Genomic DNA, 72,089 nt, shown 5'->3' with positions numbered 1-72,089 from the left:
GTTTCCTTTTGGGGTGATGAAAATGTTCTGGAAGTAGATAGTGGTGATGTTTGGACAACATTGTGAATGTACTAAAGGTTACTTACCTACACACTTTTAAATGGTTAAAATGTTATGTGTTATATGTATTTTACCACAATAAAATATTTCTAAAAAATAAAGGGATGGAGAAATATATACCATGCTAATGGTAATTAAAAGAAAGCTGGGGTAGCTATATTAATTTTATTCAAAGTGGACTTCAGAACGAGGAGAAGACATAACAATCCTCAATGTGTATGCACCTAAAAACGCAGCATCAAAATATCTGAGGCAAAAAATGGTAGAACTGCAAGGAGGAGTAGACAACTACACTATTATAGTTGAACATTACAACACTCCTCTATCAATAATTGATAGATCCAGCCAGCAGAAAATCGGCAAGGATATAGTTGAAATAAAAGGCACCATCAATCAACTGAATCTAATTTACATGTAAAGAATACTTCATCCAACAACAGCAGAATACATATTCTTTTCAAGCTCACATGGAACATTCACCGAGATAGACTACATACTGGGCCATGGACACACCTTAACATATATGAAAGAATAGAAATCATACCAAGTATGCTTTCTGACTACAGTGGAATTAAACTAGAAACCAATAACAGAGATAGCTGGAAAATCCCAAAATATTTGAAGATTAAACTACACACTTCTAAATAACACATGGGTCAGAGAAGAAGTCGCCAGAGAAATGTCAAATCAACAACCTAAGCTTCCACCTTAAGAAACTAGAAAAAAGAAGAGCACACAAAACTCAAAGCAAGCAGAAGTAAGGAAATAATAAATATTAATGAGGAAATACATAAAATGGGGATTAGAAAAACATCATAGAAAATCAACAAAACCAAAAATTAGTTTGTTGAAATGATCAACAAAATTGACAAATCCTTAGGTAGAAAAAAAGAGAGGGGCTGGCCCGTGGCCCAGTGGTTAAGTCCACGCACTCCGCTGTGGTGGCCCAGGGTTTTGCCAGTTCGGATCCTGGGTGCAGACATGGCACCGCTCATCAGGCCATGCTGAGGTGGTGTCTCACATAGCACAACCAGAAAGACCTACAACTAGAGTATACAACTATGTACTGGGGGTTTGGGGGAGAAAAAGAAGGCAAAAAAAAGAAGATTGTCGACTGATGTTAGCTCAGGTGGCAATCTTAAAATGAAAAAAGAAAAAAAGAGAAAACTCAAATTATTGAATAAGGAATGAAAGAGGGGACTTTACGACTGACCTTAAAGAAATAGGGTTATGAAGGAATACTATGAACAATTGTATGCCGACAAATTAGATAACTGAGTCGAAATTGACAAATTCTTAGAAAGACACAAACTTCTGAAAGTTTTTCAAGAAGAAATGGAAATGTGAATGGACCTATACAAAGTAAAGAGAGTGAATTAGTAATATAAAAACAAAAAGCTTCTCACAAAGAAAAGCCCAGGACCAGATGGCTTCTCTGGTGAATTCCACCAAACATTTACAGAATTAACACCTCACAAACTCTTCCAAAAATAGAAGAGTAAGTTATACTTCCAAACTTATTTTATGGGGCTAGTGTTACCCTAATACCAAAACCAGACAAAGACATCACAAGAAAAGAAAACTACAGACCAATATCCTTTATAAGTACAGACACGCAAAAAAAAAAAACACACACAAAAAAAACCTGAAACAAAATACTAGCAAACCAAATCAAGCAATATGTAAAAAGTATTACATGTCGGACCAAGTGGAATTTATCCCAGAAATGCAAGGTTGTGTTTTAAGATACAAAACTCAATCAGTATAATACACCATATAAACAGAATAAAGGCCCCAAACCATATAATTATCTCAATAGATGTAGAAAAAAATTGACAAAAGCTAACACCATTTTGTGTTAAAACCATTCAACACACTAGGGATAGAAAATATCTTTTCTCAACCTGGTAGAGGGTGTCTATGAGAAACCCCCACCTAACACCATGTTAACGGTGGAAGACTAAAAATTCTCTTCCTAAGCAGGAACAAGACAAGGACGTTCACTCTTGCCACTTCCATTCCACATCGTACTGCTTGTTTTAGCCAGCGCAATTAGACAAGAAAAAGAAAGAAATGGCATATTGATTGGAAAGGAAGAAGTACGCTTTAAACAGGTAAATTTTATAGTAGTATGTAAATTATACCTCAATAAAGCTACTTAAAAAGTTTTTGCTGCTGCAATGATAACACTTGGACTTTTGAGTCAAAGTTGTTTCAGTCAAAGGTAGGTACAGCCCAGGAAGCACAAGTTATCACGTGGGTTGACTGTAGACTATTTATTCACTAGACAGCAGCGAACAAGTATTACATGTCTAAATGCAGCCTCCAAATCTTTTCAAATGGAGAAAGGGAGTGAAAATCTGCCAGCATAGAACTTCTGAGCCTGAGGGCTCCTCTCTGTGTTCAATGGCTTTGGTCCAGATTTTATTGTGTCAAATCCGGAGCATGGCCATTTCATCCTGGCAGAAGTCTTGGTGTCAAGTCGCTCTCCATACCCACACTATTGCTAGTTTAACTTTTTTATTGTGGTAAAATATACATAACATAAAATTTACCATTTTTAACCATTTTTAAGTGTGCAGTTCAGAGGCATTAAGTACATTAACATTGTTATACAATCATCACCACCATCCATATCCAGAACATTTTCATCTCCCCAAACTGAAACTTCATACCCTTTAACCAATAAATTCTCATTTCCCCCTCCCCCAGCCTCTGGAAACCACAGTTCTACTTTCTGTCTCTATGACTTTGACTACTCTAGGTCCCTCATGTAGGTGGAATCATACAGCATTTATCCTTTTGTGTCTGGCTTATTCCATTTAACATAATGTCCTCAAGTTTCATCGATGTTGTGGGATGTGTCAGAATTTCATTATTTTTTAAGGCTGAATAATATTCCATTGTGTGTATATACCACATTTTGTTTATCCATTCATCCATCGATGGATATTTGGGTTGTTTCCACATTTTGGCTATTGTTAATGATGCTGTCATGAACAATGGTGTACAAATATCTGTTTGAGCCTCTGCTTTCAATTCTTTTGTATATATTCCCAGAAGTGGGATTGCTGGACCACATGGTAATTCTATGTTTAATTTTTTTTAAGAAGTTGCCATACTGTTTTCCACAGCAGCTGCATCACTTTACATTCCCACCTGCAATGCACAAGGGTTCTGATTTCTCCACATGCTTGGCCAACACTTGTTATTTTCTGTTTTTTGGATAATAGCCATCCTAGTGAGTGTGAAGTGGTATCTCATTGTGGTTTTGATTTGTATTTACCTGATGATTAGCAATATTGAACATCTTTTCGTGTGCTTATTGACAATCTGTATATCCTCTTTGGAGAAATGTCTCTTCAAGTTCCTTGTCCATTTTTTAATTGGGTTGTTTGTTTTGTTGTTGTTGTTGTTGGGTTGTAGGAGTTTTTGTATATTCTGGGTATTATTCCCTTATCAGATATATGATTTGCAAATGTTTTCACCATTCTGTGGGTTGCCTTTTTACTCTGTTAATAGTATCCTTTGATGCACAGAGGTTTTTTAAATTTTGCTGTAGTCTCATTGATCTGTTTTTTCTTTTGTTGCCTGTGCTTTTGATGTCATATTCAAAAATCGTTGCCAAATACAATGTCATGAAGCTTTCCCCCTATGTTTTCTTCCAAGAATTTTGTAGTTTTAGCTCTTACGTTTAGGTATTTGATCCATTGTGAGTTCATTTTTGGTTGTAGTATAAGGTATGAGTCCCACTTCATTCTTTTACATGTGGATATCCAGTTTTCCTAACACTGTTGAAAATACTTTCCTTTCCCCATTGACTTGTCTTGGCACCCTTGTCAACGATCAATTGACATAAATGTGAAAGTTTATTTCTGGTCTCTCTATTCTAGTCCATTGGTCTATACTTCAGCTGGTTAAGTTTTTAAAGTGCAACACTTATCCCGGCTTGGCCTCTCTCTTAATCCTTCAGTTGTATCCAATGTCTGAAAACCCAAATCCAACTAAGTCTGGCATTTAAGCACTGTCAGGTCTGGTCAAAGCCATCTTTCTACCCTCTCTCTCCATTCCTTTCATGCCAACTCACTCTTTCCTACACATATGCCCTTCACTCATTTTCCACCTCTGTCCTTTATTCAAACTATTTCCTTTGTCTGTAATATCCTTCTCTCCTCTCACTGCCATTCCCATATCTGCATGATAAACCCTAGCCATTCTTCAATGCCCTGCTCAAATGCCACCTCTTCTGTGATGCTTTCTCCAATTTTCTGTTGGAAGCTCTCTCTTGTTCTTCCAAAGTCCCCCTAAAACATTTGTTATCCTCCTGCATACGTAGCATTGTTAAACTTAGACAGGTTCCAGCCCCTCTGCTTTACTGGAAGCCTCTCTGTGCCAACAGAATTGTCTTATGCCCAACAGCTCATTGTCTGTTTTATACTTGTCATAGTCCCTGGCACAGTAGTGTAGTAGAGGTGAATGCTCACTCAATAAATATTAATTCATTACCCTGAGCTACTCATCAAGAAAATTTAGCAAAATCCCCCTTCTCCCACTGCAGCTGTGAGTGTCAATTCTACTAGGACTCTGGCGAGATTCAAGATAGCACACAGGGGACTTTCAACAGCTCTGCAGAAAATCCTCATTTCCAAAGGAACATTCCAAGAAAGGACATGGGTATGGGGATCTTTGCTTGTTTTTTGAGTTAACATTTGTTCAGGCCTTGAGACATGCATTCCTACCCTCGCTCATTTGGTTTTCTCACCCTGGAGAGAAATCTCGAGGACAGTCAGTGACCCAGTCAGTGTGACCTAGTTCCTGTTGGCTTGAGCTGGAACTGCAGCCAGGAGTTCACGATACCAAAAGCTACCATGCCTACCTGTCATTCTTGCAAATGAACTTCCTGAGTGGGATTTTTGGTTTTGCTTTGTTTTTGCCAAGCGTAACACCCTGCACCAGTTACCAATCCCAGGGGAGGATTCTAAACACTTCTACCCATTGCATCTTGGTATCGGAGTTGCCGAGGAAAATACAACATAGTCAAGTGCTGGATGGAATAGTGATTTACTTGCATAGAGAAGAGACAAAGCAAGATCAATTTCAACAGTGGGTGTTGGTGCCCCATGGCCAGCAGGTCTCTCCCTGTAGCTGACACAGGGCAAGTCACCTATGTGCACTCCTCTTGTGCTCTAGTGGAAGGACCCATCCTCTCCTCTCATTGGACAGATATAGCAATGCAGTTGGCCAGGTGCTATATGACACGTACTCTTAAACGGCACAAAGGAGAATACATTCAGCTTGCGACAGGGAAAGATATTCACACAAGCACAGGCTGTGTGGGCTCTTTATCTCTTGGTAAGGAAGTGTTGCAGTCCCAAGGCCCATTCTTATATGTGCAAGTGGGGGTTGAAAGACTGCACGATGACACTGCAACAGTTTTGTTTTTGACAGGGGACAGGGAAGGCAAAAGAAAGGTTTACTATGAAGAAAAAAAAGGACTGGAAAACGTCAGTGAAAATCACAGGCAGATGAAGAGGCTGGTGAAGGACATCAACACTGAGTTCAAAAGGATCTCAGTTACACTGAAATAATGACAGTAACAGCTAACACTTATATGGTGCTTACTCTGTATCAGGGACTGTTCTAATTACTTTACGGATATTAACTCCATCTAGTCTCTACAACAGCCCTAAGAAGTAAGTACACTCATTATTCCTGTAATAATATAGATGAAAAAAACAAGGCACAGAGAGTTTGGGTAACTTGCCTAAGACCACACAGCTAGTAAGTGGCAGAGCCAGGCTTCAAACTCAGGCAGTTTGGCTCTAAAGCACATGCTTTTAATCACTGTGCCATGGTGACTCTCAGGAAGACAAGGAACTCTCTGCAGTTTGACCAAGACAGGACCAGGTCACCAAGATGGAAGAATGCCCTTTGGGTCTGAGAAATATAGAGACCATGATGCCAAGACGAAGATGAATACAACCATTAGCTATATACCAGTGAGGCCAATAGTTGGACTAGACATTGTCAGTGTCACGAATAAGCATTGTTAATATGTTCATATTTCCTTATAAATGTTTTATTTACTGATTATATAAATGTAATAGAGAGAAAACAGAGTGTAGGTCAGATAGGTCTTTTTTTAAAACCCAGTCAAAAGTATTTCCTACTTTTTATGTATTGGTTTTGAGAAAATTAATTCAGAGTGAAGCATTTAACTAGCCTTCCCTTTTCAAGAGTCTGGTTGTCATGTAAATCTAGAGATAGGTACACTGTGTTGATCTAAGAGCTTTAGAACTGGGCAAGAGACACGCAGTTGCTTTGAGGTAAAACAGGAAGGATGTCGGGAAATCCTGGAAGGAAAACGTAAGACTTGAGTGCTGCAACCCAGGCAACTGGATTAATTATAAATAAAGAAAAGTCTAGACCAATATCCCTCATGAACAAGGGATGCAAAAATCCCCAACACAATATTAAATTGAATCCAGCAATAAGTAAGGAAATAATGCACCGTGACTATGTGGGTTTATTCCAGGAATGCAAAGAATGTTTGATATTTGAAAATCTATCAACGTAATATACTATATTAACAATCAAAAGAAAAAAATGACCTGATAGGATCAAATATTCAACACCCATTCATGATAAAAATCCTTAGCAAACTAGGAATTAATCCTTTTGACCAGGGCTTGACTTGTGCTAGATGAAGCAGACATTCAACAATGATATGATACAGGCTGTTGAGAAAAGAACAAAACAAAACCTGCCTTAGGAAAACTTTTCTCTTCAAGATCCTTTTGATAGGCTTTTCTTCTTGTCTGCCTACCTGGGCTCACAACAGAGCCTCAGTCCTCCAGTGAAGGATATGAAGTCACACCATTTTCACTAATAGGAGGTTACTGTAAGGGAAAGATCTCATCAATCACTGAAAATCTAAAGAACCAGTCACTTGTTCTTCAGTCTTTAATTCTCCTTGCCTTTCCTTTCCATCATTCCCTTGGCCTTCACTCAGGCTCTGGTTTCATTGTTTCCAACCATCATCCACTTTCTCCATCTCAGAAGTATCATATGGCCTTCATGAGTAATGTAATAAACTGTAGCATATGCAGTAGTGTGCCTCTCAGATGTCTCCCCCTTCAGGACTAAGTTACTCATTCTCTCAGCTGCTTGGAGAGTTGGCAGCCAACAACTTTCAGCTGAGTCCTTTCTCCAGGCATTGCCTGTGGCTGGAGAAAGTCACCTAACTCAAAGTCATGCCTCATCCATAGGGGCAGCCCACATCCAATGACTGGTAGATGTGGGCTTCAAGGCAAGACACCTTTGCCTCAATGAGGGATAACACTGAAGGGCTTCTCCAACTCCATGAAGACTTAGTACAATTCACCAGTGAACATAGGGTTTCAAATCTTGACAACTCTATTAATCAGAAAATTTATCCCTTCATGTCTGTGCTGGATATTCTCCTTTGTTTCTGCAGATCCACTTACCACTCTTCTCTACCTTGCTCTGTGTGTCTTAGGAGGCTGGCCTCTGCATCCACTAGGCTCCCTTGCCTTCTGGCTTCTAGTAGGATTCAGCCAATGACGGAACCATTTAGAGAGGCTACAATGAAAGGCAAGAGAGCAGCTGAGAAAATGGGAATCCAAAGGCAAGTGTTAACAGAGTAGGAACATGCGAGATAGTCAAGGAGTCTGTCTGAGAGAAACTTTTTTAGGGATGATGAGTTCTGCTACTTTCCTCTTATTTTCAGTTAAAAAGCTCTCTGAGCAGTTATGACCCTGAATTATACCCTGTCATCTCTCTCTTCTAAGGCCGCGATGAGAAGACTTCTGCAATGGAAGACTCCGAGGCACTGGTTTGACCCAAGGATTTTCAAGGGCTGGGATGGGGGGGCCAGTGAACTGCTTTGAGCTGACACTGGCTCCAAGTCCACCCTAGTCAGGTTCGCTTCTGGAGTAAAGTACTAGGGGCTTCTAAACAGGGATAAGGTGGTAAGGTCATCAAATGTTGTTAGTAGGAACAGTCTCTAGTAACAAAAAGAATGTAATTCTTACCCTTACGTCTGCCTAAATGTACACATTGTGTAAGCATAGAGTAGTATGTGATTGTTAAATTTTTGGAATAGATCAGTGATCCCTGGATCTTCTTCAAATACTGGCCCTGTTTGTAGATCACCAAATACCAAATAAATTAGGAAATAATGCTAATTGTTACTAAAATGGAGGAAACTCTTCTGTAAGACTAGGCCCTGACTGTAGTATTTAAAACCAGATTAATTTTTTAAAAATTAATTTTGTTGAGGTCACACTGGTTTATAACTTTGTGTAAATTTCAGGTGTACATCATTATATTTCAGCTTCTGTATAGACTGCATCACGTTCCACCAAAAGTCTAATTTCCATCCTTTGCCGTACACATGTGCCCCTTTACCCCTTATGACCTCCCATCTGGGAAATCTGTTCTTTGTAATATGTGCTTGTTTATCTTCCACATATGAGTGAAATCATGTGGTGTTTGTCTTTCTCTGTCTGACTTATTTCACTTAGCATAATACCCTCAAGGTCCATCCATGTTGTCACAAATGGCATGGTTTCATCTTTTTTTATGGAAGAGAAGTATGCCATTGTATATATATACCACATCTTCTTTATCCATTCATCCGTTGATGCACACTTGGGTTGCTTCCAAGTCTTGGCTATTGTGAATAATGCTGCAATGAACATAGGCGTGCATATATCTTTTCAAATTAGTAAAACTAGATTAATTTTAAGGGTTACATATTTAAGATATTTTATTTCTCAAACACACAAATTTAAGACAAGGTATAAAATCTCCCATTTGTTTATTCCTCCCTTCAACAAATACTTATTGATCATCTATTATGTTCCCAGCAGTATTCTAGGCACTGAGGGACAAAATACACAAAGATCCCTATCCTCACAGGAGCTTATATTCTACAACAGTGGTGGGGAATAACATTGTACCCAAGCTTGAAAAAGTTGACCTTGCCAGAGGGTTTAAAGTATTTTTTTGGTAATTTTTAATTTAAGTTTAATTCACCTAAAATTCACCATTACAAGTGCTCAATTTAGTGGTTTTTAGCATATTCACAACGTTGTGCAACCATCATCACTTTCTAATTCCCAGAACATTTCCATCACCCCCAAAAGAAACTCCATACCCATTTGTTACAGGTTGAATTGTGTCTGTCCCCGAAATTCATATGTTGAAGCCCCAACCACCAGCACTTCAGAATGCAGGCCTATTTGGAAACAGATGGAGATGGATGCAGATGGAATTAGTTAAGATGAGGTCATACTGGAGGAGGGTGGGTCCGTACTCCAAGATGACTGGTGTCATAAACATGGGAAATTTGGACACAGAAACAGACACACACAGGGAGAACACCATGTGAAGATTAGATTTATGCTGCCACAAGCCAAGGAACTACCAGAAGCTAGGAGAGAGGCCTGGACCAGATCCTTCCCTCGTGCCTTCAGAGAGAGTGTGGGCTCTGCCAACACCTTGATCTCAGATGTCAAGTCTCCAGAACTGTAAGACAATAAATTTCTGTCATTGAAGTCGCCCAGTTGTGGTACTTTGTTACAGCAGCCCTAGCAATCTAATAAACCATTAACAGTCACTCTCCATTCCTCCCTCCCCTCAGCCACTGGCAACCACTAATCTACTTTATATCTCTAGGGATTTGTCTATTCCGGATATTTCATATAAATGGAATCATAGAATATGTGGCTTTTTGTGTCTGGCGTCTTCCACTTATAATGTTTTCAAGGTTCATCCATGTTATACATTGTGTTGGTACATCATTTCCTTTTTATAGTTAAGTAATATTTCATTGTATGGATATACCACGTTTTATCTATTCATCGGTTGATTGACATTCAGTTTGTTTCCACTTTTTGGTTATCAAAACTTATTCAGCATTAGAAAATTCATACTGGATAGAAACTTTATTAAAGTAAGGAACAAGGAAAGACCTTAGCCAATATTCACACCTTACTCAACATTAGAGAATTCACATTGGAGAGAAATCCTGCAAATGTGTTCAATTAGCCGACCCTCATATCTTATTCAACATCATAGTGTTCATACTGAAGTGAAACTCTATAAATGATATGAATGAGGAAAGGCCTTGGGACATGACTTCATCCTTGCCGATATGAGATAATTATTGCTGGAAAGACTCCTACAAATGTATTAAATTTAGGAAATCCTTTAGACATGGCTGCACTATTGCCAAGCATGAAAGAATTCGTACCGGAGAAGCCTCTATGAATGTAGTGAATGTGGATAGGGAGGAATGTGTTCATTTCTTACTCAACATCAGAGAATCCATAGAAAACAGAAATAATATGAATCTAGTTTATATTCTTTTTACCATAGCTCATACTTTATTCGTCATCAGATAATTTATTATAGACAATAAAACAAAATTTAAATAAATATAATTCATAGGTTATCCCTGGCTTAACATCTGAAATTCACACTGGAGACAGACATTAAGAATTCTGTTTTGTGCTTTAACATTATTAACCAACAGGAAAGTCACACAGAGATAACTGAAGCAGGCAGAAATGTAAAAATACATTTTACTATAGGCAATAATTTTATTACACTAACCAGTGTTACAGCAAGTTACCTTTTGAAAAGATATCTGGCAAAAAACAACTGTTAAATTCAGTTGAGACAGTGACTTCAACATAGGAGGTGACAGTAGAGCAAAAATGACTGAAGACACTGGCACAAGAGGAAAGGACCTTCACTTCTGATTATAGCAGCTCCACTCGCTCTGGATCCTTTCCTGCCTGTGGAATCTGCAGGGGCAGCTGCAGAGAGAGCAATGCAGTCCAGCCAGATGAACGCTTGCAACTGGCCTTCCCTTCTTTACAGGAACTCATGCAGTTTAGAGTGGAACTTCATCAAGGCAATGCCTGATGGGCCTGCCACCACAGTCATGGCAGGGAAGACCTCCAGGGAGAGGCAGGGACCAGGGACCCTCGGCAGAATACTACACCACAGCGAGAAAGCAAGCTCACTCAGCTCCTGCCCACTGCAAGTACTCAGGACCTCTGCTCCTTGGAGGGGGAAAAAGCACAGCGATGCCCTCGGGGTGCTGCTGCTAGGTCAGCAACTTCCTGACAAACACCAAGCAAGAGTATTACTGAGGGCAGTGTCAAATTGGGTTCCGAAGGTTCCCCCACTGAGATGGTTGAAACAATCTGACTGAGAATCTGTAGCGACCGTGTGTTGGGGTCCCCAAGACCACCCTCTGCTTGATGATTCCCTAGAAAGACTTGGGACTCAGAAAAGCTATTACACTTTCAGAGTCGTGTGGGTCCTTCGGAGCTGTTATCTACAGGGTCATGATTTGTTAGAGAAAAAGTGTACAGAGACAAATCAGCAGAGGGAAGAGGTGCATGGGTGAAGTCCAGTGGAAACCACTCGTGAGAAACCAGCTGTCCTCTCCCAAAGGAGTCACACAGACAAGGCTTAATTCTCCCAGAAACGATGTGCGATGACACTGGCAAAGTGTTGCCACCTGGGGAAGCTCACCCAAGCCTTGGAGGCCAGGTTTTTTATTGGAGGTCATGCCGGCATTCAGCGTCCATGTGACTGACTTCAGCAAACTAATATAGCTTGGCCCAGGTCCTCAGGCTTACAAAAATGCAAGTTCACCATAAGTCACACTGTTAGCATAAACTATCGGGTCAAACTGGAACAATGATACCTGGAATACAAAAACACTCGTATTAGGCAAAATATGCCAGGGGCATAGTGGCAGTCTCCCAAGAGCCAGACAAAGACTAGTCCTCCTGACAAAGACATTTCTTTGGAAGGTAAGGACTTGAGTAACCCAGGCCTGCTGACTTAATACTTTATAATGAATTTTAACTTAATTAGAAGCCTAATTGCCACCTAAAAAATGTTTTCAGTAGGATATGGGTGGTGATTCTGGGCAAGGCAGGTGTCAGGCACAGGCACAATTGTGCAAGGAGATGGCAAAGGGGAAGCCCATAGTACGGGAAGGTGCAGCATGTTTCCTAGTGTGTGGAAGAGGACAATGGAAACTGCCACCACTTAACAGGTGTCTGCTGTGGGGAAGTCCTGGGCTTGGGGCTCTAGAGATGTTCTCTTGAATAATCACGGCAGCCGTTTGGACAGGTGGTCCTCAGCTATGACACAGAAGAGGGGACTGAGGCCCAAGGGGCCAGTAAGTGGTGAATCCAAAACTTCTCTTCTATTGATCAGTAGATCTCAACAACTTGGGCAGAGCATGGGCTGCAGGAACACCTCAGCGTGCTTCTTGGTTCCCAGGTACCAAAGTCACTACCAGGAAATGCTGGCATTGCATGAGCAATAACAGTGCTTCCTCCAGCAGGCCCCATCTGAAGCATCAGTCCCTTCTCTTTCCGTGTAAGCACTTGTCCCTGTAGAAGCGCGATGTGGGAAGAGTCTGACCAGGGCAAAGACCAGGTCTTTCTGCAGCTGGGGGTTTCTCCACTGTCCTCAGGACACTGTCATACTGACTCTGTTAACTTTTCCTGCCTCGTGATAGTGATGCCTGAAAAGAAGGTTATCACGTCACCTCTCCTCTAGAAATAATACATAAGTATCTCTAAACCTGGCCATCATTTACAAATGCACCAAGAATTCACAGACGGGGACAATTCCCTGCTCACACGCCTGACAGCAAGCAGACTCTTCTCCTGGGACTTCCACACAGGCTTGGACAGAGCCACTACCTAGGAGAACGCTGGTTCTAGATTCGGGCTATGATTCATCCGAACCACCCGGGAATGTTAGTTAACTCCTAGAGAGGAAAGGGAGAGAGGGAGAAAGCAGCACGAGCAGATGGAAGATTAAATAAATGCACGGCGGATTCCATGAGTTTGTGTCACACGCTTCTCTCAGCAGTGCCTGGCGTGTGCTGGCTCTAGCAGAGAAGGAACGGGGTGTATCTGAGCTGAGACCCCTCCAGGCCCCACCCAAGCAGCTCGGCTTGGTCACCTGACAGGTACAAGACACACAGCGCACAAACTTGGCCTCTTTCCCCCAGACTCTGACAGGAAACAGAAATGTCCTCAAAGGCACTACAGGCCTTTATAGCAGGCCATGTTGCCACTGGCTGGCATCATCAGAGAGAACGGCTCTCTGCTACTTGACGCTCTGTTTGCAAAAGAGCAAAAACCAGATTCTCCCAGGACCCCAGGGTCCCAGAAACTGGAGATCTTCGATTCATTTCAGGAGAACAGGCGTCAAGAGGGTTTCTTTCTCATATGTGCAGGGCGCTGACCCTCCAGCTCACCTCCCAGGACAATTCCCCGAGGGAGCCTGACCCCTGCCCTTTGACCCCTGCGCCTGAGACCAGAACCCTGGTGGGATGGGGAGGCCCCGCCCCAAAATGGCCGCGCCCAAGTGCGGCTGTTGCCGGCAGCACGGCCACCGGCGTTTTCTCACTCTGGGGATCTAAAAGAAGCGGAAAGTGTGGCCTGGGGGACGGAGGGGCGCGAAGCCCCAAGGCTGCGCAGCGACGACAGGGCCGGCCGCGCAGGACGACCGGGGAGAGGGCGCTCCAGCCTCGGAGGCGGCGGGGAGCAGGACCCTGCGACCGGCCGCGAGGAGCCCACTCGCCTTTCGGCGCCCTCAGACTTTCGTGCGACTCGTCCCGGAAAACGGTCGCACGTTCCTGGCGTTCTCATCTCGCCTCAAAGGGAAGCACGTCAGAATCATCGTGCCGGCCAGGCGCCATGTTCGCCATTGGCAGCGGCGGCCTCGACTCCCATCCCCGCCCCCACCTAACGGCTGCTGCGCCTGCGCCGCGCCCCGACCTCGGGCCCCCCGGGTGCCGGGGAGCGGAAGTGCTCTGCTGACCCCGAGGGCGGCGCGAGTTCACGCTGCCTGTTGTTATCCGCCCAGGGACGTCGGACTGCTGGTGTCGCTGTGAGGGAGGCGGGGTTGGCGATACGCGCGATGCGGGGGTCGGAGGGGCCAGGGGTAACGGGCTCGCGCCCCCGAGGGTGGAGTGGCAGGACCGTGGAGGTCAGCGAGTGATTCATTGATTCATTCATTGATTCATGCAGCGAGTGCTTACTGAGTGCCTAGTAAATACGAGGCCCCGTTGGGTTGCACACTAATGTCCACAGTAGCCCTGTGAGGGAGGTGCTACGCGTCTCTTCATTTTAGAGAGAGAAAGCAAGAGGGGAAAGGCTCGGAACCTGTCCAAAGGCGCACAGCTAGGAAAGCGGGGCATCCTTTTTCATTGTGCTTTTTTTCCTCCTGGCACTGATCCCTTTCGAACGCACCCTGTGATTTCTTTATCATGTTTGTTACTGACTGTCTCCCCAGCTAGAATCTTGCTCCGCAAGATCGGGGAGCTCCTACACTTTGTTCACTGAGGTCTCTGCAACACGTAGAGCAGTGGAACAGGCACACAGTAGGCGCTCACCTCTTTATCGAGTGAATAAAGGCCCAGAGGAGGCAGGCAGTTGGTTCCAGAGCCCGGGCTCTGAGGAAGTCAGACAGTGCCTAGCTCCTCGTCTGGCGATAGTTGAGCTCTCGATAAATGTTAACTCCTAAAACGAGGACGAGGCACTGCGCCTCCTCGTGTCCAGGAAAACATTTGGGTTTTCCTCAACTTCCCTGCATCATCGGGGTTGCTGATTGCATCTCTTATGTGGTCATTGTCTTTCCAGGGTCGGGCTGCGTAGCTGAGACCAGTGCGCGCCTTCACTCTCCAGCTTATGTGCCCTGGGCTCCGATTGTCAGTCTCCGGAAGAGCAGTTGTGAGGCCTCAGGAGGAGGTGAGTTCCCCGGCCCGAGGGAGACCTCTGGTGCTGAAGTGAGGGTCCCAGCTGAGAGGCCCTTGGCTCTGAATGCTTTGGTCCTGGCTCCTGAGGAGCAAGAGAGCTCCTCTGAGGGGAGTTGGAGGAGAAGCCTCAGCCCAGAGCCCAGACGCAGAGGCTCAGGGCAGAGGCAGGAGGCTCACAGGAACGAGGTGGTAGAAGAGCTGGCCGTGCAGTGGCCTCTGTCCCTCCGGCCAGCAGACAGAGAGCAAGGCGGCCATGCTGGCTCAACTTCCAGCACCATCAAGGGTGGTGTGATGGTGAGCGGTCGGACCCCTGTTGCAGGAGACAGAGCTGAAGGGCGCAGCTGGATGGAGGGACGCTGCCCTGAGGGCAGGTGCCCTGCTGTAGTGCCTGCAAGGGGGGGGGGGCGGGATGAGGCGGGGAAGGATCGCTGCCAGCCTCACAGGACTTCTGTCCTGACACTGCTGTGCCCACACCATCCTGCTGCCCTCTTTTGCCCTTGCCCGTTTCTGCATTTGAGTCAGTCCTGTACTAGGAACATCTCACCCTCCTCTAGCGGAAATGTTGACTCTCCCTCCATCTTGACTAAAGTGCAGAAAAGGTTCTGTAAGTTTACTTTCTGTTTTTCTTTTGGTTTGTGCAATTTCAGAGTAGTCTGCAGGCATGTGATCATCCAGGTCTGCCGCCTCATTTTGATGCCAGTGTAACTGGGCCTGAGAATGTGACTTGTAAAGCTACGAGGCGCTGAATGCCTTTGTCCTGATGCTGCTGCAGGGGTTGCTCCAGTGGCCGCGGTTACTCTGCCCAAAAGCTCTTTAGTGACGCTTTCCTTTCAAACTTCCAAGCAGGGAGGAGCAGGACAGTCAAATGGAAATCATGGGAAAGGAGGAAGTGCGGGGGTGGGAACAGGGTGGTGGTGGGCCTGCAAGGGGCAGAGGGGGCAGGGGGCAAGGTCAGTGGTTTCCAGCTCCCTGTGGAACTGACCAGTGCTGGCTCTTCACCTCCTCCTCCGCCCTCTCCTCCCCCCAGGGCTCTCAGCCCTGTTTTCTCTCTCTCCTGCAAACCACAGCAAGGTGTCCCTGTCCTCCACACTTTGTCCAGGGTCCTACACCTCTAGGGCTCAGCGTGAGCATAGGTGATTTGTAATCATTTTTAATATTCATTTTACTAGTAATTAGTATTCACTGTCACAAATGAGAAAATGCAGGTACCCAGCAGAGGACAGGTGAAATCACCACTCAGAGGTAAGCAGTGTCTGCAGTGAAACAGATGCTCTTCTAGACTCTCTTCCTCAGTTCGGACACACTGCTGAACAAGTGGCATCGTGCTGCACTTGCTTTTTTGGAACCTGCTTTTAAACATGTTGAGAAATGCAAACAAGATTCCATAGCATTTTTAAAGCCCACGAGGTGTCCCGTTGTGTGTGTCTTATTTTTTAACTGAGTCCCCTCTGCTGGAGGTTGAGTTGCTTCCAAGTTTCTGGATGCTGCAAACAAGTTAATATCCTTGCGGCTTTGTGCTCATTTGTGATGATTGCTTACTTAGGGTGCATTTCCAGGAATAGAATTCTTGAGAGAAAGGAGGTGTCAGGTTGTTAATGGCTTCTGGGTAGATGTCTTTAAACACAAGCCATACATCCGTCCAGGAAGAGAAAAAAGATTCTGTGTGCAAAAGCCACATGATCTTAGCCATGTCCCACGGGGACAGGCTAGAGCTACGAGGCCGTGTTTGCAGGTCATTCTGACGGTTCAAGGAAGATTCTTACTGGGCTGGCGATGATGGTCTCAGGGCTGTGTGCACTGATCTCGACCCTCTAATCCTGCCTTTGTAGATCTCCATCCTTTGTCCGGGGCGGAACAGGATGGCCAACGCCCAGGTGAGTTCCTGATTACCCCTTCTTTGTCTCCAGTGAACTGGAGGCAGCTTTTGGGAATCTGTATTGTAACCTTGAAAAATCTGTGTCTTCTTTTCCATCTCAGAGAAGATTGTTTAAATACATACACTTAGCGTCCTTCCAGTTCACTTTCTTCTTTTTATTAGGTTTAAAATAAAGTAAATCCATGCTTAATGTTTTAATATGCATATAAAAATAGTAGCCCAAACATCCCCATTTCTTCTCCCGCACTCCCAAGTTCTTCCTCAGGGATGCCCACTGTTAACAGTTTGGTGACAGCGTTGTGAGCATGTACATCCGTTTAATAAGCCGAAAACAGACGCACATGTGAAGCTGTGTGCATTTTTGCACGAATGCCGTCATACTCCCCTACCCATCTTGCTGCTCCCGCACGTTTATCTTCTGGATGTTGTTCCTCGTCAGTATACAAAGATGATCAGTTCCTGTTGTGTGGTCTGGCTGTATCATTTAACCATTTCTCTATCCTTGGATATTTTTGATTTGAATGTTTTTAGTATTATAAACAGTGCCTCACGAGCAACTTTCTGTGTGTCTGTTTGCTCAGTACTACAAGTATTATGGAGGTTATACATGGAAATCGGATTTTTAACTAACAGGTGCTCAAACCTTAAATGTGTCCTTCCACATCCTTCAAAATTACTCCTCTTCCTGATTTTTAAAGACCAGATAATTTCTATGTTCCAATTTTCCAGGCTGTTGAGAGATGAGAAAGCACCCAATTAATTTTATAAAGCCACTTAACTTTAAATTTGATGGAGATACTACAAAAAGGAAAATTATAAACCAGTTTCACTTAAGAATATGGATGCCAAAATTGAAAAAATATCCTGAACAGAACATTAATGAATTGAACCAAGCATTTGTAAAGTAATGCATGCACAAGGTAAAACTTTCAAATGAGAGCTCTGCTCCACAGAGGGTGGAGAACAATTCTGTCCCCAGTCCGCCGTCTCCTCCTTTACTGGTGCATGCGTTCTTCCAGAGATCACGTGTGCGTGTCGTTCTGCCTAGACAGAGGAATCACTTTTCTTTTTCTCCCTCTCTTTTTTTATTTTTTACAAATTGGAGAACATTCTAGTCCTTAATGATGCTTCCAGTGCACTTGTACAGAGTCTGTCCCAGGGATTCTGAAGTGTGGCACTATTGCCATTTTGGGCCAAATTATTCTTTGTTGTCTGGGACTGTCCTGTGCATTGCAGCATGTATGGCAGCGTCCCCTGGCCTCTATTGACTGGATGCTGGTCGTACTCCCTCCTCCGGTTTTGGCAACCAGTGTGTCTCCCCACATTGCCAAATGTCTCCTGGGGGACAAAATGACCCAAGGTTTAAACCAGCGGTCTACCCCGTTTACAAAAATGGCCACTCGATGTTCTACTGGATGGAAATACCATTTGTTATTTACCTTTCTCCTAGTGAGGTACATTCGGGCTATTTCTAGTCTTTGGCTGCTGTAAGCAACGTAGCAGTGAATATCCGTGTACACTCCAGTTGTCTGCATGTGAGTACATCTTTCTAGAAGGGAGCTTTCTGGGTCCGTGACTACAAGAATCTTGAACTATGATTCAAGATCGTCAAATTGCCCCCCAGATAGTGTGTTCTGTGCACTCCTAGCCACCATAGGATGCCTTTTCCCATGAACAGGCAATCACAGTGATTCTCGCAAACATGGTGAGGAGAGAAAAGAGTGGTGCATTTTAATTTGCATTTTTGACTTGAGCGTCTTTTCATATTTTAAACACCATTTGTGCCTTTTCCTTTCAGATGTTTATTCGAGTCATTTGCTCGTTTTTTCTCTTGGGTGTGGAATTACTTTGATTGCTGATTGCCAGCTCTTTATGCTAACATAATAAGTAAATCAGACCTCTGTCATATATGTTGTAAATATTTTTTCATGATTTGTCATTTGTTTTGGCTTGGATTATATATCTTGGGGAATAGACACTTAAATTTTTTAAACGTGGTCTAATTTCACAATCTTTAGTGGCTTCTAGATTTCATGTATTGCTTAAAACGTCTTCTGCAAGTCAAGATTATAAAAATGTCATTTTAATTATGTGGAAAAACAGTGGTTAATGAATGATGGTGGCACAGTTGTCTCTCCGTCTAGATGGAAACAAAGCTCGACTCTTCTGCATATAAAAGTAAAATTCCAGACTGATTAAAGAACTAAATTTTTATTCGAGAGATTAGAGGAAAGTTTCAGAGGCTATTTATATAACCTTGCTCAGTGCAAGAAATATTTTTAATGAAGATGCCAAACCCAGAAACCATGAAGAGCAAGGTTGTCAGATTAGATTGCATTAGGATGTTAAAATCTGTACGGTCAAAAGACGTTTGAGAAAATACATGTGGTACGTATGACACACAGAGGATTTATAGACAGACAATGCAACCGATGGTACAAAAAAGACCTAAACTGTGCTAGAAAAGCAGTCAGCCGATAGGACAGGCAATGTTTAAGAGAAAAGGGGGATGCCGTATGAAAAGATGGGTACCCTCCCTAGTTTTCAAGACCAGAAAACAGGGCTCGTGTTTGGTCCTCCTTTTCTGTGGCTTTCTGACAAATGAAACCAGTCTCAGCCCTTCTACTGTTTGCCTTCCAGGTGTGTGTGTGTTGTGTGTGTGTATACAAAAAACCCAAAACTTTGCATGGATTGCTTTTCATGAAAATGTACCCCTAATATACATATTCCGAAATTTGGCTTTTTTTCCTTTAACAAAAGTATACCAGACATCCTTTCATGTCGGCCAGTTTTTATAATGGCTGTTCTAGAGTACAGCGAGTATAGCCGGAATGCTGCATGTAACCACTCTGTCATCCTCCCAGGCCAGAGGCAGTTTGTTTATAATCAGGGGTCATTTTTATCATAAGCAGTGTTGCCTGGTAATGTAGCTGTCATTCCACCATTACTGGATTCCCAGGAGCACAGGACATTCAGGGCCATCTCTCCCCTTCCTTTTTGCTGATACAAATCCTGCTGCCTTGAACATCTTTATGGGCTTATAAATGGTTCAGTAGCATAGAGTCCTGTAAATGCAACTACTGGTGAAAATAGGAGGAAAAAACTTAGTAGGACCTGCCAAATTACCTGTCAGCCAGCCTTCGATGAGAATACTCATGTTCCAGTACCCTCGTGAACAGTGGCTCTCTGTCTTGTGAATATTTACCAGTCTTACAGGTACAAGTCAACATCTTACTGTTTAATTAGCATGTATTTGAACTTTAGTGAGGTTTATCATCTCTTTCTATGTTTAGTAGCCACTTACATTTCTGTTGCTGTGGATTTTTGTCCATTCTATTGAGTTGTGTTTGCTACTGACTTATTGGAAGCCTAGGGGGAAATCCAGAGAGGGCAGTGCCGTGTGATAGGGTATTTGCAGTGTGCATTTTGATGTGCGTTAACCAGTTGCTCCCCCACCCCCTGGAGGCAGTAAAGTTTATAACTTCTTTGGTGTTTTTCGCCACGCTTGACTGCACTGGGTCTTATCAACCTTCTTAATGTTTAAGAACCTGAAGGGTATAAATAAGTCCTGGCGATCTAATGCACAGCATAGTGATTACAGTCAACAGTGCTGTATTATAAACCTCAAAGTCCTAAGAGACGAGATCTTAATTGTCCTCACCACGAAAGAATAAATGATAATAATGTGACGTGGTGGAGGTGTTAGCTAACGCCACAGGGCCATCATCCTGCAGTATATAAATGTATCAAGTCGACATGCTGTACACCTTAAACTCATCCGATGTTGTAAGTCAGATGCATCTCCAGGAAAAGAAGAATCTGAAGGTTGATAAATGGTATCCTATTTGAAATTTACTTCACATTCCCTCAGGTACATGTATTAGCTTGTGGTCTTTTTCTTAATGATGTGTTAGAATTTTAGTGCATGAAGGAAATTAGATCATTGTTATGTATTTTACAAGTATTTTTACCACCTTGATATTAATGTTTGAGAATTTTTAAACTTTGTTTTTGCTACTTTAGAAATTCCTAATGTCTTGGTAGTCACGTTTATCAGTTTGGCTGTATGTCTTCTGAATTTGGGGATGGCTCAGAAAGACTTTCGCCACTCTAAAATTGTAGAAACGTTTAACTCATCTATTAGTTTTATGGTTATCTTGCACACATTTAAATCTCTAACTCATCTGTAATTTATTTTGGACTTTGGAGTGAGATAGCGAATCCAGTTTTATGGTGTGTCTTTTCCCCACAGAAATTCCTAGCCGGATTTTCCTAATGGCCTTTTCGGCCATGATTTGAGATCCTTTGATTATGAACTGAATTCTGACCCTGTATGTGTAGGATCTGTTAGTGGTTTTTAACTTTTGCCATCATTGAAGTATAAGACTGAGTTAGTGTTGATAAAACCCTTCTGCTCCTTAGGGAAATATGACCTTGAGTTAACCTGGTTTTAGCCTTGTGTCACTGGAAACCTGATAATGTGGAATGAGGCTGTGTTACCAGGCGTTCTTACTTATGGTAAAAATGACTCCAGAGTGGCAAACTGCTTCTGAACTGGCAGCACTGTGAATAACTGTGCATAGCTAGTGGGAAGCCACAGACTTGGGTTCCTGAGTTCTGTGTAACTTTTATAACTGGGCATGTCCTTTGCCAGGCCCCTGGAAGAGGTGCCCAGGGGCCTGTGACAAGAGATGCTGGTCTATGGAGCAGCTTTGGGCTTCTCAGCCAGATGTTTCCTGCACTCAGCTTGTGGTCTTGTTGTTGTGCACCTCAGTTATCACAGGGCAGCGTGGCGGGGCCTAGTCTGGGCTCATAGCTACTGGATTGGACTAAGACTCCTGCTGGTGACACATGCCTGTCATGCCCCTTCTCCATGCTGTTTCCTGCCTCCTGCATCGTATCCTTCTGCAAAGCTGAGTGAACTGGTGCCACCTATGGCCTTTTGGGCCCTTGTGGGTGCAAAATGTCTCATTGAATTTAAGACCACTGAGTGTGGGTAGGACAGGATGGGACCCGGAGCATAAATAAATGGATTATGGCTCTCTTATAGGAATCCAGGCACTTAGAGGAGTAAACTCTTGTTTGGCTATGACAAGCCAAACACAGATCCTTTTTTACCTCAATCTGCTGACCAGGCCAGACACAGACCTGTTCTTTGTCTCATGACTGATTAGCTAAGATTGGCACTGTGGGTCGTGATTGAGGAGCTGTGTTTAGAATATTCTAGTCGTATATCCTCTGCAAAGCCTTCTCTGTCACTGCCCTTGGGAGCCAGCCCTCCTCACTGCCTCCCTCCCTCCCTTTCATATGTGAGTTTCCAAGTGTTGTCTTTCTCCTTCTACTGGACTGATGCTCCTTCAGTTCAGGAGGTGTGTTTGTTTTTATTAATGTTTATATCCTCTGGACTTGCCAGCTTGGTCTCTGTTCAATAAGTGTGTGTGGAATGAATGATTTCCAGGGAAAGATATTTCTAACACCCAATCTGTTTTCCTATAAAGTTTAAAATAATTTTAGCTACATAAACACCCTGTATACTATACCGTGTCAAATTGTGGACGGTGAGCAGCTCAAGAACAATTCTAGAGAGAAAGGCAATGCAGTGTAGTATTGAAGAATGTGGGTGTGGAAACCAGACCAAGTGGATTTTAATCCCCAATTCCTAGCTGTGTGACCCTGGGCGAGTGACTTTACACTCTGGGTGCCTCACTGTCCTCATCTGTCAGGCTTCTCCTGGGTGGTGGGGAGGGTCAAAATCCTTACTACACGTGAAGGACTTAGGATGGGCACAGAGGAGGCACTTGACGAACTTGAAATGGTCTGCCTGTCCGCTAGCCGATCACTGAGCTAAAGAGCAATGTGCTGTTGCAGGAATGCTTGACCTTCAAGGACGTGTTTGTGGACTTCACCCTGGAGGAGTGGCAGCAACTGGACGGTGCTCAGAAGAACCTCTACAGGGATGTCATGCTGGAGAACTACAGCCACCTGGTCTCTGTGGGTGAGGGACTGCTCCACGGTGTGACTAGAATGCTCCCACTCGTGTCTCCCTCTCTCATGGCTGCAGGCTCAGGGGCCTCTGAAGCCCTAAATGAGCTTGGGCCTAGGGCTCACTGTCAGGGATTCATAATCCCGTTGGCACCCCGCACAGGTTGTTTGTGCTCTCATCTTCTCTGTGAATGTTCTGCTCTGAGGGGCAAACAGCTGTGCTTGTGGGGCAGTCACCGAGGCTGGACCACCTTCAGCCTGCAAGGGTGGGCCTCAGTTCTCGAATGCCTCTGGCATCAATCACGAAGTCCTGTGTCATTTTCCCATCCACAGGGTACCTAATGGCCAAACCAGATGTGATCTTCAGGTTGGGACAAGGAGAAGAGGCTGGGATGGCAGGCAGAGAAACCCCAATGCAGAGCTGTCCAGGTGAGCACATGCCGGGCCATTCAGGCCAGGGCAAGGGGGACCTAGTAGGTCAGTGAGAGCGTGGCCTCGGGGGCGCCCCCAGGAGCTCTTCTCAGAGCCCCCAGACTTGGGGACACATCTTGGGTCTGATGGAATGAGCTGCTGTAATAGCCACACGATGCCTCCACCTGCCACCCTTCTCCAGCCCCCTTGTTCTTGCTTGGGGTGCAGACAGAGGGCAGCCACTGCTCTTCTTTAGATCCTGTCTCTACGTTCCAGCATCCTGGGTGGCTACTGAGAAGTGCTGAGCCTTTTCCCCTTCCTCCTCTCCCTGCCTTCTGGAAGCTTTTGGGGTTTCCCCCCTTACTTGCGCATTTGCGTTTTCATCAGGAGAGATGTGGGTGGAGGTGAGATGGTTCCTGTTTATTTGGCGTACTGGGGGCCCTTTAAGGCTGAAATGTGGAGTCTTTTCTTCAGTCTCAGGGAACTTCTCCTACCTGGTTTATTGGAGTGGGTATGGACAAAAAGGCTTTGCTAGTGGCTTTCACGTGTACCAGGCCAGGTACCCACCATGTCCCTGCCTGCCCTCACGTTGTGGCTGAACAGTGTCACCCTTCACACAGGTCTGTTTGTTCTTCTTATTTCCTCAGACTCTTCCAGTCTGACTTGATACCGCCTGTTGTCAGATTCCTCCTCTTATCAATACTTCCCTCCCACTCAACTATATTGTCTTTTGTATTATCTTTATTTATTGAAAAAAGAAAGAAACTTGAGAGGACGTTGCTCCCACAGTGGCATGCTTCCGTGAGCACTGTCTCAGTCCGGGGCAGAGCTGCTTTTTCCCTTAACTCTGGGCCCCCGACAGGGATCCAGAAACTCTTCAGATGTTGGTCTTCCTCTTTTTCTCTCCCATTCACCATGGCCACTCCACAGGCCCGTCCTGAAGAACGCTGTGACTGGGTCAGGCTGGCCCGTGGACCAGCAGCCTGGGCATCTCCCAGGCTCTATTAGAAATGCAGACTCTTGGTGTCCACCTCAGATTTTCTGAATCTGAATCTGCTTTTCATCAGCCGTTTAGAGCTTAATTTCAGAGCTCTAGCTGTACTCAGACACTGGCCCAGCTCATCCCAGGTGACTCCCGCATGGCTTCCTCAGAGCCCACTCCTTCTTGGCAGATGCACTCTCTCTCTGTCTCTGACTCTCAGAGCCTCCCTGTGCTGGCGTGCGCACAGCCTCTGTTGCTTCTCCCAGGGACGTTGTGGGCTACAGTTTCCTCTTTACTGCATGCTAAATCCCACATCTGCCACCTTGTGGAGATTCATCAGGATTTCTGGTCTGCTCATGGCACACTTTTTCCTACTTCCAGTGTTTCCAGGAATCGTAATGACTATGAGTCTCATTCTCATTTCAGTGGTATCCTGGAAGGGGGAAAAACAAACTCAGAGGCACAGTCCACCGTCTTGAGTCACAGTTCCCTTTCATTAAAAACTGCCTTGTGTTAAAAGTAGTGCAGGCACATGTTGGGTCTCAGAGTGCATAGCTGTACAGGATACAGATAGTCTTAGTGCATCCCCAGTCACCTCCCAGGGCTGCCTCTTCTCAAGCTTTCTGTTTTTCATTCTTCTGATGACCGCCTCCATGGGTCCAGGGAATACCTTCATGCCTGCAATCTGGCGTTTTCACTTTTATCTTTCCTCTAGGAAAAATACAGATTCAGCTCAATCACACTTTGCTCTTCTGCTCCCCAGCTCTTCACAATGTTTGTTAAATTCTTACTTTTAGCTTCCTTATTGGTTACATGTGTAGCATTAAATAATGTAGCTGAACTTCCGTTTTTGCATTCTATTTGGTAACTTTCTTTAATTAAACCCATCTAAGTGCCTGTGGCTTATTTCTCTGCCTGGAACACAAACCCCTAGAGACAAGAGTCTGCATCTTATTCTTACTTATGCAGGTGTGGGGCTGGTGGACGACATCCGATAATTACTGATTTGATTGGGTTGGACGAGGGCACAGGGAGGAGGTTTGTTAGTTATCCAGAGTCCAGTGGTTAAGAGCTTGGTCTTTGGAGCTCATGGCCTGGATTTAGATTCTGGCTTCTTCACTCACTAGTGTCACTCTGCACACATGACTTAGCCTCTCTCTCCTGTTTGTAGAATGGGACTGATGCTAGAACGTCCAGGATTATCAGAATTTAATGAGTTGACAAGTGTAAAGCAACTAAAAGGGTGCTTGGCATACAGGGAGCTCTTAAGAAATGGTGTCACTATTTTATTGTAGTTATTAGTGATATGGAATATTGTTTAATGCACGGTTGTTAACCAGAGGTGTATCACTTAGTGACCTGTGGAAGGAACGTCAGGATACTCACGAGTAGACCCCACACTCTAGTAACTGTTTCAGAAAGCCTGAGATGGACTGGTTATGTGCATTTTGAGTAATACTCCAGATAGTTCTGATGCCCATGTCTAGTTCAGATCCACTGCTTTAAATATCCCCTAAGAGGGGTTCAAAGGCCCGGGGAGACATGACAAGGCTGTCACCCAGGAGCGCAGGATCTGGTGTGATGGGGACAGGAGCACATGGACTCGCTACTGACAATTGATTCTCTTCCCCCTCCTCCATACTTCAAGCTACTTCCAGAACTGTATGTTCCTCTGGCCCCTGGTGAAATCTCTGACAGTTCCTATAAATTCTCTGGTGGTTCTGAGATAATAAAAATCTTCTAGGAACTGTTAGTCTCAAAAGTAGTCTCATTGTCGGGGCCGGCTCTGTGGCCGAGTGGTTAAGTTCAGGCACTCTGCTGCGGCGGCCCAGGGTTCAGATCCTGGGCGCAGACATGGCACCGCTCGTCAGGCCACGTTGAGGCGTCGTCCCACATCCCACAACTAGAAGGACCTGCAACTAAGATATACAACTATGTACAGGGGGGGTTTGGGGAGATAAAGCAGAAAAAAAAAAAAAGATTGGCAACAGTTGTTAGCCCAGGTGCCAATCTTTAAAAAGAAAAAAAAAAGTAGTCTCATTGTAGTAATAAAAATTGTCCAAGCCCATGTAGTAGTTCAAACTTTGAAGTTGATTGAGCTTTTCACAGAAAGAACTTTTACCTCTGTTAATTTTCTCTATCATTTGTTTTCTGTTTTGTTGATTTCTCCTTTTACTTTTATTTCCTTTTTACTTTTTCTACTTACTTTAGGTTTACTTTGTGGTTCTCTATCCAGCTTCTTTTTTCTCCAATGTTTTATTATGAAAATTTTCACATGAAACAAGTGAAAGAATTGTAGTTTGAGCACCCATATAATACCACCACCTAGGTTTAGCTATATTTGCCTTACCTCATATCTATCTGCCTAGCAATTCCCCTCTCCTTCCATCAGTACACTTTATTTTTTATGTGTCTTGCATTTCAAAGTAAGTTGCAGAGATCAGTACTTCACCCCTACGGGCATATCATTAGCTCGAATACCTCCACAGGCATATTATTAACTCGAATTCAGTATTTGTTAGTGTTTTGTCTATCCTTAATGCTTAATAGGTAGTTTGATAAAAAGAAATGCATAAATAGCACAATATGATATTGGGTTGTATGTGGTAACATAATTCACCTATGTTTTTTCCTTGTATTGTCATTATATATTTATTTTAAAGTGAGATTTATTGAGGTATAATTTATATACCATGGAGTTTATTTTTCTTAAGTACAGTTCTGTACTTTTTATAAATATATAGTTATGTAACCACCACCACAATCAGGATACTGGGCATTGGCATTCCCTAAAACGTCCCCTTCTGCCCCTTTACAATTCAACTTCTCCCGCACTTCCCAATCTGATCTTGTTCTAGTTTTCTTCTTTCTAGAATGGTGTATAAATGAATCTTAGAGTATGTAGCCTACGTGTCTTGCTTCTTTCACTTACCTTAATGCTTTTAGGGTCATTCATGTTGTGACATGTATCAGCAGTTTGTTCCTTTTTGTAGCAGAATAATGTTCCATTTTGTTTATCCATGGACCAATTTATGCACATGTGAATTATTTCCAATATTGGGTTGTTATGAAAGAAGGTGGTATGAACATTCATATTCAGGTCTTTGTATGGATATATATTTTCATATTTCTTGGGTAAATATCTGGAGTGGGACTGCTTGGTCACATGTATGTTTAACTTCACAAGACACCGCCAAACTGTATTTTTAACACGACTGTACCATTTTGGTTGCCCACCAGCCACAGAGGAGAGTTCCAGGTGTTTTGCGTCCTTCCCAGCACTTGGTATTATTAGTATTGGTGGTCTTTTTAGTAGCTGTAAGAGTATCTCACTGTGATTTTAATTTGCATTTCTCCAGTAACTAATGTTGAGGATCTTTTCATGTGCTTATTTGCCAGCTGTACATCTTTGGTGAACTGTTTGTTGTAATATTTTGCCATTTTTGTTGTCATTAAATTGTGAGAGTTCTTTATATATTCTGGATGCAAGTCCCTTATCAGCTATGTGTTTTCCAAGTATTTACCCCCAAGCTGTGGCTTGTTTTTATCTTAACAGTGTGTTTCAAAAAACAGACATTTTTAATTTTGATAAAGTCCAGTTTATCAAGTTTTTCTTTTATGGTTCATGCTTTTTGTGCCCCATATAACAATTCTCAATCTAACCCAGGGTAACAAAGATTTTCTCATATGTTTTCTTTCAGAAGATTTCTAATTTTAGCTCTTACATTTAGGCCTATGGCCCATAATGAGATAAGTATTTTTACCTGGTGTGAAGTAAAGGTCAGCATCCTTTTTTTTGACATATGCATATTCAATTGTTCCAGCAGCATTTTTGAAAAGACTGTCTTTTCTCCGTTGATTGACCTTGGCACCCTTGTTGAAAACAGTTGACTGCATATGCATTGGTCTATAGGCCAATACCGCACTGTCGTAATTACTGTAGCCTATATTAAGTGTTCAAATCAGGTAGTGTGAATCTTCCAACTTTGTTCTTCCTTTTCATAATTTTTTGACTATTCTAGATCCTTGGTATTTTCATATAAATTTTAGAATCAGCTTGTCAATTCCTACACAATAGCCTACAGGGATTTTGTTTGGGATTGCATGGAAGCTGTGGATTGTTGAAGTCCTAACAATATTGAGTCTTCCAATTCATGAACATGTTGTATCTCTCATTTTTATTTAGGTCTTTTAAAATTTATCTCAGTACTATTTTATAATTTTGAATGCACAGGTCTTACACAGGAAGTGCAATTGCAATTTAAGTATTCTATTTTAAACATATTTATTTAATTTTTGTCAATATCTCCTTGTTTTACTTATTTATTTATTTATTTTTAAAGATTGGCACCTGAGCTAACATCTATTGCCAATCTTCTTTTTTTTTTCCTTCTTCTCCCCACAGCCCCCCAGTACATAGTTGTATATTCTAGTTGTGGGTCCTTCTAGTTGTGGCATGTGGGACGCCGCCTCATCATGGCCTGATGAGCGGTGCCATGTCTGCGCCCAGGATCCGAACCAGTGAAACCCTGGGCCGCTGATGCGGGGCGGGCGAACTTAACCACTCGGCCAAAGGGGCCTTCCCCTTATTTATTTTTTAATTTAGTGGTTGCTCTAGGGATTAAGATATACATACTTAACCTTTTACATTCTACTTAGAGTTATATTTTAACACTTAAGTAACATGTAAAAAAAAAGAATGTTGACCTTTACTTCACACCAGGTAAAAATACTTATCTCATTATGGGCCATAGGCCTAAATGTAAGAGCTAAAATTAGAAATCTTCTGAAAGAAAACATATGAGAAAATCTTTGTTACCCTGTTGCTCTTTATTCATTCCTAAAGTTCCATGCTTCCCTCTGATATCATTTCCTTTCACCGTGGAGAAGATCCTGTATCATTTGTCTTAGAACAGGTTTGCTAGTGACAAAATCTCTTTGTTTTCATTCTGAGAATTTTTTAAGATTTGTCTTCATTCTTGAAGGGTATTTGCTTGATATAGAATTCTGGGTTGACATTTCTTCTTTAGTATTTTTAAGATGTTCCATTGTTTTCTGGCCTCCATTGTTTCTGATGAGAACTTCACAGTCATTTAAATCATTGTGCAACGTGCCTTTTTTCCCCCCGCTGGTGGTGTTCAAGGTGTTTTCTTTAACTTTGTTTTCCAGTCATTTGATTGTAATGTTTCTGGGTATTTCTTTGAGTTTATATTGTTTCTGGTGTAGTGAGCTTCTTGAATCTGTAAATTTATGTCTTTCTCCAAATTTGAGAAGTTTTGGGGCATTATTTCTTCAAGCCTTTTTTTCTGCACTAGTCTCTTTTTCTTCTCCTTTGAGGACTTCATGACATGAATGTTGGACCTTTTGATATTGTCCTACAGGTCCCTGATTGTATTTTTCTTTCTTTTTTCCCCCTAATCTTTTTTCTCTATTCTTCAGGTTGGCAGCTTGGATCGTTTCTGTCAGTCTAACTCCAGGTTCATTACTCTTGCCTCTGTCAACTCTATTCTACTGTTAAGTCCATTTCATGAGTTGGCTTTTTAAAAAAATTTTATATATTGTGTTTTTCACTTCTAAAATTTCAAATTTTCTTTGCAGTTTCTATAGCTGTGTTGAGGACTTCTCTTTATCCATTTGTTTCAAGTGTGTTTGCCTTTACCTCATAGAGTTTTAGTTATAATAGCTACTTATATGTCTTTGATATTTCCAGCATCTGGGTGATCTCAGGAATGACATCTGTTGATTTCTTTTCCCTTGGGAATTGGTCACATTTTGCTGGTGGTTTGTTATGTTGAATGATTTTGGATTCTACCCTAGATAGTGGTGGTTGTGTTGTTTTGTTTTTTAAATGTTTATCAGGTAATAAACCTGGTTAGATTCAGACCACTAGTTCTGTCTCACCTTCTGGGGGTGTTGGTTCCAGTCAGTTCAGTTTGCACAGCCTTTGTTGTGCTCCTTTGGCTCTGCTTTTGTGTGCACCACTCAGGGGTTAGTTTGAGACTTGAGTGGTGGTTTAAGTCTTTGTGCAGTTTTCAAAGCCGTTGCTGTCCTGCTTTGGGTCTTTCTCATGCATTTGTCACTCAGGTGTTAGTCTCAGACTTGAGCTATGGTCTAAATCTTAGTTTAATTTAGTTCTTAAAGCTTTGGCATAAAGCTTTGCTTTCCTTTGCATGCACAGCCCTTGGATGAGCTCAGGACTTGTGGAGGTTCTAGGCCTTTGGGACAAAGTCTTACAAAAAAAGAGGGGGGACAAAAAGGAAACTCACTGGTGGATGAAGTGCTTCCCCACTCTTTGACTCACCTTCAGAGTCTGCCTGCTTTTGTTTACTTGTCAGAGTCCTCAACTGGTTGCTTTATACATTTTGTTGAGAGTTTTGAGTTGTAATAATCAGTAGGAGAGAGAGGCTGTAGTACACGTACTCCATTGTGGCCAGCAATGAAAACCTTGATTTCATTTGTTCTTTTTCTTTTTTCATTTGTTCTTGTTTTTATCTTTATTATTTCTGTCCTTCTGCTAGTTTGAATTTTTTTTTAAGATTTTAAAAAATTTTTTCTTTTTCTCCCCAAAGCCCCCCAGTACATAGTTGTACACTTTTAGTTGTGGGTCCCTCCAGCTGTGGCACGTGGGACACCGCCCCAGCATGGCCTGACGAGCAGCGCCACATCCACGCCCAGGATCCAAACTGGCAAAACCCTGGGCCGCCGAAGCAGAGCACATGAACCTAACCACTCGACCACAGGGCCGGCCCCTGCTAGTTTGAATTTAATTTGCTCTTTTCCTAGTTTCATAAGGTGGAAACGTAGATCATTGATTTGATAGCTTCCTTTTCTAATATAAGCATTGGAAATTCTATGGCTATCTCTAAGTACTGATTTAGCTGTTTTAACCCCTTTATTATGGTGTAATTGACATACAAGAAATTGTGCATATTTGTAGTGCATAATTTGATAAGTTTTGACATGCACGCACCCATGAATCCATCACCACCATCAAGATAATGAAGTCACAGATGAGTTGGGAAGTATTCCCTCCCCTCTTTCAGTTCTTTGGAAGAATTTGTGTAGAATTGGTATTATTCCTTCCTTAAATGTTTGATAGAATTCCCCGGTAAGGTCTTCTGGGCCTGGAATTTTGTTTATCGGAAGGCGTTAAACTACAATTTCAATTTCTTTAATATATATTGGGTTACTCAGATTATCTGTTTCTTGAGTGAGCTTTAGTAATTTGTGTCTTTCAAGGGGTTCGTTGGTTTTACCTAAGTTGTCAAATTTATTGGCATAACGTTGTTCATAATATTCCCTTATTATGCTTTGAATTTCTAAGGGTCAGTGGTAGTCTCATTTGAATTAAAAAAAAGTCTAATCACATGTGGTAGTGAAAACTATGAACTTCATTCAAAAGGAAATCTCGCCCCCAGCTAATGTCTGCTTCAGTGCTTCAGGCTGGAACTTTTTAGTAGCAAGGGAAGCCTGCTCAGCTTTTTTCCCTTTACCCTCCTAGCTAGCTCTTCTCCCTCCCGCCAGTCCCCCACTCAACAACTAGGACATCTCTAGCTCCTTGGTGAAGCAAGCGTGGAGGGAAGGAGATACAAAGGACAAAAGTAGTTTGACCTAACTGATAAAGATGTCATCTGATATTGGTGCCCTCTGCATGTGGCAGATCCCAAAGACTGATTCTTCCTGTCCTTGGCACTTCTTCGGTTAGTTAGAGATGCCCCAGCTAGGGCCCCTGACTACAGTTTCTTCAATAGAGGCACTGCCTCTTTTCCAACAAGTTATTTAACATATCTCCTCTCCAACCCCACCCTCCAGCCCCATATTACAGCTCCAATCTCTTTTTTGCTGAGGTCACCTTAATACTAGCAGAAAGCCCTCTTTCCAAGTAACCGAGCCCTGTGCATGTCCAGAGGGTCCGCATCTGGCTTGTGGAGGAGTGTGTGTGTGTGTGTATGTGTGTGGTTGGACCTGCACCTTGATCTCTTCACCCTCTATGCAACCCCCTCTGCTGCCACAGACTGCCTCAGTCCACCTGTTACCTGTAGACTTTTTCTAGGTGCAAATCAGGTGCCAAGTCCTCTGTATCCCCCAAACTCTAGTGGAATATCAAGCAACCTGTCTCCTTGAATCCTTCTTACTAGATTATGGGTAAGGTGAACATACTCCTCTCTCCCCTGTTGTTGGAGACAGAAAATGCCACAGCTTTCCAACAGCTCTCTCTGAAGAAATTTTCTTCCTCAGCTTCTTTAACCTTAAAGCTCTTATACTTTTAAGGTATATGTTACTGCCAAGGGACATTAAGTGGTTTTGATCTACTCTTTTTAAGTACTGCAAAGGTCTCTGGACTGGGGAAGCACTTGGTAGTATTTTATAACAGGCTTTGAAACAAAAAGAGTGGGGGTTTTTAAATTTATTTTCCTTCTTATGATGAGAACTTTGAAGATTTACTCTCTTGGCAACTTTCAAATATGCAATACAGTATTATTAACTGTCGACACCGTGCTGTACATGGATTTTAATAGCATGGTAAACCAATTCCCTAAGAGCATGGCTTGCAGCTGAGGGGCAGATACAGCTTCCTGAAATGTCTGAAACTTCAGCTTTTGAACGCGAAGCATTGATGTTAAAATGCAAAGCTCTGTAACCTTATGTGGCCAAACTACTGGTACAGACAGTGCAGGATTTAGACCAGCATTGCCCAATAGAACTTTCTGCCATGATGGCAGTGTTCTCTCTCTCTCTGTAGAATTGTGGTATGGGCCCACCCTTTATATTTTGGTAATCTGGTAAGTGTGAATTGGTATGTTACATAATTTTTATTTCCCCAGTTACTGGTAAAGGTATTTATCATTTCATACAGTATTGACTGGATTTCCTCTTCTGTGGCTTGCCTGTTCATATCTTTTATTCATGTTTTTGTTGGGATGTTTGTCTTTTTTTATTGATTTATATGGATTCTTTATATGTATTCTAGATTTCAGTTTTACGTGTAGCCAGTATCTTTTCTTAGTCTTAGTTATTGATGGTGGAATAGAAGTTTTAATTATAATGTAATCAGATTTATCAACTTTTTAGTTTGTGCTTTTTGTGTAATTTTAAGTCATTCTTTTTCTGGCTGAGCTCATAAAGATGTTGTCATATAATTTTCTCCGAAAAATTTAAAATTTTGTTTTTACTTTCTTAAAATCTGCGTGGGATTTATTTTTTTATAACTCATGAGGAAGGGAACTATTAGTTCCCCTTTTTCCCCACGTGGGCATCCACTTGTACCGTGCCACGTAGTGAACCCTTTCCACAGCTGTGTGTGACACCCCTTCAGCCAAAGGTCAAGTTCCATTACGTGTGGGCCTATTCCTAGGCTCTCTATTTTGTTCCATTGGTCTATTTGTCCCTTTGCCATTATCATGTTTTTATGCTTTTATTCTAATGAGTTAAAATATGTAAAGCACTTAAAACAGTGCCTGACACTTAGTGAATGCTATATAAATGTCAACTGTTAGGCCTTTCTTATTGTTAATAGCTGGGACGATGAAACCCCCTATCTCTTTTGGCTCTTTGGTCTTCTAGATAGAAATTTTAGCATTAGTTTGTCAAGTTCCGTGGAAAGCCCTGTTTAGGATTCAGTTACGGCTGCACTGTGTTTGGAGATGAGTTGGGAGTAGAGTAGGGATTGGCGTCTTTACACTATTGAACTTTCCTATCTAATGAACTCTTGTTCAGCTCTTCTTCTCTGCCATTTAGTAATGTTTTGAACTTATCTTCAGGAAGAGCTTCCACACTTTTGTTAAATTTATTGATGGATACCTCTTAGTTATTATCACAATTGTGATTAGGATCTCTTATTACATTTTCTAATTGGTTAATACTCATGTATGAGAACGCCAGTGATATTTATATATTCAACTTGAGTACAGAAACCTTTCTAAACACTTTTATTAATACTAATAGTTTTTAGAGTCTCTTGGGTCTTCTATGTAAACAATTATCTTTATAAAAACAATTTTGTCTTTTCTTTTCCAATTATACATTTTATTTCTTTTTCTTCTCTCATTGTGTTAGTCAGGACCCGTAGTACACTGTGTAATAGATGCCGTGGTAGTGAATTCCTTGTTTGTTTCTGGTTTTAATGGAAATAATGATGAGGACAATGGTAGTAATATAATGATAGGCAGTATTTCAGTGCTTGCAATGTGCCACGAATGCACACTTCTGTATGCTTTGTACATATTACAGAGTTGAATCCTCCGAACGACCCTGTAAGGTAGGCTAGTTCTTATCCTCATTTTATAGATGAGAAAACAGGCACAGAGAGATGATGTAACTTCTAAAACATTCACTGTGGAGTATATTTGCTGTGGTGTTTTGAAAGATACCTTTCATCAAAAGCTTCTTTTATATTCCTAGTTTGCTAAGACTGCTTACAAAATCATGAATGAGTGTTGTATTTTTGTGAATGCTTTTTTCCTGTATCTATTGAGAAGATAATTTTTTCTCCTTTAATCTGTTCATGTGGTAGGTTATATTAATAGATTTTCTGATATTGAACTGCTCTAAACTCAGTTGAGGCATTTTTTTAATTAATTGACTTTAGTTTACTCATATTTAAGAATTTTGCATTAATGTTCAGAAGTGCGACAGAGCTTAGATTTTCTTTTCTTGTACTGTCCCCTTATTCTGGAATCCAGGGTTATACTAGCTGCAAAATACAGACTGAGTACTTTTCCTTCTTTTCCTGGTTTCTGAAACTGTATTGGCTGAAGTATACCTGTTCTTGAGAGTTTGATAGCGATCATCTACACAAACATCTGGATAGGATGCCCTTTTTAGGTAAGACTTTTGATTACAGAGTGAATTTTGTAATTTTAAAAATAATTACTGATTAATTCACATTTTCTGTATCTTCTGTCTAGTCATTTTTCTAGACAATTATGTTTCATCTGAGATTTCAGATTTATTGACCTAAGGCAGTATTCTCTTTTAATTAAAAAAATAGGTTTCATTTTTATCAAAATAAATCATGGTCAAGGTTTACAAAATAAAATAAATGTGGTAAAACTATGAAGAAAGTCAAGGGCATGATAAACATAAAATTCAGGATTGTGATTATCTGAGAAGAAAGAATGAAATGGGCACATGAAGAACTTCAACGGTAACAATAATTTGTTTTTTAGTGAGTGGTGGATATGCAGATATTTCTTGGTATCAGTATTCTTTGTAATTTACATATATCTTATAAAAATTCTTTAGAATTTTCTGTTGTGGAAGATTAAGATTTAGCTCACTTCATTGCTTCTGCTGCTCACTCATACACACACACACACACACACACACAAGGAAGACGTCTTGTTCCCTCGTGTTCCCAATATTGGTACTGTTGTTTACAACATAATGACTATATAACCACTATGCACAGCTGAGCCATGTAGTAATTTATGATTAATTTACCTTTCCTGCATAACCTTTTGTTTCCTTTGGTTGAAAATTGTCTTCTTTCTTTCATTTGCTGCTTCTTCTCTGTACTTATCACCAGTTCAGCTTACACACTCCATGACCAGTTGTCTGGAGTGACTCTGAGTGCTTCCAGAGCTATCAAGTGTTCCGTCAACGTCATACCCCTAAGTTTGTCTGGAGCCATCTGACCCGCTCCCTTCTGGGTGGATTATTCTCATTCCTGCGTGTGCAGTCGCCATTCTGACATCTCTCTTCGCCATCATTCTGGAGATTCCCTCCACTTTCTGCATTGTTGGGTTCCCCATTTGCTTTCTGCCATGCCTTCTTCCACATTTCATTGGAGCACATTCTTCCAGTATTTAAGAAAGAATGTAGGTCCATGGGAGGCAAGTTTTTTGAGATTTTTCAGTATCTAAGAGTGTTATATCCTCCTCCTAGATGGAGAGTTGCGCTTGGGGTAGAGTTCTAAGATGGACTTTTGAAGGCATTGCTCCATCATCTTCTAATTTTCAGTGTTCCTTTTGAGAACTCTGAATCTATTCTGAATATTGATACTTGGTATCAACTTTTTTCTGTCCGTAGCTTATAGGATTTTTTCCCTTTATCTCATACTCTCTGACGTTTCTCTCTATGCCTTCATAAGGGATCATTTTCACCAGTAGTGCTGGCACTTGGTAGGAGATAAATCCCCGCAGGGATAGTTGCTCCTTTCTCATGCAAAGCCAAGACGCTGCAAGGCTAGGCAGCTGCAATTCAAGCCCAAGTGGCAAGCAAGGCTTTTAAAAATCGCCTTTCACTTTGTGTGTGGGAGATTCCAAATTAACCCACTAAAAGTAGGCACATCAGGCCAGAAACTCATCAGCCTCTAATGGTCAGGTGTTAGACTCCCAGAAGAAAAATGGGTTCAGTGCCCCTGGCAAGTAAGAGTCTTATCAACAGAGGGCACTTTCCAAAGCCGAGTTCCCAGACTTCAGCCAGGAGCCAGGCCTGCTGTTAGCACTGTCCTACCCCTCACCTTTACCGGGGCTCTTTATTTCTTCCCGTGGATTGGAGTTACCATCTAGCATCCCTTTTTTCTTGGAGCTGAGCTCCAAGTCAGGTCAAATCGTGACAGCCCTCTGGGGATGGGGCTTTTGGTGGAGCCCCCTCGGGTTGCTGTGAGGCTGCCAGTTTTCACTGCTCCCAGACCATGGAGTTGGGGAGCCAGGGGTTTGGGGTAGGGGGGTTGAGTAGCCCCCAATACCACAGACTTGGTTGTTCTTACTGAGGTTCACTGGTTCTTGAATAAATGCTTCTTAATTTGTTATATGCTTTTGGTTAATTTCCAAAGTCCTGAAATGATGGATTTTGATAATTTTGCCAGTATTTTCATTGCTTTTATGGGGGAGAGGATTTACCAGGATCTTCCCTCCATCGTTCCAGAAGTCCTGCCTTAAAGCATTTCTCTTAAAACTGCAGCAAGTACAGAAAATAATCATTATAACAAATAGCCTTGTACTTACCTCCCAGAATTAGCAAATGTTAACATTTTGCCATTTGTAGTGGTTTTTTTTTAAATAAAAGAAATGGAGGTTTACAAATAAAATTGAAGCTCCTCTTCCCCCTCCTGAGTCCTCCTCCCCTCATTACCTCCCCAGGCAAACAATATCAAGAATTTGGTGAGTATCCTTCTAATCCATGTTTTTATACTTTTACTACACATATTTGTATCTGTAATCAATATAGCATTCATTAAGTAAATTTACCAGATTAGTGCTCTTAAACTAAAGGAGTCTTTCTACAACTTGCCTTTTTGTATTCAGTGTTGCCCTTTGAACTTTACCTATGCTGATAGGTTAGATTTAGTTTATTCATTTTAACTCCTGTATAGCATTCCAACATCTGAGTATCACAGTCCGTTAATCCATAGCCTATTGGTGGGCATTTGGTTGTTTCTCAAATTTGTTGCCATTCTTGGGCATGTTCCTGGTTCCCATTTGCAGAATTTCTCTATGGTATAACTGCATGGAATACGTAGCAGGGTGTGTACATTTTCAACATTGCTAGATGTATAACCTTTTCTCTCATAAATGAAATCAATTTGCCTTGTATGTTTAGGAGTTTTGTATCTGTGTAACTGAAATCGCTTTATAATATTCTCATATTCTGTCCTTATTTGCTTTTGGCATCGTTTATTCTGTTTTGTATAATATAAGCATTGTTTTACTAATTTTCTTTTGATTATTAAGTGCCAGATATGTCTCTTTCCATAATTTTATTTTCAATATTTCTTTTTTCTCTAATTGTCTCTTGAAAACATAGAGCTGATTTTTTAAATGCAATTTAATATGGCTGGCCATTAATTAATAGGATAAATATATATTTATTGTGCTGTGACTATATTAGTATTTCTTCTTTTGTTGTATTTTCTATATATTGTTTTTTCTTTACTTCTTTTTTCCTGCCTTTGCTACATTTCTTTACTCTCACCCCCACCTTTTTCTCCTTTGGTTATTTTCCACCTGAAAAATTCAAGTACCAAGCATTATGCTTAACCAGGCTTTGTGTGTAGCAAATTCTCTGTCTTTTCTTGTCCAAAAACGTCTTTGTTTTGTTATCGTTCTTTATCACAACTTAGCTGGGGGTAGAGTTCTAAGATGACAGCTTCTCCCAAGACTTTGAAAATATTCTTTAATCTTTGGCTTCTTTTTTTTGCTGATGAAGTCTGATGTTAATCTAATTGTTTCTTTATAGGTGATTTTTAAAAATTTCTCCACAGTAGGTTTTAATACTTACTTTCTGACTTTAAAGTCTTGTGGTTGCTGCACTGAACTGTGTCTTAAGTGCAGATTTGCTTTTCTTTACCACACTCAGGACTCTTGGCATACAATGGTAGGATGCATGAATTTCTTCCATTCTAGAAAACTACCAGTCACTGTCAAATATTGCCTAGATTTGGGGTCCCCAAGACCACCACCACATTCAGAGATTCTCAAGAAGGACTCACGGGACTTGGCATATAGTTGTAGTTATAGCTACAATTTATTACAGTGATGTAGTAAGGATATACAGCTGGATCATAAGGGAAAAAGACACTAGCAGAGTCTGGAGGAATCCACATACAGGATTTCGTATTCTCTTTCCCTCTCAACTAGGGTCACACAGGGCACACTTCTCCTAGCAGTGAAAATCCAGCAATACATGTATGATGTTTATGCCCAGGGAAGCCCATTAGAGACTCAGTGCCCTCAGTTTTTATTGGAGGCTGGCCATATACACAAACTCTGCCTGGCACATACCAAAATTCCAGGCTCCCAGAAGGAAAGGAAATGTTCCATATAAATCACATTGTTTGTACAAGCAACCTTATCACTTAGGGAATGGTGAGGACATTTCTGAACTCCAAATTCCCAGATGTCAGCCAAGGGCCAGACTTGCAAGCTGGCCTTTCTAAGGATAGCAGTTTCGGGGTTGCTCTTTTAACCTTTTCTTGGCATATTGCTCCTCTCCCTTTTTCTCTGTTCTTTCCATTTGGATTTCCTATTAAACCTGTGTTGGAACTTATCATTTCTCTATTTCTCTTACCCTATTTCCATTTTGTTAGCTCTTTATGCTTGCCACCTTCTGGGTGATTTCCCAAGATCTGTCATCTAATTCATTAAATCTGTCTTTATCTGTGACTAGTCTACTGTTCAGCCTCTCTATTTAGAGTTTTTAAAAAAAATAATGGGTATATATTCTTTTATATTTATATTTGTTTCTTTTTTCAGATTTTCCTGGTTTTTTTTTCTCCCACAGTCTAGTGCTTACCCTATTTCTTTGAGTATTGGAAATATATTTATTTTAGTGTCCAGATTGTTCTATTAGCTACAGTTCTAGGAATGGGAGTATCTTTAAATGTATCTGCTAATTGTCTCTCATGATGGTTCATTTTCTTGTGAGGTTTTTATTTTTTTCCTGTGAACTCTTTAGTGAGAGCTGGTTTTCCATAGAAATTCTATGAGCCCTAAGCTATAAAAACATAAGAATATGTCTTCTGGAAAGTTTGCCACTGCTAGGAACCTACTAATAACAGGACCAATTTTTATGTTAATTTTTCTGCACGTGGGCTCTGTATGATACTTATATCATGTGGCTTGAGTTTCAGAACTAGGCTTTTGATCTCTTCTGTATAATATCTTTCTTTCCAATTTCCTTGACCAGTGGGAAGTCTTTCTAAAGCTCTTCTTTAACAAGCATGGAAGCCGCTTGTAATTCCAACTTTAAGTGGAAATTACATTCCAGTTTTCTGAACATTTGTGCCCTGTGGTCTGGATTCCGCTGCAAATCATTGAGCTTCAGTTTCTGTTCACCCCATCACTTTAAATTCCCACTTCACTTTTGACACCTAATAAATTTCTTTTCTTGGTTTTGAACTTGACTGTATTAAATTATTTTTGTTAAATATGGGCCACCATGTCTTTGTATTTGCACTCAGAGGAGGGGGAGGCATGGAGATAATCCATCCACATAAGCTCAAGTCCTATTGATAGGAGTTCACAGTAGGGCATTTGTGAATTAATTTTATCCCATAACATTATAGGAGAAATATTTACAAGGTTGATGATTCATTGCCTTTTTTCCCCTAGAATTCTGGCAAGTTGATGACCAGATACATAACCACAAGGAAAGCCAAGACAAGCCTCTGTGGCAAACTGCATTCATACACAAGGAAACAGTGAAGGATGAACATGGCCAAGAATTCAGAACATGCAGAAAAATCATTTATCCGAGCCCAGACTTTGTTTCTATAAGACAAAGACTCCCTAAATATTATTCATGGGGAAGGAGTTCAAAACATAATTTAAACTTTCTTAGTCAAAACAGAAGCTACGTAAGAAAGAAAGATGATGAATGTAAGGCCTATTGGAAATTATGCTTCCATTCTAATCTTGATAAAGCTCAGCCTGGAGAGACCTTCTTTGAGCCTAATCAACGTGGAAAAGCCCTCCACCATAAGCAAAGCCTTAATAAAAGTCGGAGAATTCAAACTGGGGAGAAACTCTATGAATGTTCTGAATGTGGAAAAGTGTTTATCCAGAAAGCTAACCTCGTTGTACATCAGAGAACTCACACAGGAGAGAAACCTTATGAATGCTGTGAATGTGCAAAAGCCTTCAGTCAGAAGTCAACCCTCATTGCACACCAGAGAACTCATACAGGGGAGAAGCCCTATGAATGCAGTGAATGCGGGAAAACCTTTATCCAGAAGTCAACTCTGATTAAACATCAGCGAACTCACACAGGAGAGAAACCATTTGTATGTGGTGAATGTGCAAAAGCCTTTAAGAGTTCATATCACCTTGTTAGACATGAAAAAACACATATCAGACAAGCATTTTATGAGGGTATCAAATGTGGTAAGTCCAGCTTTATGCATCAGAAGACTTCTACAGGTGAGAAACCTGAATGCAGTAAACATGAGAAAGCCTTTGATGAGAAGCCCACTACCATTAAGCAGCAGAGAATTCATATAAAAGAGAAACCTTATGAGTGCAGTAAATGTGGAAAAAGCTTCAGGGGAAAGTCACACCTCTCTGTTCATCAGAGAATTCACACAGGCGAGAAACCTTATGAATGCAGCATATGTGGGAAGACTTTCAGTGGAAAATCACACCTCTCTGTCCATCATAGAACTCATACAGGAGAGAAACCTTACGAATGCAGAAGATGTGGGAAAGCCTTTGGTGAGAAGTCAACCCTTATTGTACATCAGAGAACTCATACAGGAGAGAAACCCTATAAATGCAATGAATGTGGAAAAGCCTTCAGTGAGAAGTCACCACTGATTAAACATCAGAGAATTCATACAGGAGAGAGACCTTATGAATGCAGTGACTGCGGGAAAGCCTTCAGTAGGAAGTCAACTCTCATTAAACATCAGAGAATTCATACAGGAGAAAAACCGTACAAATGTAGTGAATGTGGGAAAGCCTTCAGTGTGAAATCAACTCTCATTGTACATCACAGAACTCATACAGGAGAAAAGCCTTATGAATGCAGGGATTGTGGGAAGGCCTTCAGTGGGAAGTCAACTCTCATTAAACATCAGAGAAGTCATACGGGAAATAAAACCTATGAATATACTTGAGAATGGGATAATTTCACTACTTGTTCTATCTCATTATATCAGTTCATCCTGGGGAGTAACCTTATAAATATAAAGAATGTCAGAAATTCCATATATTATTTAATGTTCATTTAACTTAATAAAAGGCACAAAAGTATAATTCCAGAAGCCTGTAATAAATGTGCTCAATTTTTCATCCAGAATTCTTAGCTATGAGTGGAGAATTGTACATCAAAGAATTCAAAAGTGGCAAAACTGTGAGTGTATTGAAGTGAGAAAACTTTTAGAAAGCATTTAAATGTCATTGCCTATCAGAGTATTTATGCTGAGGAAAAACTAAGAATGAGTTTAGGAAACCAAGTTAGAAATAATGAGAGAAACATGTTCCAATTCTATACCAAACATTGTGTGGGAAAGGTGCAGAGGTTGCAAACAAGCACTCACTTATAAAGTTAAGATATGTTCACTGTGGAGTAGAGTATGACGCTTTTGAAAGAACAGTATGAAGCATAAAGTATTAATCCTAGCTGGGCCAAACTCGCAGGTTATTTCTTAAACAGAGAACAATTGCTTAGAGTGAGAGAGGATGAGTCATCAGGATCCCTGAAACAAACGAGCTCAAACAGGAGATCTTACACATGAATCATCATCATCTTCAGTGCAAAAATGCAAACCCCTTACAGAAAAGGCACACCTTGCTTTGGAACAGTGCTTACAATTTAATATTCTTTGTCTTTTAAGCAAGAGTAATCATTTTATGGTGAGGCAATAACATATTTTTAATTTTCAGAGTATCTCCCATAACAGCAATATTATTTAAATTGCAAAAAATAGAAGGACATTGAATATCCAATAATAGGCAATTGATTAAAAATTAATATCAATAAGTTGGAATAATATGGACCATTTAAAAATTTTCTTTATTATGTGTGAGAATTTGGGGAAATGTTCATGGTAATCTGTTATGTGAAAAAACAGATTACAAAACAATGTACCACATGATTTAAATTATAAAAAAAATACATAGAAGAAGGATATGCACCATTATATCAGTGATTCTGGGTGGTAGAAATATAGCAATTTTGTGATGAATAAAATTATATGCACATATACATGTATACATATGTATTTGTACTATATATCTATTTTAGGTGTGTGTGTGTGTGTGTGTAGGTAGACATAGAACAAAAAGCTAGGAAGGAAATACACCAAATTATTAAGCAAATTATCATTTGTGTATTGGGATTATTGGTGATTTTTAAAACTTTTTGAATGTAGTCTTCAGAATCTACCAATAAAATAAATTGTTTAAAGTAATCTTGTGCATACTTGATTGTCTTCCCATCCTTTCGTCCATTCAGCTTTGTCTTTATGACATCATTCTTTTGTTAAAATGACCCCATTTTCACATATGTATACATATTGCCTATTGGTTTTCCATGTGATTGTCTATGATTTTGAGTATATATTTTGCATCTTGAGAATGGATATCCTGTGACTTTAATATCTGTATGTGATTTTTTGGATGAAAATAAAAGCATCTCCATAGGTTTTTACTCTATAACCATCAAATCGTGTGACATAAGTTATCAGCTAACAAATTTTAAGTTGAGAAGAGACATGGTAAGTGGTCAAAAGTACCAGAAGTAATGAGACAAAACTGACTTCTGACACCAAATAGAAAGCTCTTTTCACTGTGATATTTGTGAGTGTTACTGAATGCTCATCTTCCCTCTTTTCTCCTTGTCCTATTGTCAGCAGTTGTATCAGGCACACCCTAGGTGACCCCAATGATTTGTTCCCTATGTAATCCTCTCCCCTTGAGTGTGGGCAGAACCGAGACTTGCTTCTAGCCAATAGGTTATGGCAAAGGTGATGGGATGTCACTCCCATGATTACGTTAGTATTATATAAGACTCCATCTTAGCAGACTGGAGAGAAATTTTCCTTGCTGGCCTGATGAAGTAAGCAGCCATTTGAGGACAGCTCACGTGCCGAAAAACTGCAGCTGGCTTCTAGGACCTGAGGGAACTCTGAGCTAAGACAGTAGGACTTGAGTGGCAAGATCTTGGAGACAAAAGTGAAGAGAAATAAGCCCAATAGACTGAGCTTTTTCCCACAAAGAGCTCACTGATTGGTAAACGGCGCGAGGCAGATTCAGAGATGCACAGCAGCCAAGTGCCTGAGGTCCTAAGGAGAGCTTTCAGCAGTTATGTGCCAAGGGGATCAAACTTGGAGTTCAGATCCCACCAGTGATGATGGGCCCTGGTAAATACCACAGACTTTCAGTTCGACCCTCTGAAGGACTTTTACCTAGGAATTAGTGGGAAGTAAATATAGACCAGATCTTTAAAAGATGGATACCTCACCTTGAATTAGCTCACTAGCTAACTGAATTAAGGTAATCTGCCCTACTATAATTGCCTGTCAGAAACTAAAGCTCATCTAGAGCTTCTACAATTTCTCATGCACAGTGGTAATCAAAAATTGCTAGGCACACCCAGAGTCAAAACTAAGAAAAAAGTGGACAGTAGCAGCAGACCCACAGGTAATTCAGACATATGAGTCACAAGTCATGGTCTTTAAAATAACTGATTAATACGAACAAGAAAACATAAAATGAAGTTCATAAGAAAATACAAATTGTTTCTGATGATTATTTACTTTTTTGCTTAGTTTTTTATTTTCCTGGAGTTCCTAATTGCCCTTTTTTTCCTTGTTTGTTTTTCCAGTGTCACAAACATACCGTCTAATCTATTCAATTCTCCTTCTCTCTGGTATTAGAATTAAGGATAGTTATTAATTTTGATGAGGCAGACTTAGAAAGGGCAAAGGGAAGACCCTCAATTAGGGTCAATAGCAAGCTAGAAACTTTTCTCTAAAGAATAGGTTTTCTCCAAAATCCTAACAGACTGTACTGTGACTCACCAGGCTCCATACATCACAGACATTTCAAGCACCATATGAAGAAACTGTGCACGGTAGACCAGACCTATTTCAAAATGTATTCTCGCTCTGGGCCGCACTGAAAATTGGCAGTTTTGTGGGTTATTTAGTAAACGGACTGAAGCAGCATGACAAAATGAGGTTTATGGTGCCTAACAGTCCAGTTACTCACCAGGAGTGGCTTCTCAAAAGCAGGATAATTCTCTGTTGCAGACTCTATGGCCTTCCTCCAAAATCCCAGGGTCCTGATTCTCACACTGCATCTTTTCCCAGCGCTGACACCTTCAACACCATAGGGTCAGCAAGATCATATGGTCCAAGCAACAAAGCTGCTTGCACTATAGTCTGGGCTTGCTACAAAATCTTTCCTACCCTAGGCCCCACTCAAAGCTGGCAGCCTTCTGTGTCACTCAATATATAGGCCAGAGAAGTATTTCTAGGTGTGGAATATGTTACCTCCAGATCCCAAAGAGACCCACAAGGTGCTGTATTTCTCTTTTGTGAAGTAAAACTTTGTATGGCTTAAACTCATTCTCCAGGATCTGGCTGATTTCTGCAAAGGCCAGAACGATGAATTAAACATAAATATCATAAGGACCACCACCCATTATCCCCTATATCCTTTAAGTCTTTAATGGTGGCACTAATCTCCATCATCCCCTAGGGCACAATATTATTTTCAATTTACCATCTTGGTTGGTGGGGGAGAGAGGAAGCAGACATTTCCATTTGGTTTTCCCCACTATGAAAGCTCTTAAAAACAGTCCAAGGGCCCAATGCATAGGTTAGTCCAACTGCTAAGTTTATGAATTCCAATTATACACTTGGAGACTGGGGAAATGACCACTGGGCAGGTCTGCAGGTGCAATGGGCCACTGTGAGTCAGATTTAAGCTAGGACTCCATTTGTTCCCTGGACCCAATAAGTCCCTACTCCCAACAGGAGGGCCAAGATGATGCTTTGAGTGCCTGGGTATTAATGTCGACTCAGAAAGTTATGTCCAATAGTCCTAAAAATATCTGGGTACTCCCCTTTCCCCAGTGTACAGTCACCCAAATAAATGGCCATAGGTTCCTTTGGGAAGGGACTAGGTAAGCATTATAATATATGCCTGCTACGATGTTGTAGGGTCCTTCCTCTGAGGGACATGGGAACCTCTCCAGACTGTTGGCTCCAAAACTGAAATCTGGCTCAGGTCTGGGATCTGAGCAAGGGTCGGTCACTTTTTAATGAAGCAATTTCCCTCGGACTCCTGCTCTTTGAATCTTGCCTTTTTCTGATTATAGTATTAAACAGCAGCCCTCCTGGCTGCCCATCAGTTTTACTCTGCTAAAGACCTTTCCCAGAGAGGGGGAAAAATGCAAACACCACAGACTGTGAGAGGCATTTGGGACGCAGTAGAAAGGTAAAGCACATATAACTGGAGCTATATAACCACAGTGAATTTTGAGAACTGGTGACAAGAAGTAGGAAGAAAAGAGGAAAAGAGAAAATGAGCATTCAATAGCAATCCCAAGGATCAGACTGAAAAGTGCTTTGCATTTGGTTTCTGAAGGTTTAGGTTTGAGGAGAGTTTATTACCTGTGGGACGTGACTCACCTGCTGCTATGCTTCTCATCTGTAAAATCTGGAAGCTTATAACTTCGGTTACAGGATTTGGTGAGGATGAAATGTAAAAGCGTGCATGAAGTTTTAATTTTCGTCAGAAAATCACTATACAAGTTAAAATCACAAGACATCTCTTCTCAAAGATGTACAATAGTTTCTTTCAACAGTGGTATCAGATAGACGACCACATGGAAAACACAGAGAATCTGTGTAGATTTGTCAAACTGGGATGATCTGTGCAGAATAGAAAGTAGCAGAATAGTGCCAATACTGAAAATAAGGCTGAATAGAAAAATGAGTGGGGAGAAAGAAAAACCAGTCAAGTATGCGAAAGGTATTTTAAATAATCCTTATTGGTTGTACCTGGAAATTTGAGACTATAACCAGAGAAATTAAAAAATGAATAATCCCAAAGTCCAAATATAACCACTATTAATAGTAAGGTGTATTCTCTTCCTAGCTTTTTTTCTGTGTCTCTCTATACATGAAGATAAACATATATTCATAAAATAGACATAAACATAATCATCATATGTTTTTACTAATCAAAAATTTGCTTATATTCCCACAACCCAGAGATACTGAAATCATAATGGTGCATATCCTTGTTATACATATCATTTTACAACACAGATCATAAAGTACAGTTTATATCTTCCACACTTTCCAAATCCTTAAACAAAATAATGGATACATAATTAATGGCAGCATATTATAGCAATTTAACTATTGATAGATCTACAATCATCTATCATTGGATATTCAAGATGCTTCTAATTTTTATTTCAATTAATACTGTTCTTACAGGATATTTCCTGGAAATCCTTAACCTCCTATTGTCCCACCATAATATAATTACTTCTTATGAACAGAATATAATAAATTGTGACCACTGTTCTAAGAAATATCCCAGAAGGATACAATCTTTCTCCATAAGACATTTGCACATTTATAATGATAGAACACATGTGTCAGGTCCCCTGCTTGGGTTCCTTTTGTGTGAGGATCCTGCGGGCACATCCTCTCTCAGACTAATCTATTTAGGGTCTATCTATTTACAGATTAATCTGGGAGTTTTGCCTAGCAAGGGTTAATATGTTTTTTCCTCTCTCCTCCTGATTATTCAATGTATTTATACTTCAAAACTTTATTCTGGAGTGAATATGTATATAATTTAAAATTGAGTGCTTGATTGTAACCTCTATGATCTTTTCTATAAAATGTATGACGACATCTAGAACTTCATTTTCCTCACAATATAATTTCTAGGAAATTGGGGTTCTCCAACTCATTAAATTGATAGTGTCTCCTGAACATAAGAGCTCTAATATAAAATGACATTTAACTTCTTTCCAAAGGCTTTCCAACTTTCACTATATTCATGGTTTTGACCCTTCATAAATTCTTTGATGTACAATGTATTAAAACTCCTGGGTGAAGAATTTATCACATTTATTGTACGCTTTATCATAACTTTGAGTTTTCTTAAATCTAATAAAGGCTGAGTGCTTTCTGATGTTCATTAGATTTACACGGTTACTCAATGAGTTCTTTGCTGCATAGTATAACGATATATAATTTATGGATAAAGTTATCCCACTTGAAAGTTTATTGTTAGCTTTGATCTCCTGAATGACTTCTCTGATGTTTAACGAGAGCTGTCTTCCCACTGAAGGCTTTGCCACATTCTCTGCATTCATAGGGTTTCTCTCCTGTACGAGTTTGCTGATGTTTGATCAGAGTTGACTCCTGGATAAAGGTTTTCCCGCATTCACTGCATTCATAGGGCTTCTCCCCTGTATGAGTTCTCTGGTGTGCAATGAGGGTTGACTTCTGACTGAAGGCTTTTGCACATTCACAGCATTCATAAGGTTTCTCTCCTGTGTGAGTTCTCTGATGTACAACGAGGTTAGCTTTCTGGATAAACACTTTTCCACATTCAGAACATTCATAGAGTTTCTCCCCAGTTTGAATTCTCCGACTTTTATTAAGGCTTTGCTTATGGTGGAGGGCTTTTCCACGTTGATTAGGCTCAAAGAAGGTCTCTCCAGGCTGAGCTTTATCAAGATTAGAATGGAAGCATAATTTCCAATAGGCCTTACATTCATCATCTTTCTTTCTTACGTAGCTTCTGTTTTGACTAAGAAAGTTTAAATTATGTTTTGAACTCCTTCCCCATGAATAATATTTAGGGAGTCTTTGTCTTATAGAAACAAAGTCTGGGCTCGGATAAATGATTTTTCTGCATGTTCTAAATTCTTGGCCATGTTCATCCTTCACTGTTTCCTTGTGTATGAATGCAGTTTGCCACAGAGGCTTGTCTTGGCTTTCCTTGTGGTTATGTATCTGGTCATCAACTTGCCAGAATTCTAGGGGAAAAAAGGCAATGAATCATCAACCTTGTAAATATTTCTCCTATGATGTTATGGGACAAAATTAATTCACAAATGCCCTGCTGTGAACCCCTATCAATAGGACTTGAGCTGATGTGGATGGACTATCTCCAGGCCCCCTAACCCGAGTGCAAATACAAAGACACGGTGCCCCGTATTTAACAAAAATAACTTAATACAGTCAAGCTGAAGAAACTTATTATGTGACAAAGGAAATTCATTATGTGACAAAATGAAAAGGAGGTTTAAAGTGAGGAGTGAATAGAAATTGAAGCTGTGTGGCTTTGCTGTTAGGGGATTAAGGCTCTGATGCATGAGTGTGGAGTGGATTCCAGGCCACTGAGCAGAAATGGGCAGAGAACTAGAACTGAGCTACCTGCTTAAAGCTGGAAGTCACAAAGGACATTCCTGCTTTTACAATAGGAACTAGAAAGATGTCACCCACTGGGTAATGAAAACAGTAAGAAGAATCAGGAGTTACTTACAAGAAATCAGAACTCTAGTCATGTACCACATGTAGGAAGATAACTGGAAAATCCCAAATCATGTGCATTCCAAATGGACATCTGAAGTATAATACAAATCCTAGTAGTTGAGAAATTCACCTAACAATTGGTCCTGCATCAGTGGAACCACTGGGCCCCAGCAGTGGGGCTATCCAAACAGTTGAGTGATGTTTTCACAGCTCAGAGTACACAGAATTTCCGTGGAAAAGAACTCTCACTGAAAAGGAGTTCACAGTAAAAAATTACAAACCTCAAAAGGAAATGAGTTGGAAATTTATGTCCACAGAAAAACCTGCATGTGGATGTTTACAGCAACTTTCTTCATAATGTACCACAACTGGAAGCAGCCTAGATGCCCTTCAATAGGTGAATGGATAAAGTACATTTGTACAAGGAATTATTCAGCAATAAAAGGAAATGAGCTCTTAAGCTACAAAAAGACACAGAGGAACCCTAAATGCATACTGCTAATTGAAAGAAGCTAGTCTGAAAAGGGTACATACTGTATGATTCCAACTATATGACATTCTGGGAAAGGTAAAACTACACGGACAGTGAAAAGACAGCGGTTGCCAGGAGGGAGGGGGGCAGGATGAATAAGTGAAGCACAGGATTTTTAGGGCAATGAAACTATTCTGTATGATATGGTAATGGGGGATTTTTATGCATTTGTCAAAACCCATAGAACTGTACAATACAAAGAGTGAACCTTAACGTAAACTACTGACTTTAGTTAATAATAATGTATTAATTATAATAAATGTACCTACACTAATGCAAGATGTTAATAATAGGGGAAACTGTGAGGGGTGGAGAGGAGTATAAAGAAACTCTCTGTACCAGATTGTCTATTATTCTGTAAATCTAAAACTATACTAAAAAACAGTCTATTAGGCCCAGTGGTGCAGTGGTTAAGTTTGCGTGCTCTGCTTTGGTGGCCTGGGCGCGGACCTATGTACTACTAATCACGCCATGCTGTGGCAGGTGTCCCACATATAAAATAGAGGAAGATGGGCATGGATGTTAGCTCAGGGCCAATCTTCCTCAGGAAAAGAAAAAGAAGAGGATTGGCAGCAGATGTTAGCTCAGAGCTAATCTTCCTCAAAAATAAATAAAGAAATAATGAAATCTATTAATAAAAAAAAAGTAAAGAGATGGTGAAATACCATGAAAACACAAACCAAAAGAAAGCTGGAGTAACTACATTAGTTTTGGACAAGGACTTCAGAACAAGAAAGATTTTCCAGGACAAACTGGGACATTACAAAATGATAAAGCAGTCAATTCTTCAAGAAGATGTAAGAGTCCAAAAAGCATATGTCCCTAATAACAGCACTTCAAAATACATGAAACAAAAATGGATAAGTCTGAAAGAGAAATAGACAAATGCACACTTATAGTCAGAGACCTCAACACTCTTCTCAATAACTGATAGAACAAGTACACAGAAAAACAGTAAAGATATAGAAAGCCCGAACACACTATCAACCAACTTCATCTAAGTGACATTCATAGAACACTGCATCCAACAACAGCAGAATACAGATTCTTCTTTTGGAGAGGGGAGAGCAGGTAGATTGGCCCTGAGCTAACATCCATTGCCAATCTTCCTTTTTGCTTGAGGCAGATTGTCTGCTGAGCTAACATCTCTGCCAATCTTCCTCTATTTTATGTGGGATGCCACCACAGCGTGGCTTGATGAGCAGTATTAGCCCAAACTACCCCACCCACGCCCCATCACCATGTGATAGCTGAGGGGTGCGGGAACAAGACCACACTGCTGAGTGCAGGGAACATCTGGCTGAGAAGCCCAAAGCTGCTCCATAGACCAGCATCTCTTGTCACAGGCCCCTGGGCACCTCTTCCAGGGGCCTGGCAAAGGACATGCCCAGTTATAAAAGTTACACAGAACTCAGGAACCCAAGTCTGTGGCTTCCCACTAGCTATGCACAGTTATTCACAGTGCTGCCAGTTCAGAAGCAGTTTGCCACTCTGGAGTCATTTTTACCATAAGTAAGAACGCCTGGTAACACAGCCTCATTCCACATTATCAGGTTTCCAGTGACACAAGGCTAAAACCAGGTTAACTCAAGGTCTTATTTCCCTAAGGAGCAGAAGGGTTTTATTAACACTAACTCAGTCTTATACTTCAATGATGGCAAAAGTTAAAAACCACTAACAGATCCTACACATACAGGGTCAGAATTCAGTTCATAATCAAAGGATCTCAAATCATGGCCGAAAAGGCCATTAGGAAAATCCGGCTAGGAATTTCTGTGGGGAAAAGACACACCATAAAACTGGATTCGCTATCTCACTCCAAAGTCCAAAATAAATTACAGATGAGTTAGAGATTTAAATGTGTGCAAGATAACCATAAAACTAATAGATGAGTTAAACGTTTCTACAATTTTAGAGTGGCGAAAGTCTTTCTGAGCCATCCCCAAATTCAGAAGACATACAGCCAAACTGATAAACGTGACTACCTAGACATTAGGAATTTCTAAAGTAGCAAAAACAAAGTTTAAAAATTCTCAAACATTAATATCAAGGTGGTAAAAATACTTGTAAGATACATAACAATGATCTAATTTCCTTCATGCACTAAAATTCTAACACATCATTAAGAAAAAGACCACAAGCTAATACATGTACCTGAGGGAATGTGAAGTAAATTTCAAATAGGATACCATTTATCAACCTTCAGATTCTTCTTTTCCTGGAGATGCGTCTGACTTACAACATCGGATGAGTTTAAGGTGTACAGCATGTCGACTTGATACATTTATATACTGCAGGATGATGGCCCTGTGGCGTTAGCTAACACCTCCACCACGTCACATTATTATCATTTATTCTTTCGTGGTGAGGACAATTAAGATCTCGTCTCTTAGGACTTTGAGGTTTATAATACAGCACTGTTGACTGTAATCACTATGCTGTGCATTAGATCGCCAGGACTTATTTATACCCTTCAGGTTCTTAAACATTAAGAAGGTTGATAAGACCCAGTGCAGTCAAGCGTGGCGAAAAACACCAAAGAAGTTATAAACTTTACTGCCTCCAGGGGGTGGGGGAGCAACTGGTTAAAGCACATCAAAATGCACACTGCAAATACCCTATCACACGGCACTGCCCTCTCTGGATTTCCCCCTAGGCTTCCAATAAGTCAGTAGGAAAACACAACTCAATAGAATGGACAAAAATCCACAGCAACAGAAATGTAAGTGGCTACTAAACATAGAAAGAGATGATAAACCTCACTAAAGTTCAAATACATGCTAATTAAACAGTAAGATGTTGACTTGTACCTGTAAGACTGGTAAATATTCACAAGACAGAGAGCCACTGTTCACGAGGGTACTGGAACATGAGTATTCTCATCGAAGGCTGGCTGACAGGTAATTTGGCAGGTCCTACTAAGTTTTTTCCTCCTATTTTCACCAGTAGTTGCATTTACAGGACTCTATGCTACTGAACCATTTATAAGCCCATAAAGATGTTCAAGGCAGCAGGATTTGTATCAGCAAAAAGGAAGGGGAGAGATGGCCCTGAATGTCCTGTGCTCCTGGGAATCCAGTAATGGTGGAATGACAGCTACATTACCAGGCAACACTGCTTATGATAAAAATGACCCCTGATTATAAACAAACTGCCTCTGGCCTGGGAGGATGACAGAGTGGTTACATGCAGCATTCCGGCTATACTCGCTGTACTCTAGAACAGCCATTATAAAAACTGGCCGACATGAAAGGATGTCTGGTATACTTTTGTTAAAGGAAAAAAAGCCAAATTTCGGAATATGTATATTAGGGGTACATTTTCATGAAAAGCAATCCATGCAAAGTTTTGGGTTTTTTGTATACACACACACAACACACACACACCTGGAAGGCAAACAGTAGAAGGGCTGAGACTGGTTTCATTTGTCAGAAAGCCACAGAAAAGGAGGACCAAACACGAGCCCTGTTTTCTGGTCTTGAAAACTAGGGAGGGTACCCATCTTTTCATACGGCATCCCCCTTTTCTCTTAAACATTGCCTGTCCTATCGGCTGACTGCTTTTCTAGCACAGTTTAGGTCTTTTTTGTACCATCGGTTGCATTGTCTGTCTATAAATCCTCTGTGTGTCATACGTACCACATGTATTTTCTCAAACGTCTTTTGACCGTACAGATTTTAACATCCTAATGCAATCTAATCTGACAACCTTGCTCTTCATGGTTTCTGGGTTTGGCATCTTCATTAAAAATATTTCTTGCACTGAGCAAGGTTATATAAATAGCCTCTGAAACTTTCCTCTAATCTCTCGAATAAAAATTTAGTTCTTTAATCAGTCTGGAATTTTACTTTTATATGCAGAAGAGTCGAGCTTTGTTTCCATCTAGACGGAGAGACAACTGTGCCACCATCATTCATTAACCACTGTTTTTCCACATAATTAAAATGACATTTTTATAATCTTGACTTGCAGAAGACGTTTTAAGCAATACATGAAATCTAGAAGCCACTAAAGATTGTGAAATTAGACCACGTTTAAAAAATTTAAGTGTCTATTCCCCAAGATATATAATCCAAGCCAAAACAAATGACAAATCATGAAAAAATATTTACAACATATATGACAGAGGTCTGATTTACTTATTATGTTAGCATAAAGAGCTGGCAATCAGCAATCAAAGTAATTCCACACCCAAGAGAAAAAACGAGCAAATGACTCGAATAAACATCTGAAAGGAAAAGGCACAAATGGTGTTTAAAATATGAAAAGACGCTCAAGTCAAAAATGCAAATTAAAATGCACCACTCTTTTCTCTCCTCACCATGTTTGCGAGAATCACTGTGATTGCCTGTTCATGGGAAAAGGCATCCTATGGTGGCTAGGAGTGCACAGAACACACTATCTGGGGGGCAATTTGACGATCTTGAATCATAGTTCAAGATTCTTGTAGTCACGGACCCAGAAAGCTCCCTTCTAGAAAGATGTACTCACATGCAGACAACTGGAGTGTACACGGATATTCACTGCTACGTTGCTTACAGCAGCCAAAGACTAGAAATAGCCCGAATGTACCTCACTAGGAGAAAGGTAAATAACAAATGGTATTTCCATCCAGTAGAACATCGAGTGGCCATTTTTGTAAACGGGGTAGACCGCTGGTTTAAACCTTGGGTCATTTTGTCCCCCAGGAGACATTTGGCAATGTGGGGAGACACACTGGTTGCCAAAACCGGAGGAGGGAGTACGACCAGCATCCAGTCAATAGAGGCCAGGGGACGCTGCCATACATGCTGCAATGCACAGGACAGTCCCAGACAACAAAGAATAATTTGGCCCAAAATGGCAATAGTGCCACACTTCAGAATCCCTGGGACAGACTCTGTACAAGTGCACTGGAAGCATCATTAAGGACTAGAATGTTCTCCAATTTGTAAAAAATAAAAAAAGAGAGGGAGAAAAAGAAAAGTGATTCCTCTGTCTAGGCAGAACGACACGCACACGTGATCTCTGGAAGAACGCATGCACCAGTAAAGGAGGAGACGGCGGACTGGGGACAGAATTGTTCTCCACCCTCTGTGGAGCAGAGCTCTCATTTGAAAGTTTTACCTTGTGCATGCATTACTTTACAAATGCTTGGTTCAATTCATTAATGTTCTGTTCAGGATATTTTTTCAATTTTGGCATCCATATTCTTAAGTGAAACTGGTTTATAATTTTCCTTTTTGTAGTATCTCCATCAAATTTAAAGTTAAGTGGCTTTATAAAATTAATTGGGTGCTTTCTCATCTCTCAACAGCCTGGAAAATTGGAACATAGAAATTATCTGGTCTTTAAAAATCAGGAAGAGGAGTAATTTTGAAGGATGTGGAAGGACACATTTAAGGTTTGAGCACCTGTTAGTTAAAAATCCGATTTCCATGTATAACCTCCATAATACTTGTAGTACTGAGCAAACAGACACACAGAAAGTTGCTCGTGAGGCACTGTTTATAATACTAAAAACATTCAAATCAAAAATATCCAAGGATAGAGAAATGGTTAAATGATACAGCCAGACCACACAACAGGAACTGATCATCTTTGTATACTGACGAGGAACAACATCCAGAAGATAAACGTGCGGGAGCAGCAAGATGGGTAGGGGAGTATGACGGCATTCGTGCAAAAATGCACACAGCTTCACATGTGCGTCTGTTTTCGGCTTATTAAACGGATGTACATGCTCACAACGCTGTCACCAAACTGTTAACAGTGGGCATCCCTGAGGAAGAACTTGGGAGTGCGGGAGAAGAAATGGGGATGTTTGGGCTACTATTTTTATATGCATATTAAAACATTAAGCATGGATTTACTTTATTTTAAACCTAATAAAAAGAAGAAAGTGAACTGGAAGGACGCTAAGTGTATGTATTTAAACAATCTTCTCTGAGATGGAAAAGAAGACACAGATTTTTCAAGGTTACAATACAGATTCCCAAAAGCTGCCTCCAGTTCACTGGAGACAAAGAAGGGGTAATCAGGAACTCACCTGGGCGTTGGCCATCCTGTTCCGCCCCGGACAAAGGATGGAGATCTACAAAGGCAGGATTAGAGGGTCGAGATCAGTGCACACAGCCCTGAGACCATCATCGCCAGCCCAGTAAGAATCTTCCTTGAACCGTCAGAATGACCTGCAAACACGGCCTCGTAGCTCTAGCCTGTCCCCGTGGGACATGGCTAAGATCATGTGGCTTTTGCACACAGAATCTTTTTTCTCTTCCTGGACGGATGTATGGCTTGTGTTTAAAGACATCTACCCAGAAGCCATTAACAACCTGACACCTCCTTTCTCTCAAGAATTCTATTCCTGGAAATGCACCCTAAGTAAGCAATCATCACAAATGAGCACAAAGCCGCAAGGATATTAACTTGTTTGCAGCATCCAGAAACTTGGAAGCAACTCAACCTCCAGCAGAGGGGACTCAGTTAAAAAATAAGACACACACAACGGGACACCTCGTGGGCTTTAAAAATGCTATGGAATCTTGTTTGCATTTCTCAACATGTTTAAAAGCAGGTTCCAAAAAAGCAAGTGCAGCACGATGCCACTTGTTCAGCAGTGTGTCCGAACTGAGGAAGAGAGTCTAGAAGAGCATCTGTTTCACTGCAGACACTGCTTACCTCTGAGTGGTGATTTCACCTGTCCTCTGCTGGGTACCTGCATTTTCTCATTTGTGACAGTGAATACTAATTACTAGTAAAATGAATATTAAAAATGATTACAAATCACCTATGCTCACGCTGAGCCCTAGAGGTGTAGGACCCTGGACAAAGTGTGGAGGACAGGGACACCTTGCTGTGGTTTGCAGGAGAGAGAGAAAACAGGGCTGAGAGCCCTGGGGGGAGGAGAGGGCGGAGGAGGAGGTGAAGAGCCAGCACTGGTCAGTTCCACAGGGAGCTGGAAACCACTGACCTTGCCCCCTGCCCCCTCTGCCCCTTGCAGGCCCACCACCACCCTGTTCCCACCCCCGCACTTCCTCCTTTCCCATGATTTCCATTTGACTGTCCTGCTCCTCCCTGCTTGGAAGTTTGAAAGGAAAGTGTCACTAAAGAGCTTTTGGGCAGAGTAACCGCGGCCACTGGAGCAACCCCTGCAGCAGCATCAGGACAAAGGCATTCAGCGCCTCGTAGCTTTACAAGTCACGTTCTCAGGCCCAGTTACACTGGCATCAAAATGAGGCGGCAGACCTGGATGATCACATGCCTGCAGACTACTCTGAAATTGCACAAACCAAAAGAAAAACAGAAAGTAAACTTACAGAACCTTTTCTGCACTTTAGTCAAGATGGAGGGAGAGTCAACATTTCCGCTAGAGGAGGGTGAGATGTTCCTAGTACAGGACTGACTCAAATGCAGAAACGGGCAAGGGCAAAAGAGGGCAGCAGGATGGTGTGGGCACAGCAGTGTCAGGACAGAAGTCCTGTGAGGCTGGCAGCGATCCTTCCCTGCCTCATCCGGCCCCCCCCCTTGCAGGCACTACAGCAGGGCACCTGCCCTCAGGGCAGCGTCCCTCCATCCAGCTGCGCCCTTCAGCTCTGTCTCCTGCAACAGGGGTCCGACCGCTCACCATCACACCACCCTTGATGGTGCTGGAAGTTGAGCCAGCATGGCCGCCTTGCTCTCTGTCTGCTGGCCGGAGGGACAGAGGCCACTGCACGGCCAGCTCTTCTACCACCTCGTTCCTGTGAGCCTCCTGCCTCTGCCCTGAGCCTCTGCGTCTGGGCTCTGGGCTGAGGCTTCTCCTCCAACTCCCCTCAGAGGAGCTCTCTTGCTCCTCAGGAGCCAGGACCAAAGCATTCAGAGCCAAGGGCCTCTCAGCTGGGACCCTCACTTCAGCACCAGAGGTCTCCCTCGGGCCGGGGAACTCACCTCCTCCTGAGGCCTCACAACTGCTCTTCCGGAGACTGACAATCGGAGCCCAGGGCACATAAGCTGGAGCGTGAAGGCGAGCACTGGTCTCAGCTATGCAGCCCGACCCTGGAAAGACAATGACCACACAGGAGATGCAATCAGCAACCCCGATGATGCAGGGAAGTGGAGGAAAACCCAAATGTTTTCCTGGACACGAGGAGGCGCAGTGCCTCGTCCTCATTTTAGGAGTTAACATTTATCGAGAGCTCAACTATCGCCAGACGAGGAGCTAGGCACTGTCTGACTTCCTCAGAGCCCGGGCTCTGGAACCAACTGCCTGCCTCCTCTGGGCCTTTATTCACTCGATAAAGAGGTGAGCGCCTACTGTGTGCCTGTCCCACTGCTCTACGTGTTGCAGAGACCTCAGTGAACAAAGTGTAGGAGCTCCCCGATCTTGCGGAGCAAGATTCTAGCTGGGGAGACAGTCAGTAACAAACATGATAAAGAAATCACAGGGTGCGTTCGAAAGGGATCAGTGCCAGGAGGAAAAAAGCACAAAGAAAAAGGATGCCCCGCTTTCCTAGCTGTGCGCCTTTGGACAGGTTCCGAGCCTTTCCCCTCTTGCTTTCTCTCTCTAAAATGAAGAGACGCGTAGCACCTCCCTCACAGGGCTACTGTGGACATTAGGGTGCAACCCAACGGGGCCTCGTATTTACTAGGCACTCAGTGAGCACTCGCTGCATGAATCAATGAATGAATCAATGAATCACTCGCTGACCTCCACGGTCCTGCCACTCCACCCTCGGGGGCGCGAGCCCGTTACCCCTGGCCCCTCCGACCCCCGCATCGCGCGTATCGCCAACCCCGCCTCCCTCACAGCGACACCAGCAGTCCGACGTCCCTGGGCGGATAACAACAGGCAGCGTGAACTCGCGCCGCCCTCGGGGTCAGCAGAGCACTTCCGCTCCCCGGCACCCGGGGGGCCCGAGGTCGGGGCGCGGCGCAGGCGCAGCAGCCGTTAGGTGGGGGCGGGGATGGGAGTCGAGGCCGCCGCTGCCAATGGCGAACATGGCGCCTGGCCGGCACGATGATTCTGACGTGCTTCCCTTTGAGGCGAGATGAGAACGACAGGAACGTGCGACCGTTTTCCGGGACGAGTCGCACGAAAGTCTGAGGGCGCCGAAAGGCGAGTGGGCTCCTCGCGGCCGGTCGCAGGGTCCTGCTCCCCGCCGCCTCCGAGGCCGGAGCGCCCTCTCCCCGGTCGTCCTGCGCGCCCCTCCGTCCCCCAGGCCACACTTTCCGCTTCTTTTAGATCCCCAGAGTGAGAAAACGCCGGTGGCCGTGCTGCCGGCAACAGCCGCACTTGGGCGCGGCCATTTTGGGGCGGGGCCTCCCCATCCCACCCGGCTTCTGGTCTCAGGCGCAGGGGTCAAAGGGCAGGGGTCAGGCTCCGTCGGGGAATTGTCCTGGGAGGTGAGCTGGAGGGTCAGCGCCCTGCACATATGAGAAAGAAACCCTCTTGACGCCTGTTCTCCTGAAATGAATCGAAGATCTCCAGTTTCTGGGACCCTGGGGTCCTGGGAGAATCTGGTTTTTGCTCTTTTGCAAACAGAGCGTCAAGTAGCAGAGAGCCGTTCTCTCTGATGATGCCAGCCAGTGGCAACATGGCCTGCTATAAAGGCCTGTAGTGCCTTTGAGGACTTGTCCACTCTCTCTGCTAGAGGGAAAGTGTGGCTTCTACCTCCCTTCTTCCTTCCCAATTTCGTACAGAGAGATCACGCTGACAGGGGAGTCTGAGAACTAAAGTCTCAGTGCTCCCAGCCTCTGCATTACAGCGGAGAGGATGGGAATGGGAATGTTGTGGAGTGTCAACAGACAAGACCTGGTGCATCATTGAAAATCCCATTAAAGTTGAAAGATTTGTCTCCCTTTTCCTCTTTCTGGAGCAAAGTTCAGACCTACAGAAGTCCCCAGTGTCCCTCTGCAATCTGAGACATCAGCTGCTGAGGCAAGTAACAGTGGTTTGTGTTATGGAATTCTCTTCTTTTCCAGGCCCTAGACCCCCTGGATATCAAATAAGCCCTAATTTATTCTTCCCGCTATCTTTGTACACGCTTCTATGTGTATGTACTTGTAGATGTGCATATACATGCACTCACAGACCAAAGTCTCAGACAGCAAATCCCCCAGTACAGAGTACTGGGCTCCGAAGCCCTGAGCAGCCTCACAGTGGAGGAGCCCAAAACAGTCATAGGTGATGGGGCCAAAGAGGCTTCAGATGAGTTGGGAGAACTTCTTAGGTTCTGTCCAAGTGCCCCTGGCCTCAGAGGCCAAGGCTGTACTCATGGGGGCATTGGAGTATGGAATGTCGTCCCCTGCGTACTGAGCTTGGAGGCGGATTCCAGGGTTTGTTTTGTATGGCCCCTCTGAGAGCGTTCCCATCAGTAGAAAGAACCTCACCCTCCTGAGGGACCGGTCCACTCTGAACACTCAGTGAAGCCGAGCAAACTATCATGAATCAAGACTCATTTCCCACGTTGGGTTCCTGCTGGAAGAATTCTTGTCACTGATTCTGACCTAGAGGAATCTTTCGTCAGGGAAAATGAAGCTAAAGGACTTAGATCAAGACTGGCAAACCTGCCGCCCTTGTGCTGCCATTATATTCTTCCACACACACAGCAGCTCTCGTTTGTCAATAATTGTACTCTTTCTGGCTGAGGTCAGACAGGCTCTTAGAATCCTTCTCAACAGTATGTTCTAGACTACCTCTACCAATCAGAGTTGGCAATTATGTTGAAATCTATTTGCCATGCCTGCCCTAGGTCAGCATTTCACAGACTGTGTTCCATGAAACGCTGGTTCTCTGGCTTATTAACAAGCATGATGTGAGTAAAGGATTCTATGATCATAAAAATTTGGGAGACATTGTTCAGAAATTTTTTTATGGCAGGACTTCTGGAACCACTAGAATACTAATTTACTGTGTAGGCCTCCCAGACAGTCTGTAGAATACATTGTTTTCCAAATGTATTTCACCACAGAACTCTTTCCAAAGAACATGTAGAGAGACAGGAAGGATTATTTGCTGGATAATAAGAGGCTTCCTCTAGGTTGCCTGACAATGGGCTGGGTGGGACATGTGACTTCCTGATCCCCCAAATAGGGTGAGGGGCTGTTCATGATCTAAACTCCCCACAAGGTTGCTGGGCAGTTGTCATTTTCAGCATTCCCCTGAACAACTGGCGCCCACGCTCAAATATTTGTCCTCCGCTTATAGTGGCATTTTCATGCTCATGCTGTGAAAAGGAAGGTCAGCAGGGTGTGGGGTCCCTCTCCTGGTGCATCCAACTGCACCTGGCCAAGCACATCTCTCTGCAGGATAACGAGAGAATGAGAGACCTGCACTTTTTGTTAACCTGTGTGTCTGTGACCCTTCCCGCCTCAATGATACTTGCTGGTGTTTGATTGAGCCATTTGCTTGACAGTGGTGCCTAATGTGGAGTGAACATGGCAGAAAAGTTGAGCTGTTTCACTCCAAGGGTTGGGGGGGACGCATCCTCTCTGGGATTGGGGACAAATCACCGGTGCTCATGATTGAATGGCAGCATTTTCTGTGGGCCACAAATGCCCCTCAACTAGCAGACCCTGTGAACCTGTGCCCTTATGATTGTATGGCAAGAATGTCTATAGGTCCCAGAAACACTGCTGGATGGGCAGTTCATTTGGTCCCAGATGGCTAGTCACTGGGTAGTCAAAATGTCTGGAGGTCACAGATGCACACCTGGATGGGCAGATAATTTGGCTGTGTCGCTATAAAAAAATGAGGCTGAGAGACAAGGCTGCCCATTGTTAGGTCTCTCAGCTTCTCTACTTTTTGAGTTTTAAAGAAAAAGGGCCCACCAAATCCAGATATCATTGTGGTAGCTGGTGCAGCCCAATCCCTTGGATTTTATCATCATACAATGTACCAGGTGGAGGACTTTTGGAGAAAGTCAGGTACAGGTAAAAATGTGACAATTCATGGAAATAATAATAGGGTTTCCCCAAGACTGGTACCATGAAGAAATCTCTGAGTGATTGGATGATTTGTCTACATGACAAAGAGCTGGCATTCATGCAGTTGAATGAAGTGAGTGGTGAGTAGTATGGTATTTAATACAGAGCCCTCTGTAACAGGACTCTGGTTGGCACTGACCAAACAGGAAGGGGCAGATATGTCTACCTCATTCTTGAAATGAGGGCTCAGAGGAGTTGGGTTCTCATACACACACATACTCACGGCGTGTACACACACACACAAACAGATTGAGAGAGAGAGACAGAGAGTACTGAACCCCTGAATGTAAAGAGAATATCCTTGTTGAGATTGGAATTGCTTTGAAACAGCTTGCCATTTTAGCATGGTTAAGTCGGAATCCTGGGAGTCAAGGTTCCTGGGAGCCCAATGATATGCCTTGACTCAGAATGGTGATTTAGAATATGGTGTAACATTCTTAGTGGAAAATGCTCCTAACTTTGCTCTTTCAATCAGAAAGTATCATAATGAATGGGATACTCATCATGCTGGGCCTATGTACTCTGACTTAGGGGACAAGAAGAGACATAGAATCCCCAAAAGTGACCCAGATCTGGCTGGGCTAGACTTATTCATTTAGATCTGTCATTCTGGCCTCTGTGATGGTTAGTCATGTGACTTACTGCAGGCAAAAATGCCAGTAGAAAGTCCACCAAAGGAACAATTGTGATTCCTGGTCTCTCTGCTCTGGAAAAGCTTGTGGACTCCAGGAGTCACAAGGTGGGGAGGGGGAACAGAACTCATTGACAGAGGCCAATGATGGGGTGGTGTGAAATGTGAGAGGCTGAGGCACGCAAGGAGGTATCCCTGTGTTCTGAAGTTGGAGGAACAGATGGAGGCATGGCTTCCCCTCTGAAGTGCGTCATTGTCAGCCCTGCTGTACTATTCATTGGAGGCTGCCATCGTCTGCCCAGATTGAACCTGGCAGCTGGCCAGTGGGTGCTCATCTGGGTGTGGGGGAAGAATGTTCATATTGCTCAGATTAAGAACATGAACTTGGAATCTGGCTTTACATCCATTGGTTCAGCAGCCACATTCCATGTCTTCTGAGGTCACCTGTGTTGATGAAATGGTAACTCTTAGGTTTCTGTAGAACTTCCTGCTATGAGAGAAGGCTAGAGTCTGGTTTATCCCAAGCAGAATGACAAATAGTGGTTGGTCAGACATGAATATGACCAACTCCAGAAAGCGCTCTTCTTTCCTTCATCAAATAGCAAGCACAGTTACAATGAAAAAAGGCTTCCCTTAGAACAGCCTGCTCTGCAGTTAGAGACAAAAACAGACATGTGTCTATTCTATGTAGTTTTGTTGTTGTTGTACAGAGTATATTTGCTTGTTGTAGAGAGTGTTATTGCTTCCCTCACAATATTGGCTCTGAAGTTACAAGCAGTGATGTCCCAAATGACTATTGCCAGGGAATGGGAGATGTTCAATGCTATTACATGAAGCATGTTTTCAGCATGGCTTCTTCCTGCTCAAAGAGATGTATATTTATATGTTGAAAATGGTAACATTTTCCTGGTTAATTGACAGTTTTATCCTGTTGAAATATTGCTCTTTATCTTCAATCATTCTTCTTGCCTTAAAGTCTACTTTATCTAATATTAATTGTATCAGTCAGGGTTCAGTAGGATACATACAAGGAATGGGCTTAAGTGATTTTGGGGGCTGGCTAGGCAGCTCTGAAATTTGTAGGATTGGTTGGCAGGCTGGAAACCCTTGGGCAAGAAGTGGTGTTGCCATCCATGGGTGGAATTTCTTCTTCCTCAGGGAAAGCTCAGTTTTGTTCTTAAGGCCTTTCAACTGATTGGATGAGATCCACCCAGATTACTGAGGAAAATTTCATTTACTTAAAGTCAATAGATTATAGATGTTAACCATATCTATAAAATATCCTCACAGCAACACGTAGGTTGGTGTTTGATTGAATAACTGGATACTATAGCCTAGCTACGTTAACACATAAAACTAACCATCATAGCCCACCCTTGTCGTCTTGGCACCATACACATCTCCTTAAACCATACTTAAGCTCCAAATAAAGACAATAATAAAGTCACACTTCCACTTAACATGATATAACTATCCTGTGTACAACCAAAAACATGCTAACCCTTTCCCCGGAAGAGGATGCAAGGTCTTTGGGTGATATTTACTCTTCTCTCTGATATCCTATAACTTAAATATTGTGATGTCAAGTTAACTATTATTAATACATTGTATGTTAGATGACAAGGAAATAAGATAAGGGATAAGAGAGGGGAAAAAACAAGAAAAAATATATATCTCACATTCATATAAAAATAAGGAAGAAATATTCATAACAATTACAGTCCCTGTTTCTGCAACTGGTTACCTTCTTTCATCACCATTTCATATTTCCTTTGCCTTAAGCAAGCACTTCAGCTTGTTGTGATTCTTTGCCTGGTAGGGTAACCCAAACCTTCATTCCTGAAGAGTCTGGACTGTTAGCAATCCTTCCTGCGTTGGGTGATTGTAGTTTTCCATAGACTTTTATCAGAGGACATGAGAGACACTAAGGGATCTCAAGTATTCTAGACACAATCTTTCTTACCTTCATTTATGTAGCAGCCTAATTTCCCCTTGGTAGTCAGGATCAATCACCCCAGCCAGCACAATAACTTCCTTCCTTGCCTGTTGATTCAGAGGCATGAGGAGCCCAAAGTGGCTGGGTGGCAATCTTAACTTCCAGATCAATAGAATCACTGTTGTGTTTCCTGGTGGAAGCATTCCTCCCTTCAGAATTAAGACCTCTATAGTAGTGGAGCTAAAGTTGTAGACACAGGAAGCAAAAATTTTGCTAGTGGATCGCTAGGGCTGAGAGGGCCTACTACCATTTCCACCCCTTGATTCCTGGGTTCTGCTGAGATGGTTGAGTGGATCCATGAATCACATACCTAATCTTTTCAGCAAAAGGTTATCCAGCTACACTCTTGGCCCTCTCTCCAGAGCATGTTTTCCCACCCCCAGATTTCCTAATTTTAGCATCCTTTGCAATCTGGGTAGGTCAAGAACCTCCCAAATCTTCAAATGCTAGTTTCTTTTTGCTTAACAGTTCCTTCCTTAATTTATCTCTTTCCTCTTGCATTTTACTTTAAACAGCAAGGAGAGACCAGGCCACATTTTTAACACTTTCCTTGGAAATCTTAACTAAATATTCAAGTTCATTGCTTACAAGTTCTGGTTTCCACATAACTGTAGAATACAATTCAGCCAAGTTTTCTGTCACTGTATAACATGGATCGTCTTTCCTCCATTTCCAATGACATGTTCATCATTTCCTTCTGAGCTCTCACCAGAATTGTCTCTAATTCTAATGTGCATATTTCTGCTGACAGTCTCTTCAAGGCAATCTGGACTTTTTCTATCATGATTCTCAAAATTCTTCCATCCTCTGCCAATTACCCAGTTCCACAGCCACTTCCACATTTTTAGGTATTTGCTACACCAGCACTCCATTTCCCAGAACCAAAATCTTTATATCCTAGGGGTACTGTAACAAATTAGCACAAATTTAGTGGCTTAAGACAATGGAAATTTATTGTTTCACAGTTTAGGATGGCAAAAGTGCAAAGTTAAGGTATTGGCAGGGCTGCAATGCCTCCACAGGCTCTGGGGGAGAATCTTTCCTCCTCTTCTAGCTTCTGGCCCCTCCAAGCACTCCTTGACCCATGGCTGCATAACTTCAATCCCTGCCTCCATTTTCACATGGGCTTCTCCTCTTCTTTGTCTTCTCCTCTTCTGTCTTTTATAAGGACACTTGTCATTGGAATTAAGGGCCACCTGGGTAATTCAGGATAATCTCATCTCAAAATTCTTAACTTAATTACATCTTCAAAGACTTCTTTTCCCAATAAGGTCACATTCACAGGTTCTGGAGCTTAGGACATGGACATATCTTTTGGGGGATCACCATTTAACCCCCTATATTAATATACTACACCAACTTTCTTTTGATTAGTATTTGCATTGTATATCATATTCCATCATTTTCCTTTCCACCTGTGTCCTTATGTTAATGATATATTTCTTGTAAACCACATATAGTTAGTCTGCTTTTTAAAATTCTGCCTGACAGTTTGAATTTAAAGTAATTACTGATATATTTATGTTTCAATATATTGTCTTACTATTTATCTATTTTGTCTCATTTTGTCTCCTACTTTCTTTTGGATTAATCAATTAACTTTTATGATTCCGTTTCTCTTCAATCACCTTGTTAGTTTTGCAGTCTTTAATTATTCTTTTTGTGGTTGCCCTGGAGATTATGGCATACGCCCTTCATTTATTAGTCTACTATGGATTAATACTTTTACTGCTTCCTCCACAATTCAATGATGTAAAATATTTTGGCTCAATCCTCTCTTACCTTTTGTATTATTGAGGCCTGAATTTTAATTCTACATATATTTTAAGCCTCTCAATGCATTCTTATAATTGTTTGATACAGTCAATTTTTATATAGATTTACTCACATATGCATCTTTTTCAGTACTCTTCATTCCTTTTTGTACTTGTATTTTTTTAGGATCATTATTTCCTAACTTTAAGAAATCTCTTTAGTATTTATTTTAGTGTAGGTCTGCTGGCAATTCATTGTATCAGTTTTAGTTTTTCTGAAACTAATTTTATTTTATCTTCATTTAAAGGGATGTTTTCCCTGGGAATAGAATTCTAGGTTAGCAGTCATTTTATTTCAGCACTTTAAAGATATAATTTCATTGTATTCTGGTTTTCATTGTGTTTGTTGAAAGGTCAGCTGCCATTCTTATTGTTTCTCATTTGAAGGCAATGTGCCTTTTTTCTCTGGCTGAATTAGATTTTCCTTTTTTCTCTTCTGTTTTCAGCAATTTGACTATAATGTGTCTTGTTATGATTTCCTATGTATTCATTCTGCTTGAGCTTAGTAGAGCTTCTTGAATCAATGGCTTTATATCTTTTGTCGATTTTCCTATCTCTTCCTTCCAGTTAAACACATATTGGACATTTCCACCATGTCCCACATCTCTTACATTCTTTCCATTATTGTTCATCACTTTTTTTCACAATGCTTCAACCTGGACATTCTCTACTCTCTCTCTCTTCCAGTTCACTAAGCTTCTATTATGCTATGTCTAACATCTATTTAGTGACTAATTTAAGCTGTGTTTTTTCAGTTCTAGAGTTTCCACTTGATTCTTTCTAATAGATATCATTTTGTTAGCTAATTTCTTGAATAGTAATCATACTTTTTTTTTAGTTTGTTTCTGATAACTCAAATATTTGGATCATTGTTGCGTTTGTATCATCTGTTTTATCTTGGTTTCCTTCATCTGACTCACAGCAGCCTGTGATTTTTTTTTTTTTGAATGCCAGAATTTGCATATGAAAAGTTTTAAAAAATTTCTCTGGATAATGTTATCATTCTGCAGAAATGGTTTACTTTTCTTCTGGCAGCCAGATATAGTAGAAGCAGATAACCTTGATCCCATCAAGGATTAAGATGATTTGAGGCTCTATTTCATTTTCATGAGGGCTGATCTATTTCTGGTTTACCCCTCCTAGGACAAAGCCATTCAGGAGTTTTACCTGAAAGCCTGACAGACCCTGACCTCTAATTTTTATCTCTCTATCACTATGAGACTTCTAAAAGCTCTGCTCAAGTTTTTAGCCTCTTAGTTGCTGCTTTCTGCTTGACTTCATGACATCTTCTCTTGTGTAGTTTAGAAATTGAACTATTCCTACAATTTGGAGCTCAATTTTCCGTGATTCCTTTTTTGTTGGATCTTGACCTTCAAGTCCTGGCTGCTTTAGTAGCAAGCAGTAAATCCAATTTTTGTACCCTACTTCATGAGACTTCTCAAAGCTCTGAATTGCCATTTTCCACTCTTCACCTTGGCTCCACACAGCTTAGGAATTGACAACTGCCTCAAGGGAAAAAGAAGCAGCTCACCCCAGTGTGTTTCCCTTCACTTGGTCACCTAGACCTCTTTAATGCTGGTTTCCTTGGCTTATCTCTGATGCCTTTAAAAAGCTGTGGTCTTTTGGTATTTTATCTAATTTTTATAGTTTCTATCAACTAAAGAATTGGTATGAGAAAAGATAACTTGTGTTTGGAAGAAGTCTTTACTATAAAAATGTCTATAGATATCAGTTATCAGCTTAAGAAAGTTTCCCTCTATCCCTGGTTTGCAAACAAGCTTTGATATGAATGGATGTTTCATTTATTAAATTTTCATTTTTCTGGCCTATTGAGATGTGATTTTTCTCCTTTATTCTGTCAGTGTTTCATATTGTATTAATTGATTTATAAACGTTTGCATTCCCAGAATAAACCCAGTTTAGTAATGATCTATTATCTTTTAGTATATTTATGGATTCGATGTACTAATGTTTCCCTTAGAATGTCTTGAAAAAGTTGAGCTGAATTTTCCTTTCTTATAATGTTCTTGTCGGTCCTTTGATCAAAGAAATGCTGACTTCATAAGACAAGATGGAAAACGTTCGCTTCTTTTCTTTTCTTTGGAAGAGTTTGTGTAATATTGATGTTGCTTCTTCTTTAGCTACCTAATAAAATCTGTCAAGTAAGCCATGTGAACTTTGGGTTTTCCTTATAGGAAAGTTTTAAATTATGGATTAAATGTTTATAATAGATACAGAACAATTTAGATTTTCTACTCGTGTCAGTTTGTTACCACTTTTCGTTAGAATTTAGCTTGTTGTGTCTCAGTTTCATATTTTTTAGTAGAAGTTTTTCATAATCTTTTCTAATGACCTTTTAAAGTCTGTAAGATCTGTGGTGATGTTCCCTTTTTCATTCCTGATATTAATTTGTTTGTGACTTCTCACCCTAATGCAATCAGGTATTGAGCTAATTTAAATCTGAGCTTCATTTCTAGGAATGATCTATTTCAGTTCACACTGACTCCACTTAAAATCTTGGGATGTTTATAAAGGCCTCTCTGCATTGGCATGCCCGGAATTTTCTATGACCACACAAGACTGCTGAAGTCTCTGAGCCAAAGTTCTCACTCATAGAATGTGCAGAATGGTGATGACTTTGAGAGGAAAGGCAGCCTCTCTTGGTTACCCTCTACTTCTGGATTTTACCTCTACAAATTCTTAATGCCTTAATGATTCTGTGATGCCTGCAAACAGATGTTTTTATATTTTCCCAGCTTTTCTAGTTGTTTTCCACAGGATAGTTGGTCCAAAACAAATAATTCAGCTTTTGCTAGAATTTTTTCTTATATCACATTAATATTATACCTCAATTACATTGATAAAATTAAATAAAAATTCTTCTCCAGTGAACAACGACCACATTTTCATAGCATAGCTTCAGTCTTCAGATGCACATACTAAATATAAGCACCTTGAGGTCTTTTTATTCAAAGGAATCCTTCTTTACATGGATCAAGCTTTGTCACACTTTGTCAAATCTTTAGCTAACAGAATTTTTCTAGTGGGAAGAGTGTTGGCTTTAGTGCAGATACCAGAAGAGGATGCTTTCAACATCCATTTTTGACTCCTTCTAACTTTCCTTTCTCTTTAACAGTTATTGGAAGTAAAAAAAAATGAAACCCCTTCATTTTCTAACCTACCTTATGTCAAGAGTTGGACTTGTGACAGTTCTGTCTGATAATAAGTGGGGTTATATGGAGAAAGCATCTTTCTGAAATAAAAAAGACAAAGCCTGGAAAAGAGACTATATATATATATTAACCATTAACCTCTTTATCCTTCCTTATTCTTGCCTAAAATGTAGATAACATCTGGTAGTATGCCAGTCATTTTGTAAGAACGAGGCGAGAAGCTTGAGAACAAATTAAATTAAGAAGTGGTTTTGAGGCAAGAAGCATGAGAAAAAATTAAGAAGTGGTAAAATAGTAACAATCTGGGTCCCTGACAAGATCATCGAGCCACTGTATCTGTTTCAGGCTGGCTGTCACCAGACTCCTTGTTAGATGAGCTAACTGAACATCTTATTTCCCTAGGCTGGTGTGAGTTAGCTTCCTGTTATTTGCAGCTGAAAATGTTTCTAACTAATATGGATTGAGATTGAGGAGAATTTGATTCTAATTCTAACGTGACCACAGTGAAATGTCTATACAAAAATAAATTGTATTTATGTATACCAGCAAAAAGACATTTAGAAAATGAGATGAAAAGAAAACAGTTTACCCCTAGTGACCCCATCTTGATCTCCAAGCACCATTCCTACAAAAAGGGAGCCAGGGATTTTTAGAGAAATGTCTGATTCTGAGTCTGAAGCTGGAAGAATACGTGCTGAACAAGGACTATCTTATTGTGCTAGAAAGCAAGGACACACTTAAAGACTAATGTGGCATATCTGAAGGCCAAAGGAGGCGTCATGAAGGGCCTTCACCGGCCACATTTGAGATCATTTGAACATCAAAAAGAAAACAGCTGCAATTTATTGTAACACATTAAATAAATAAAAATCCATGAGTTCATAATGATACTCCAAAAACAAACAAACAAAATAAGGTAAAAGGAATAAAGGAGAAAGCTCTTTTCTTGTCTTAGAATGAGTTCCAGGTTAACAGAGATGGAGAGTTGCATACAGAAGATTTATTGGGGAGGAACACCTGTAAGAGGTTGAGGAAGGTAGGATTGGGCAGAGGGAGAATTTACCCAGAATGCAGTTGCAACTGAGGCCTCAGACAATCTTACAGGGAGCTCTGGAGCGGGGATGGCCCCTTAGAGTTGTCCCAAATTGAGGAGAGTGGACTGAACCTTTGTATTCCTACATCAGACACTCATTGACCACTGCCTGCTCCCTGGGCAGGGGTTGGGGAGTGAGGACATAACTTTGAGTGAGGTAGTTCCCTGCAGCTGAGGGCGGTTCCCAATGAGAGCCATAGCTGTGAGGTCAGTAGCTGATTTTCCCAGAAGCTGGGGAACGGTGTATCAGCCCTGAAGAGGAGATCTGAGCAGAGCACCACGGTATTCACTACAGCAATTGTTAATAGAAGAATGCCACTTAATAAATATAGAAAGAATTATATAATTAGTAAATCACTCTTTTGTAAACCTCAATGTAATAATTGATTCAGGCAAAGAACCTCAAGGGATATTATCTTAATCAGCTTGAGCTGCTAAACAAAATACCATAAACTGAGTGGCTTCTCAACAACAGAAATTTATTTTTCACAGTTCTGGAGGCTGAAAGTCCAAGCTCAAGGTGCCAGTATGGTTGGGTTCTTGGTGAGGACCCACTTCTGGTTTGCAGATGGCTGATTTCTTGTATCCTCCCACAGTGGAAAAGGGGCAAGCTAGCTCTCTGACCTCTTTTTGTAAGGGTGCTAATCCCATTCATGAGGGCTCCATCCTCATAATCTGATCACCCAAAGGCCTTACCTCCTAACACTATCACATTTTGGGGGTTAGGATTTCCACATAGGAATTCTGGGGGGACACATTCAGTCTGTAAGAGATGTTAAAAGCATTTGATAAAAGGTTTTGGTTTTGAACATGATGCTCATGTAGAACCAAAATGTCACCCCACAAATAATTTACTAATTGCATAGAAAACTTAGCATCAGTAACAGTGGGTTGCACAGTAGCACCTATGAAGTATTCTTGGCAATTATTGTATAGTTGTGTTAAAAATGTTTAACCTGGGGCCGACCCCATGGCCGAGTGGTTAAGTTCGCGTGCTCCACTTCAGTGGCCCGGGGTTTTGCCGGTTCAGATCCTGGGCGCGGACATGGCACTGCTGATCAGGCCATGTTGAGGCGGCGTCCCACACGCCACAACAAGAACGACCCAAAACTAAAATATACAACTATGTACTGGGGGGATTTGGGGAGAAAAAGCAGAAAAGAAAAAAAGAAGATTGGCAACAATTGTTAGCTCAGGTGCCAATCTTTAAAAAAAAAAAAGTTTAACCTGAAACTGATCAAGCTTCTAGACCTACGTTCAAGTCTGTAGAAAATATAGGAGATAAAGGAAAAGGTAATGACAGTGTAGTTTTTGATTTTCCAAAATACTATCTCAAAAATAGAACCATTATGATAGCAAAAGAAAAAAATTTGACAGCTACATTTTGAACAAAACAAGGTGACAAGCGTCCCCAGGAACCCCAGAATGCAAATGGATGAAACGAGCCATTGACAACGGCAAGATCTTTGCGGATTCTGCATAGGTTCAGCAGTGATATAGAAGAGTAGCGGAGGGAATATAGGGTCATTCTTATGGTCTGACGAGCCCAAGAACACTGAATTTACACTCCTCAGCTCAGTTACTTACTGCCTCAGTTTCTACTGCAAGGGTTACCCTTAGGCCCAGTCTCCTCACCTGACAGGCTGTCCACTTGGGTCAAGACCCTTCAAGATTCTTCCAGCTAGCTGCCTTCTGTGGCATCCACCTGTCCCCTGGGAAAACCTACATACTTTCACTCCACCAAACTCTGGACATGCACACTGTCTGCACTACTGCTCTCTTTCCTCACCCTGCCATTTCAGGAT

At 41.6% G+C, this 72,089-nt stretch overlaps 2 protein-coding genes across 5 annotated transcripts; one reads left to right on the top strand and one right to left on the bottom strand.

Moving 5' to 3' along the window:
• Window positions 1-13,436: 13,436 nt before the first annotated feature.
• On the top strand, window positions 13,437-42,994 carry ZNF674 (zinc finger protein 674). 4 transcript variants are annotated; one of them, XM_008508757.2, is made up of 6 exons: window positions 13,437-14,022; window positions 14,775-14,882; window positions 16,720-16,764; window positions 22,635-22,761; window positions 23,082-23,177; window positions 40,197-42,994. In XM_008508757.2, exons 2-6 carry the CDS (start codon window positions 14,823-14,825, stop codon window positions 41,696-41,698), a joined length of 1,830 nt encoding a protein of 609 aa, XP_008506979.1. In that variant the 5' UTR covers window positions 13,437-14,022; window positions 14,775-14,822; the 3' UTR covers window positions 41,699-42,994. The 4 variants fall into 4 exon arrangements, with proteins under 4 accessions (XP_008506979.1, XP_008506980.1, XP_008506984.2 ...); XM_008508758.2 differs by having other exon boundaries at window positions 13,476-14,121; XM_008508762.2 differs by lacking the exons at window positions 13,437-14,022; window positions 22,635-22,761; window positions 23,082-23,177 and having other exon boundaries at window positions 14,525-14,882.
• A 3,759-nt stretch (window positions 42,995-46,753) lies between these two features.
• On the bottom strand, window positions 46,754-58,898 carry LOC103545503 (zinc finger protein 674-like). The gene is made up of 5 exons (XM_070603359.1): window positions 58,853-58,898; window positions 58,300-58,461; window positions 57,540-57,647; window positions 55,660-55,704; window positions 46,754-48,600 (listed from the first exon to the last, which is right to left on the bottom strand). Exons 1-5 carry the CDS (start codon window positions 58,896-58,898, stop codon window positions 47,846-47,848), a joined length of 1,116 nt encoding a protein of 371 aa, XP_070459460.1. The 3' UTR covers window positions 46,754-47,845.
• Between the last annotated feature and the right edge of the window lie 13,191 nt (window positions 58,899-72,089).

This window comes from Equus przewalskii, chromosome X, assembly GCF_037783145.1.
Source record: "Equus przewalskii isolate Varuska chromosome X, EquPr2, whole genome shotgun sequence".
NCBI lineage: Eukaryota > Metazoa > Chordata > Mammalia > Perissodactyla > Equidae > Equus > Equus przewalskii.
Note: the sequence above shows the minus strand (reverse complement) of the source record. Positions and strands in the feature narration are given on the sequence as shown.

Excerpts from the sequence above, each read along its gene's own strand:
- ZNF674 (XM_008508757.2), top strand. The coding sequence starts at position 14,823 with ATGTGCCCTGGGCTCCGATTGTCAGTCTCCGGAAGAGCAGTTGTGAGG. Across the intron at positions 14,883-16,719 it reads TTGTGAGGCCTCAGGAGGAG|ATCTCCATCCTTTGTCCGGG; the intron begins GTGAGTTCCCCG and ends CTGCCTTTGTAG. Across the intron at positions 22,762-23,081 it reads CAGCCACCTGGTCTCTGTGG|GGTACCTAATGGCCAAACCA; the intron begins GTGAGGGACTGC and ends TCCCATCCACAG.
- LOC103545503 (XM_070603359.1), bottom strand. The coding sequence starts at position 58,898 with ATGGCCGCGCCCAAGTGCGGCTGTTGCCGGCAGCACGGCCACCGGC. Across the intron at positions 58,462-58,852 it reads CCGGCAGCACGGCCACCGGC|GGCGGCGCGAGTTCACGCTG; the intron begins GTTTTCTCACTC and ends GCTGACCCCGAG. Across the intron at positions 57,648-58,299 it reads GGAGTGGCAGGACCGTGGAG|GGTCGGGCTGCATAGCTGAG; the intron begins GTCAGCGAGTGA and ends TTGTCTTTCCAG.